Source organism: Coregonus lavaretus (assembly GCF_964263955.1).
Source record: "Coregonus lavaretus genome assembly, chromosome: 22".
NCBI lineage: Eukaryota > Metazoa > Chordata > Actinopteri > Salmoniformes > Salmonidae > Coregonus > Coregonus lavaretus.
Window position 1 is genome coordinate 6954809 of NC_140009.1, and position 72089 is coordinate 7026897.

Here is a 72089-nt window from a genome sequence, read left to right on the forward strand (position 1 = left end):
AGGCCTAACCGTAGCTTCATGTCCACATCCCGGTTCAACCCTAACCCTGGGACTAACCTTAGCTTCATGTCCACATCCCGGTTCAACCCTAACCCTAGGCCTAACCCTAGCTTCATGTCCACATTCCAGTTCAACCCTAACCCTAAAGATAAGTATAAAGCTTGTATTCAACTGATTGATGTGCTATATTAAATCAGCAGCAGTGGCGACCTGTCATTCAGGCAGAGCCCCACCTGTTTTGAGCCCCACATTTTTTTGCTAAAAAAACCAACAAAAAACATTTATTGGCTTGCCTGTTTTACATGTTATTTTGGCATTAATACGTGTCACATATCAATTTGCAGACAATGTAAAAAAATAAAAATGTAATTGAGTTAATAAAGCCGTTTTTTTGCTTCCTTGAGTAAGGCAGCTCCAAAACGCAGGTGTTTCAGCCTAGCTCAGTGCTTTCTGTGGTGGTGGGGCAGCCAGCAGAAAATACGGAGCGTAGGTGTTGGTAATGTTCTCTAGTTGCGCCGTGATTGGCTCAGTGTTCTGTCACTCATGGGGACACTACTTCACCACTAAGTCTAAGGGTTGAGCTCGAAAATTCAAGCCCCTTGGTTGCTGCCATAGAGTTACATTAGAAGTGCCCATCCAAGAAGGCTCAAGGTCATTGGCCACAGATAAAATGACATCAAATCACGTTATATCTACAGTAGCTTTGATTGGACTGATCCTGTCAACATCATACTTTGAAAATCTTAGCTAGCAGTCATCATCATGAATCAAGTCGACAATCTACTGGCAAATCCTTTTTAATCCTTTTCATATGAAGATAAATAATGAAGAGAAATTATAGATAAAACGTATCGGTGCTCATCGGCCATTGGACATGAACATTACACAACAAGTTGGACATCGCAAATTCAACAATGAGTGGTTTGGAAGGAATTAGTGGGTAACGGCAAGCATTGCAAAGCAATCCCTAGCCTGCTATTCAGTGGAGTGGCTGTGTGGTTCCAAGTCTGGGATTAAGGGTCTCTTTTCCAAGTTTAAAATGATAAACATTCAACATTGGCCATGCTGTCAATTAAGCATGATTTGTGCCGCGCTCTAAACAACTGTTACCTCGGAACTGCGAAATCTGACTTCAGTGAGTTCAAGACCACTGGGAACTCGGGAAAAACGAGCTCCGACTGGGAAAATACGTTTTGAACTGTCATCCAACTCGGAATTGTAAATCGGGAACTCGGGCCTCTTTCTAAAGCTATGACCTGAAGATCACTGACGTCATCATGATTCGACCTTGTTTTTTTCCGAGTTCTGAGTTGTCTTGAAAGCACCATAAATCCAGAGAATGACAGACTTTGATGACAAAATTTGCCCACGATGGACCGCCGCGCCACCTTCCTGTTCAAGTGAGCACAGCACAACAAGGTGAGTCCAAAAATGTATTGTATGCTGCTGCATAAATGATGCAATATGCCAAAAAAGTATTTGATCCCCTGCTGATTTTGTACATTTGCCCACTGACAAAGACATGATCAGTCTATAATTTTAATGGTAGGTTTATTTGAACAGTGAGAGACAGAATAACAACAAAAAAATCCAGAAAAACGCATGTCAAAAATTTTATAAATTGATTTGCATTTTAATGAGGGAAATAAGTATTTGACCCCTCTGCAAAACATGACTTAGTACTTGGTGGCAAAACCCTTGTTGGCAATCACAGAGGTCAGACGTTTCTTGTAGTTGGCCACTAGGTTTGCACACATCTCAGGAGGGATTTTGTTCCACTCCTCTTTGCAGATCTTCTCCAAGTCATTAAGGTTTCGAGGCTGACGTTTGGTAACTCGAACCTTCAGCTCCCTCCACAGATTTTCTATGGGATTAAGGTCTGGAGACTGGCTAGGCCACTCCAGGACCATAATGTGCTTCTTCTTGAGCCACTCCTTTGTTGTCTTGGCCGTGTGTTTTGGGTCATTGTCATGCTGGAATACCCATCCACCACCCATTTTCAATGCCCTGGCTGAGGGAAGGAGGTTCTCACCCAAGATTTGACGGTACATGGCCCCGTCCATCGTCCCTTTGATGCGGTGAAGTTGTCCTGTCCCCTTAGCAGAAAAACACCCCCAAAGCGTAATGTTTCCACCTCCATGTTTGACGGTGGGGATGGTGTTCTTGGGTCAAAGGCAGCATTCCACCTCCTCCAAACACGGCGAGTTGAGTTGATGCCAAAGAGCTCGATTTTGGTCTCATCTGACCACAACACTTTCACCCAGTTCTCCTCTGAATCATTCAGATGTTCATTGGCAAACCTCAGACGGGCCTGTATATGTGCTTTCTTGAGCAGGGGGACCTTGCGGGCGCTGCAGGATTTCAGTCCTTCACGGCGTAGTGTGTTACCAATTGTTTTCTTGGTGACTATGGTCCCAGCTGCCTTGAGATCATTGACAAGATCCTCCCGTGTAGTTCTGGGCTGATTCCTCACCGTTCTCATGATCATTGCAACTCCACGAGGTGAGATCTTGCATGGAGCCCCAGGCCGAGGGAGATTGACAGTTCTTTTATGTTTCTTCCATTTGTGAATAATCGCACCAACTGTTGTCACCTTCTCACCAAGCTGCTTGGCGATGGTCTTGTAGCCCATTCCAGCCTTGTGTAGGTCTACAATCTTGTCCCTGACATCCTTGGAGAGCTCTTTGGTCTTGGCCATGGTGGAGAGTTTGGAATCTGATTGATTGATTGCTTCTGTGGACAGGTGTCTTTTATACAGTTAACAAGCTGAGATTAGGAGCACTCCCTTTAAGAGTGTGCTCCTAATCTCAGCTCGTTACCTGTATAAAAGACACCTGGGAGCCAGAAATCTTTCTGATTGAGAGGGGGTCAAATACTTATTTCCCTCATTAAAATGCAAAATCAATTTATAAAAAAATTTTGACATGCGTTTTTTCTGGATTTTTGTTGTTGTTATTCTGTCTCTCACTGTTCAAATAAACCTACCATTAAAAATTATAGACTGATCATTTCTTTGTGAGTGGGCAAACGTACAAAATCAGCAGGGGATCAAATACTTTTTTCCCTCACTGTATACTGTAGCTAGGAAAGTAATACTAAGGGAATGTTGTGTAGTAAACTGTTAGTAGGCCATGTGCCTCACCCTAATCATTTGGTATATTTTCCCCTCATAACTTAGCCTACTGTTCTGAGAAATGCAATCATCAAATATTGTAAAAGCTTTCATTGTCTGCTTAGATGCCCCCTTTATTTATCCTACGGTTCTGACTTGGTGTACAGGGAGAATACTGTAAGAACGGCCCATGTTCTGAATTCTGTCGCTGTACATTTTCAAAAGTGCTGAACAAATAGTTATACTGACTACGTCCGTCCTAGCTCGCTCATTAATGTCTTCATCGAAATTACAGATTGCCTCTTATCTGCTTGTCGTCACCCTTTATGCCATAGTTTGTACATCTCAATTGTCCGTAGAAACCACATTTGTTTAAGCAAGTCAGCCACATCAGCTATGTTTTTTTTTTAAGGCAGTAAATGAGGCTGAATGAACTGTTTCGCTGCCAGACAAGGCTCCGCTGATAGCCAGGTGTAGCAGTGGTAAGGTGTTGGGACTGCTGTTGGGACAGCTTTATGTAGGCCCTAACAGTTTGTGGGCACCGTTTGTCACCGTTCTAGTGCAATTTATGTATTGTTTAGTATTGTGTTGTGTAGTGGCTTTGCTGGCATGCATCCCACATCTATTTTAGTTTTTTGCCCCACCAAGATTCTGAGTGGCGCAGTGGTCTAAGGCACTGCATCGCAGTGCTAGCTGTGCCACTAGAGATCCTGGTTCGAGTCCAGGCTCTGTCGCAGCCGGCCGTGACCGGGAGACCCATGGGCGGAGCACAATTGGTCCAGCGTCGTCCAAGGTAGGGGAGGGTTTGGCCGGCAGGGATGTGGGTTTGTTTCCCACGGGGGGCCCGTATGAATAAAAAAACAAAACATGTATTCATTCACTAACTGTATGTCGCTCTGGATAAGAGCGTCTGCTAAATGACTAAAATGTAAAAAGATTGACATGCTAAAATTGCCACTGATCAGGAGTGATGAAATATGAGCAACCATAGCCCTACAATATACAGAAGTTCCTTCTGGAAAAATAAAGTTATTCTGTTCTGTAAATATGTTTTATCTAGTAGCCTGCACCACATTCACTTTGGTGCACATTTACAGTTGGGCTTGTTCAATTACTATATTGTATGTTTAGGCCCATGATTTATTTTATTTTATTGTATCAATCAATACCCAATCGAAATGTTAATTAGATAGCCTACGTATGACGTAAGCTCGTCGACAGGTTGAATGTTTAGGTCTCAAATCAAATCCAATTTCATTTGTCACATGCACCGAATACAACAGGTGTAGTAGACCTTACCATGAAACGCTAACTTACATGCCCTTAACCAACAATGCAGTTTTAAGAAAATAGAGTTAAGAAAATATTTACTAAATAAACTAAAGTAAAAAAGTAACACAATAAAATAACGAGGCTATCTATATACAGGGGGTACCGGTACCGAGTCAATGTGGGGGTACAGGTTAGTCGAGGTAATTTGTGTATGTAGGTAACGTTAGGGGTAAAGTGACTACGCGTAGATAATAAACAGCAAGTAGCAGTGTAAAAAAATAGAAAATAGAAGAAAAATTTTTTTAAAAAAGAGGGGAGGGGGTCAATGCAAACAGTCCGGGTAGCCATTTGATTAATTGTTCAGCAGTTTTATGGCTTGGGTGTAGAAGCTGTAACGTTAGCGTCGACTAGCAGTGAGCTGTCTGAGCGCTACCGAACAAAAGCCTGAAGACAAGCTAATTTGTAGCGGCAATCGGTATTTTAACACGAAACAATTGATTATCAAGTTGTAGGTAATTATATCTTCCAGTTAACGTTATGTTGGCGTGTGTCTGTCGACCTTGCCTAACGTTAGTCCCGAATATTTGTTGTTATGCCTGCGTGAGTGGAAGACTCAGATTACGATTGTTGTTTTCGGTTTGTCTTTTTTCAGATTTCCAATGTGTCAACCACCTAAAAACAACTTCGATAGTAACTAAACCATTTCATTGACATGATCCGACACGTTTGCATATTTGTTGTGAATATTTTCAACTCATAATTGGGTTAACTTGCGCAAAAATAATAACCGCAACGTGTCTCGCGAAGGTCATCGGATGCATATGGGGTAACGTTGTAATTTTGACATTTCTTGCTAAACGGAATGGTTGTTTTTCAAGGTTTGTGTTATGAAACGCAGTGTTCTTTTACAGGAAGTAGTGTACTTTTCTCCTAACACAAGGCAAAGATCCAAGTCCTACAGCGCCATCCTATGGTCGTGTATTTGTAATCTCTGTTCAAAATTAGTTCCTAATATTATTCAGAAATATGCATTACCATCGAGGAAAATGTTATCCTATATTTCACAAATCATTTATTGCGCTTACATGAGTCATTTGGCAAGCAAACACAATGGCTGTTTGGGCATCAAAGGAACCAAGCATCATTAAAGTGGGCAGGTTCCTTTGTTCTCTGTTGCTTTATGATAGCAGGCCTACTCAACATTTGGCTTGTAGGCCTGTCATCTCCCCATTGGCATCGTTCGCAGGGGCAGGCCACAGGTACAGCTCTCACACCTAATGTAGTGAGGAAGTATTCATGAAGCACTTTCAGTATAAGTCATTGGAAGGCAATAAGGGGATTGTTTACTCTGAAATGTACAAAATATGACGTGGATGATGATGTTTTGTTAAAGTTTTTATTTGTTAAAAGTGGTTGCAATGCAACAAACTCTTTGAATTCGTTTGTGCACAACCTGTTTCTGTTCTTCAGAAAAAGGCTCAGAAGTTCCCCTTCTCTCTCTCGCCAGTCAAGATGGGAGGAGCTGTGAGCGCTGGGGAGGATAATGACGAGTTGATTGACAACCTGAAGGAGGCGCACTACATCCATTCGGACCTGGTGGAGCGGGCCTTCAGGGCCATCGACCGGGCCGACTACTATCTGGAGGACTACCGTGACAGCGCCTACAAGGACCTGGCCTGGAGGCACGGCAACATCCACCTATCAGCCCCCTGTATCTACTCTGAGGTGATGGAGGCCCTGGACCTTCACCCTGGCCTGTCCTTCCTCAACCTGGGCAGTGGGACCGGGTACCTCAGCACCATGGCGGGCCTCATACTGGGTGTGTTACAGTAGCAGACGGTACAACCTCTCTGGGCCTTGTTGGGTCTGGAAACAGGGGGAAATCAGTAGGACAACTGATTGGAAACGTTTATTGAAATGCATTGTGGGTGTTTGTTCTGTTGTAATCCTGGTTTCAGGTCCATTTGGTGTGAACCACGGGGTGGAGTTATATACTGATGTGATTGAGTATGCCTACCAGAAGCTAGACTACTTCATCAAAAGCAGCGAAAGCTTTGACAAGTGAGACACTTTACCTCCGATTGCCTTTCCAGTCTACGGCAGCCTTGAAGTTCTCTCTGTCAGTAGACATCGGTGGCTAGTTGAATATCAGGTTGCAGTTTGCATGTGTAGCCTGTATGTAGATTGTTTTTGTCTTTTTGTTTATGTTGTATTTGTGTTTTTTAGGTTTGAGTTCTGCGAGCCTTCCTTTGTGGCGGGGAACTGCCTGGAGATCCCCCCTGAGAGCAGGCAGTATGACAGGGTGTACTGTGGGGCGGGGGTGCAGAGAGACCATGAAGAATTCATGAAGAACCTGCTGAAGGTGGGGGGTATCCTGGTACTGCCCCTAGAGGAGAAGGTGTGTGTGTACACTCACACTAACTAGGCTTCCATCCAACCTTTTTATGCGAGTAAAGTACGCATAAATAAAATGTCATGACAGGCCAGATGGAAACAGCAAATTTGTCGGAAAACTTTCCAAATGTCAACGAAATATACACAGTCAATTCAAATAATCAACTCATCATCAAGCTTTGATTATTTCAATCAACTGTGTAGTGCTAGGGCAAAAAACCACAATGTGCACCCAGGGGAGGGCCCCAGGACCGTGTTTGGGAAACCCTGCCCTGATGTACCCTCTTCTTCTGCTCTTTCTAGCTGACCAAGATCAGGCGTACAGGCCAGAGCAGCTGGGAGACTAAAAAGATAATCGCCGTGTCCTTCGCTCCACTGGCACTGCCCCAACACAACACCAATGGCGAACCCAAGGCAGTCCCACTACGTGAGTGCCTTGTCAGTTTTGGATCATACATGGAAGTCACAAGTTGAGTGACAACACTATAGAACAACCAGAACTAGTCATCACCATCCAAAGCATTCTCACGTTATCCGTTTTCTAATCATTCTGTCTCCTTTCTGATCTCTTTGGTGACCCACGGAGCAGCCATGTTTGAGGTGCGGACGCTGCAGGAGCTGGCTCGTATAGCCATCCGCCACACCCTGAGAGTGACCACGGACAGCAGGGAGGGTCACCCACGGGGCCGGGGCTCTTTTGGAGGAGGCAGGGGCCTGGCGGTCAGTGGGCTCCACAAGTACGGCCCACGTTTTAAACGCCGGCGCGTTCACCGCCGCCACTGCACCTCTGTAGTACTGGCTAACAAGCACGTGGTGAGCAGTGCCCTCCCTACCCCCGCTCCCCTGGACAACAACAATAACCACAGGGGGGGGGAGGAGGCGCAGCGAAGTGCAGCCCGGGGGGCGGGAGAGGAGGAGGAGGAGGAGGAGGAAGCAGAAAAGGAGTCAGTGGAGCTACTCCGGGCAGAGCCACCTATAAACATCCTGAGAGAGAGGATTCTCTGTCTGCCCCTCCCGGAGCCTCTGAAGATGTACCTGCTGTACTGTCGGGAGAAATGACATCTCCACAGATAGAGCACACAGCAGAAACCAACAACCCCTGACTGAGTCTCTGCTACTGACTGGGTCTCTGCTACTGACTGGTTACTGACTGGGTCTCTGCTACTGACTGGGTCTCTGCTACTGACTGGGTCTCTGTTACTGACTGGTTACTGACTGGGTCTCTGTTACTGACTGGGTCTCTGCTACTGACTGGGTCTCTGTTACTGACTGGTTACTGACTGGGTCTCTGCTACTGACTGGGTCTCTGTTACTGACTGGTTACTGACTGGGTCTCTGTTACTGACTGGGTCTCTGCTACTGACTGGGTCTCTGTTACTGACTGGGTCTCTGTTACTGACTGGTTACTGACTGGGTCTCTGTTACTGACTGGGTCTCTGCTACTGACTGGGTCTCTGTTACTGACTGGGTCTCTGTTACTGACTGGGTCTCTGTTACTGACTGGGTCTCTGCTACTGACTGGGTCTCTGTTACTGACTGGGTCTCTGTTACTGACTGGTTACTGACTGGGTCTCTGTTACTGACTGGTTACTGACTGAGTCTCTGTTACTGACTGAGTCTCTGTTACTGACTGGGTCTCTGTTACTGACTGGGTCTCTTACTGACTGGTTACTGACTGGGTCTCTGTTACTGACTGAGTCTCTTACTGACTGGTTACTGACTGGGTCTCTGTTACTGACTGGTTACTGACTGAGTTTCTGTTACTGACTGGGTCTCTGCTACTGACTGGGTCTCTGTTACTGACTGGGTCTCTGTTACTGACTGGTTACTGACTGGGTCTCTGTTACTGACTGGTTACTGACTGGGTCTCTGTTACTGACTGGGTCTCTGTTACTGACTGGTTACTGACTGGGTCTCTGTTACTGACTGGGTCTCTGTTACTGACTGGTTACTGACTGGGTCTCTGTTACTGACTGGGTCTCTGTTACTGACTGGTTACTGACTGGGTCTCTGTTACTGACTGGGTCTCTGTTACTGACTGGGTCTCTGTTACTGACTGGGTCTCTGTTACTGACTGGTTACTGACTGGGTCTCTGTTACTGACTGGTTACTGACTGGGTCTCTGTTACTGACTGGGTCTCTGTTACTGACTGGGTCTCTGTTACTGACTGGGTCTCTGTTACTGACTGGGTCTCTGTTACTGACTGGGTCTCTGTTACTGACTGGGTCTCTGTTACTGACTGGGTCTCTGTTACTGACTGGTTACTGACTGGGTCTCTGTTACTGACTGAGTCTCTTACTGGCTGGTTACTGACTGGTTACTGACTGGGTCTCTGTTACTGACTGAGTCTCTTACTGACTGGTTACTGACTGGGTCTCTTACTGACTGGGTCTCTTACTGACTGGGTCTCTTACTGACTGGTTACTGACTGGGTCTCTTACTGACTGGGTCTCTGTTACTGACTGGGTCTCTGTTACTGACTGGGTCTCTGTTATTGACTGGGTCTCTGTCACTGTGTGGTGTGGAGCTGGTAGAGGTGCCTGTTGAAGAGAGGTGGCTGAGTGGAGCTGGTAGAGGTGCCTGTTGAAGAGAGGTGGCTGAGTGGAGCTGGTAGAGGTGCCTGTTGAAGAGAGGTGGAGCTGGTAGAGATGCCTGTTGACGAGAGGGGGTGTGGAGCTGGTAGAGATGCCTGTTGACGAGAGGGGGTGTGGTGTGACTGATGACCCATGATGCCTGTGGTTTAGAGACACACCTAAAGTGATGTTATTGGTTGACTCTATTTTGTTAGCAGACTGGCAGTGGATACTAGGTGTGTTTTGAGTCAACTTTCTTGACAATAACTGCAGGAGACACTATGATGCCATGATCAAATCCAGCAGACGTTTCAGTTTGAACATGAGAATCAGACTAGGGTTGGCCATGCTTCTTCCATTGTTATGATGGGAGTCTGCTCATTTCCAAATTCAAAAGCTCTTCCTACTAGAGCTCATTCTCTTATTTTAAATGATTTACTTTTCCTCTAAAGATTTTCCAAGCACATCGGGGGTTGGGTTCAGTACCATTTTAATTCAGTAAATTTGATTCATAGGTAGATTTAAAAAATGCCCACCTTTTGCTATGCCGTTTTTCTTCTCCCAGGAGTTGAATTTCATTACCCTCTGAATTAATTGAATGAAGGTGAAATTCTCTCCAACCCTGACATGTACATTTATCCAAAGCTGGTCTTTCGGTTTACTTCATAATCAATAGTGAAAGAAAAAGTAAGTTTGCAGAGGATCATGTTTTTTTTCTTCTACATCATACCTATATATACAGAGGTATGTAGATACCCCTTCAAATTTGTGGATTCAGCCATTTCAGCCACAGCCGTTGCTGACAGGTGTATAACGTTTGAGCGCACCGCCATGCAATCTCCATAGACAAACATTGGCAGTAGAATGGCCTTACTGAAGAGCTCAGTGACATTGAACGTGTCACCGTCATAGGATGCCACCTTTCCAACAAGTCAGTTCGTCAAGTTTCTGCCCTGCCACAGCTGCCCCGATCAACTGTAAGTGCTGTTATTGTGAAGTGGAAACGTCTATGAGCAACAATGGCTCAGCCGCGAAGTGGTAGGCCACACAAGCTCACAGAACGGGACTGCTGAAGCGCATAAAGCGTAAAAAATTGTCTTCGGTTGCAACACTCAACCGAGTTACAACACTCACTACCGAGTTAAACTGCCTCTGGAAGGAACGTCAGCACAATAACTGTTCGTCGGGAGCTTCATGAAATGGTTTTCCATGGCCGAGCAGCCACACACAAGCCTAAGATCACCATGTGCAATGCCAAGCGTCGGCTGGAGTGGTGTAAAGCTTGCCACCATTGGACTCTGGAGCAGTGGAAACGTGTCTCTGTAGTGATTAATCACACTTCACCATCTGGCAGTCTGACGGACAAATCTGGGTTTGGCGGATGCCAGGAGAACGCTACCTGCATGAATGCATAGTTCCAACTGTAACGTTTGGTGGAGGTGGAATAATGGTCTGGGGCTGTTTTTCATTGTTCGGGCTAGGCCCCTTAGTTCCAGTGAAGGGAAATCTAAAACACTACAGTATACAATGACATTCTAGACGATTTTGTGGCAGCAGTTTGGGGAAAGCCCTTTCCTGTTTCAGCATGACAATACCCCTGTGCATAAAGCAAGGTCCATACAGATATGGTTTGTCGAGATTGGTGTGGAAGAACTTGACTGACCTGCACAGAGGCCTGATCTCAAGCCCATCGAACACCTTGGGTATGAATTGGAACGCCGACTGCGAGCCAGGCCTAATCACCCAACATCAGTGCCCGACCTCACTAATGCTCTTGTGGCTGATTGGAAGCAAGTCCCCGCAGCAATGTTCCAACATCTAGTGGAAGCCGTTATAGCAGCAAAGGGGGGACCACCTCCATATTAATGCCCATGATTTTTGGAATGAGATGTTTGACGAGCAGGTGTCCACATACTTCTGGTCATTGTAGTGTGTGTGTCACACCACTGCTATAAGCCTGGAATTACATAAGACAGGAAATGTATGTAGCTACTATGTGTGCTGTTTTCCAAAACAGCAGAGAAAAAAGAAACCTTTAATTACTGATTGATGCCATTTTGTTGATGTGTTAAGGTTTACTTATCTTTTCGCTTGTTGAGTTATTATACACTGTGTGGTGGTCATCTGCATATATATATATATATATATACTGCTCAAAAAAATTAAGGGAACACTTAAACAACACAATGTAACTCCAAGTCAATCACACTTCTGTGAAATCAAACTGTCCACTTAGGAAGCAACACTGATTGACAATACATTTTACATGCTGTTGTGCAAATGGAATAGACAACAGGTGGAAATTATAGGCAATTAGCAAGACACCCCCAATAAAGGACTGGTTTTGCAGGTGGTGACCACAGACCACTTCTCAGTTCCTATGCTTCCTGGCTGATGTTTTGGTCACTTTTGAATGCTGGCGGTGCTTTCACTCTAGTGGTAGCATGAGACGGAGTCTACAACTCACACAAGTGCTCAGGTAGTGCAGCTCATCCAGGATGGCACATCAATGCGAGATGTGGCAAGAAGGTTTGCTGTGTCTGTCAGCGTAGTGTCCAGAGCATGGAGGCGCTACCAGGAGACAGGCCAGTACATCAGGAGACGTGGAGGAGGCCGTAGGAGGGCAACAACCCAGCAGCAGGACTGCTACCTCCGCCTTTGTGCAAGGAGGAGCAGGAGGAGCACTGCCAGAGCCCTGCAAAATGACCTCCAGCAGGCCACAAATGTGCATGTGTCTGCTCAAACGGTCAGAAACAGACTCCATGAGGGTGGTATGAGGGCCCGACGTCCACAGGTGGGGGTTGTGCTTACAGCCCAACACCGTGCAGGACGTTTGGCATTTGCCAGAGAACACCAAGATTGGCAAATTCGCCACTGGCGCCCTGAGCACATGTGACAGAGTCTGGAGATGCCGTGGAGAACGTTCTGCTGCCTGCAACATCCTCCAGCATGACCGGTTTGGCGGTGGGTCAGTCATGGTGTGGGGTGGCATTTCTTTGGGGGGCCGCACAGCCCTCCATGTGCTCGCCAGAGGTAGCCTGACTGCCATTAGGTACCGAGATGAGATCCTCAGACCCCTTGTGAGACCATATGCTGGTGCGGTTGGCCCTGGGTTCCTCCTAATGCAAGACAATGCTAGACCTCATGTGGCTGGAGTGTGTCAGCAGTTCCTGCAAGAGGAAGGCATTGATGCTATGGACTGGCCCGCCCGTTCCCCAGACCTGAATCCAATTGAGCACATATGGGACATCATGTCTCGCTCCATCCACCAACGCCACGTTGCACCACAGACTGTCCAGGAGTTGGCGGATGATTTAGTCCAGGTCTGGGAGGAGATCCCTCAGGAGACCATCCGCCACCTCATCAGGAGCATGCCCAGGCGTTGTAGGGAGTTCATACAGGCACGTGGAGGCCACACACACTACTGAGCCTCATTTTGACTTGTTTTAAGGACATTACATCAAAGTTAGATCAGCCTGTAGTGTGGTTTTCCACTTTAATTTTGAGGGTGACTCCAAATCCAGACCTCCATGGGTTGATAAATTTGATTTCCATTGATAATTTGTGTGTGATTTTGTTGTCAGCACATTCAACTATGTAAACAAAAAAGTATTTAATAAGATTATTTCATTCATTCAGATCTAGGATGTGTTATTTTAGTGTTCCCTTTATTTTTTTGAGCAGTGTATATTCTTTAGCTCATATTTACTACAGATATTCCTTAGTTACAGACTCAATGTTAACCATTTGCCTCGATTCAACATTCAGATAAGTTCCAAAACTGTCACTCAAGTGCCACACCTACAGTATGTCGCATGAAATTTTCATTTTAGTCAAAACTATTCTGATTTGTCCTTTTAATATAACATTTGGAAATCAATGAGACGGCATTAATCGATCAAAATCTTTTTACTGACTTGTTTTGTTCATCTGACTGTAATAGCACACGTTTGTGATAGTTTCCATTTCAATATTGTGGTAGAATACGAGCGATAACGACCTTAAGTCTTTCTATGTCTGTTTTTATACTGAGCTGTAGAACCATTCCTTTGGCTTCTTTGAATATTGCTTAAGTTACGTCAAATGTATGTGTTGTGCTTTTGCACGGTGTTTAAGGATGTTTTGGAATTTGAGCTGTACTTTTGACTGCTGTTAATAAAATCCATTTATGCAAAAGTTATGAGAATCAATAGCATATGATCATACTATTTATAGCACTTTAGTTATTTAACACCACCACTCATTTAAAATGAAAATATAACAATGTGTAATTAGAATCTTTATTAAAAAGACAAATTAAACAGTTAAGAGAGGACTTCTGCGTTGCCAGTTACACCGATTGTATCAGCATAATCTTCATTTGGCAAACAATATCAGCTTCATCTTGGTCAAACGTCTTATACATGTATACATGGAGTTTGGATACGGTGACATGACAATGGGATAAAATCTAGGGATTTTCATTTTAGATACCAAAAATTCTATGGATTGGTGAGAATTCTCTAAAATCATGCTGAATTAATGTTAGCTTTATATGATCAGATAAGTATTTTAAAATCAGGAGCCAACCATTGTATAAAGATGACCATCTCATGGCAAATGCATACGAGTCCCAACACACACAGAATGAGTGAACATCACATTTTAGGATAGAACGCATCCTTCCCATAGAGAACATTGTGCAACAGTTGATCCAACCTTAAAATATCATCGAAAAAAGAAGTTAACCTAAGGATTAAGTAACTAAAGCCATTTGAAATGCACCTACCGGGTCAGATTTTTTTTAATATTTTTTTTACGTTTGACCCAAGTTAAACAATTTAAAGGCAATGCTACCAAATACTAATTGAGTGTATGTAAACGGCTGACCCACTGGGAATGTGATGAAAGAACATGTAAAAAAAAATACAAAAAATAAAGTGCACAAACTTTAAAATTATACAAATCCAAAAATAGTCTTTCAAATAAAAAAAATGGTATCTACATTTGTTTATAAAAATGAACAGAGGTGATAAGTTAGACCTTTTTCAGTATTCAAACCCCATATACTTTTTTTTTTTACACAACTGCAAGACTATCTATGGACATACCTGCAGTACAACCCTGCCGTAGCAGAGCAGGAGTGGGGACAGTGCTCAGAGAGATGCAGGTTTAAAACAGTGAATTAAGACTGCGTATTTATCCAAAACATACAAGGAAAGCTACCTTCATTTTTTCAGACCAAGTCCATTTCATTTTGATTGAGGCCTCTGACATAGTAGGTAGAACGTTTAAAGGTATAACAAATCAGTTGATTCCAAGGAACACTCGTTAAAGATGGGGCAACGATACACCTCCCTGCCTCTCCTTTAGCCAGCCGCTGTAGGCCTGTAGGAGAATCTAAGGCACCTTAGGACCCTGATAGATTTGGCTTGTGTTGACCTCTAGTTCCCCACTTCCATATCATCATACAGTTGAAGTCGGAAGTTTACATACACTTCAATTGGAGTCATTAAAACTCGTTTTTTCAACCACTCCACAAATTTCTTGTTAACAAACTATACTTTTGGCAAGTCGGTTAGGACATCTACTTTGTGCATGACACAAGTAATTTTTCCAACAATTGTTTACAGACCGATTATTTCACTTATAATTCACTATATCACAATTCCAGTGGGTCAGAAGTGGGACTGTGCCTTTAAACAGCTTGGAAAATTCCAGAAAATGATGTCATGGCTTTAGAAGCTTCTGGTAGGCTAATTGACATCATTTGAGTCAATTGGAGGTGTACCTGTGGATGTATTTCAAGGCCTACCTTCAAACTCAGTGCCTCTTTGCTTGACATCATGGGAAAATCAAAAGAAATCAGCCAAGACCTCAGAAAAAAAGTTGTAGACCTCCACAAGTCTGGTTCATCCTTTGGAGCAATTTCCAAACGCCTGAAGGTACCATGTTCATCTGTACAAACAATAGTGCGCAAGTATAAACACTATGAGACCACGCAGCCGTCATACTGCTCAGGAAGGAGACGCGTTCTGTCTCCTAGAGATGAACGTACTTTGGTATGAAAAGTGCAAATCAATCTCAGAACAACAGCAAAGGACCTTGTGAAGATGCTGGAGGAAACAGGTACAAAAGTATCTATATCCACAGTAAAACGACTCCTATATCGACATAACCTGAAAGGCTGCTCATCAAGGAAGAAGCTACTGCTCCAAAACCGCCATAAAAAGCCAGACTACGGTTTGCAACTGCACATGGGGACAAATATCGTACTTTTTGGAGAAATGTCCTCTGGTCTGATGAAACAAAAATAGAACTGTTTGGCCATAATGACCATCGTTATGTTTGGAGGAAAAAGGGGGACCTTGCAAGCCGAAGAACACCATCCCAACCGTGAAGCACGGGGGTGGCAGCATCATGCTGTGGGGGTGCTTTGATGCAGGAGAGACTGGTGTACTTCACAAAATAGATGGCATCATGAGGAAGGAAAATTATGTGGATATATTGAAGCAACATCTCAAAGTTGTGGCAAAATGGCTTAAGGACAACAAAGTCAAGGTATTGAAGTGGCCATCACAAAGCCCTGACCTCAATCCTATAGAACATTTGTGGGCAGAACTGAAAAAGCGTGTGCGAGCAAGGAGGCCTACAAACCTGAGTCAGTTACACCAGCTCTGTCAGGAGGAATGGGCCAAAATTCACCCAACTTATTGTGGGAAGCTTGTGGAAGGCTACCCAAAAAGTTTGACCCAAGTTAAACAATTTAAAAGGCAATGCTACCAAATACTAATTGAGTGTATGTAAACGTCTGACCCACTGGGAATGTGATGAAATAAATAAAAGCTGAAATAAATAATTCTCTGTACTATTATTCTGACATTTCACATTCGTAAAATAAAGTGGTGATCCTAACTGACCTAAGACAGGGAATTTTTACTAGGATTAAATGTCAGGAATTGTGAAAAACTGAGTTTAAATGTGTTTGGCTAAGGTGTATATAAACTTCCGACTTCAACTGTATGTGCTCCAGGAAGAACAGCATGTAGTGATTCCAGCAGTGACATGACAGACGTGTTGGAGTGTGCTTCACCCTCCAGCCTATACAGTTAGTTCATCATGCAGTACAAACACAAAAACACTCCCCACTTACTTAGGACAGACACTTAAAGCTCAACTCTGTACAGACAGACCGACCTCCTGCATAACAGATTGTAAACTTAAAAGTAGGGACATTGAGAACAGACGCACAGCACAAAGACACGCTTACAAAACACACACACACACACACAGCATGTCATTGACATGTACAGCAAAGCATTTAGATCCAGGTGTAATCTGCCCTTTCAGATGCCAGCCCACATGTTCACATCTCCTCCCATCACACACTGCAGACCTGGGAGGGGCCCAGGAGGACACGTGCATTGTAGAGAACTAGAGCTCGAAAAAGGATTCGTCTAGACGAGACCATCCTTATCGGTTTACATTGAGAACATGTGTGGGACACATAAGACTTAGGCCAGACTTAAGGGAAGGTAGTATTCAACTGCTAGTCTCTGGAACATCGTGCACAGATGGCATAGTATTGTACTGCAGTAACCATTTGGGTTGGTAAGGTAGTTACAAATCTCTTCAAAAAAGCAAAAAAGATAAGAGCTATGGTCTCAGGTAAAATAAAAGCAGCTTGGAATCAGAGTCTTGAGTCTCCTTCACTTTCCACAAATCAGTCTGCAAGACTCAGTAGAAAAACAAAACCAAAAGCAGTCTGTTCAATTTTGGGTCCAGAAACAGGAAAGGTGTGGAGTTATCACTTGGGCACCAGCCCACGGGATTGTGGGTATAAAGGATGTCCTGGGCTGGAGGGTCTGTATGGAGAGGTGGGGGTGTGAGAGGTAGAGGTGCCAGTCTTCTTACCGGTTTTAGGTCGGCTGGTTGGAGGAGAAGAGGATAAAGTTGTTATTTATTTATTTATTTTTTGTGGGGGGGGGGGGGGGGGGGGGGGGGGACATCGATGTGGAAAAATCATTGGATGGCTTCTAAATTTGCTTATGATTATTGCTTTATAAACCCTGTGATATCGAGTAGACCCGTGACACTAAACAGGCAGAAACCCTCCCTATTGAAAATAACGGGGAACAAAACCCAGAATGGCGCTGGAGGGAATAGTGGTCGTTTTACAGGCTCCTGACCAATTGTGCTATTTTGTGTATTTCTTTGCACCGATCTTAACTTTTTCTGTACATAAAGTTTCCGCCATCGTTTCCTATGACAGAAAATAGCTTCTGGAGATCAGAACAGCGGTCACTAACCTCCATTTGGACGACGACTTCTACTTCAATGAGTCGGAGGTGAAAGACTTTGATTGTCGCGGACCAGGCCCAAATCCCCGACACTCAAAAGGAGGAGACGGCGCTATCGAGGCCAGTGTGCACAACACCTGACGAGACTACGTCGGAGAGCGGATAAAGTGCCTCTACCCTCACTTCACTGGATGAGCGCCGTTCAAGACTATCTTATCAACGGGACCTGAACAACTGTAATATCCTGTTTCTCCGAGTTGTGGCTGAACAAGGACAATATAACATCTTGGCAGGAGAGAATGGTGACGTCGGGGAAGATCTCTATTTGTTAACAGAAACACGATCTCTAATATTTAGAAAGTCTGGCGGTTCTACTCGCCTGAGTTACAATACCTCATGACAAGCTGTAGACTAGTGCTGCATGGGTTGACTCAACCTGCAGTCAACGTGGTTAAATCCGCAGGGCGGATTGGTTTAGAGTCATGAAATATTGTGTGGATGAAGGGCGGGTGGGTGGCGGCGGGTTGAATACAAAGAAAAAACAATACATTGAATTCCATGATTGTATAATTCATATCTATAAGCTACATTGAAGTTTTTATTTCATTATTTTAGGTTCTGGTATTAGTGCGTAAACCTAAGCTTTAGGGCCTAACTGTACGCGTAAATAGCCTTCACGCCAATCGCCAAATGCTTTCAGATACGGACAGACAACGTGAACTTCAATCCATGGAGGCAAAAAGGACAATGTCGGAGTTTAATTCAATAAGAGAAAAACTGTGAAAAGGAGAGTTGAAAATAAAGAGAAGGTGCGGTTATGGTTTATTATCTATCCTGTTGCCTAGTCACTTTATTCCTAGTTATATGTACACTACATTAACAAAAGTATGTGGACACCCGCTCATCGAACATCTAATTCCAAAACCATTAATATGGAGTTGCTGCGGGGACTTGCTTCCATTCAGCCACAAGAGCATTAGTGAGGTCGGGCACTGATGTTGGGCGATTAGGCCTGGCTCGCAGTCGGCGTTCCAATTCATCCCAAAGGTGTTCGATGGGGTTGAGGTCAGCACTCTGTGCAGGCCAGTCTAGTTCTTCCAAACCGATCTCGACAAATAATTTCTGTATGGACCTCACTTTGTGCACGGGGGCATTGTCATGCTGAAACAGGAAAGGGCCACAACGATGGAAGCACAGAATCATCTAGAATGTAATTGTATGCTGTAGCGTTCAGATTTCCCTTCACTGGAACTAAGGGTCCTAGCCCGAACCATGAAGAACAGCCCCAGACCATTATTCCTCCTCCACCAAACTTTACAGTTGGCACTAAGCAGTGGGGCAGGTAGCGTTCTCCTGGCATCCGCCAAACCCGGATTAGTCCGTCGGACTGCCAGATGGTGAAGCGTGATTCATCACTCCAGAGAGCACGTTTCCACTGCTCCAGAGTCCAATGGCGGCGAGCTTTACACCACTCCAGCCGACGCTTGGCATTGCGCAAGGTGATCTTAGGCTTGTGTGCGGCTGCTCGGCCATGGAAACCCATTTCATAAAGCTCCCGACGAACAGTTCTTGTGCTGACGTTGCTTCCAGAGGCAGTTTGGAACTCGGTAGTGAGTGTTGGAACTCGGTAGTGAGTGTTGGAACCGAAGACAATTTTTATGCGTTATGCTCTTCAGCGGTCCCGTTCTGAGAGCTTGTGTGACCCACCACTTCACGGCTGAGCCGTTGTTGCTCCTAGACGTTTCCACTTCACAATAACAGCACTTGCAGTTGACCGTGGCAGCTCTAGCAGGACAAAAATTTGACAAATTGACTTGTTGGAAAGGTGGCATCCTATGACAATGACACGTTGAAAGTCACTGAGCTCTTCAGTAAGACCATTCTACTGCCAATGTTTGTCTATGGAGATTGCATGGCTGTGTACTCAATTTTATACACCTGTCAGCAACGGGTGTGGCTGAAATATCAGAATCCACTCATTTGAAGGGGTGTCCACATACTTGTGTATTTCGTGTACATATCTACCTCTATCTTGTACATCGACTCGGTACTGGTACCCCGTGTATATAGCCAAGCGATCATTACTCATTGTATATTTATTCCTTGTGTTATTATTTTTCTACTATTTCCCTTATTTTTTTTGCATTGTTGGAAAGTCTACAATTGTTGTTTACGAAGCGTGTGATAAATAAAAATTGATTTGATTATTTGTACTGAATGGGACAGAGCCTTACCCAGACTTTGGTTTCTTGACTGCCCCAGTGCTGGTGGGCCCGAGGCCGCTGTGGAATCCGGAGGCATCCACCTGGATCTCATCCTCTTCCCGCAGTGCATCCTCCAACGCTGCTGCTACCGTGGGTGCTAAGACCGGCTCCTCATACTCCTTAGTGGTCCGAGCGGGCAGGTCCATCCCCAGCATCAGGATATTCTCAGCCTGGGGAGACAGACCGAGAGAGAGACAGACCGAGAGAGAGAGAGAGACAGACAGACCGAGAGAGAGAGAGAGAGAGACAGACCGAGAGAGAGAGAGAGAGAGAGAGAGACTGAGAGAGAGAGACCGAGAGAGAGAGAGAGAGACCGAGAGAGAGAGAGAGAGAGAGAGACAGAGAGAGAGAGAGACAGACCGAGAGAGAGAGAGAGAGAGAGAGACAGACCGAGAGAGAGAGAGAGACAGACCGAGAGAGAGAGAGACAGACCGAGAGAGAGAGAGAGAGAGACAGAGAGAGAGAGAGAGACAGACCGAGAGAGAGAGAGAGAGAGACAGACCGAGAGAGAGAGAGAGAGAGACAGACCGAGAGAGAGAGAGAGAGAGAGAGAGAGAGGAGGAGGGTCAGATGTCAGGAAACTGCTACCACTCAGAGGACAAGGCCTGAGTCACATTCACCAGACACAGGGAGGGACAGAGAGCAGAGGAGAAAGGACAGAGAGGATAAAGAAGATACCTTGTATCTGACGTCAGCCCTCATCACCATGGACGTGCGGGCGTGCTGGCTCAGGGGTCTTCTGTAGCCCACCGCTGACACTGGCCTGGTCATCATCTGCTGGTCACTGAGAGAGTTATCAAAAGACAGCCATACAATTTGTTATGAGGGTTATCAAATGGCATACAATTTGTATGTGTTCCCTCCTACACGAGGGATTTGCCAAACACTTAGGTCAAACCCTGTGCATGTATGCATTATTGCAGCGTGTTCGTATGCGTATTTGACCATGTGTATGTCTAAACGTCTGTCTACTGCATCATTCATGTGCACATACTCCTCTATGCGTGTGATGGGACGCATCTTCCAGTTGTCGTCCTCCTCCTCGATGAACGCCCTGTTCACGATCTTATTCTTCTCCTCCATGGGGATGAAGTTCTCAATGACGAGATGCCTGGCAGACAGAATAACAATGATGAGATGCCTGGCAGACAGAATAACAATGACGAGATGCCTGGCAGACAGAATAACAATGATGAGATGCCTGGCAGACAGAATAACAATGACGAGATGCCTGGCAGACAGAATAACAATGACGAGATGCCTGGCAGACAGAATAACAATGATGAGATGCCTGGCAGACAGAATAACAATGATGAGATGCCTGGCAGACAGAATAACAATGATGAGATGCCTGGCAGACAGAATAACAATGATGAGATGCCTGGCAGACAGAATAACAATGATGAGATGCCTGGCAGACAGAATAACAATGATGAGATGCCTGGCAGACAGAATAACAATGACGAGATGCCTGGCAGACGCAGACAGAATAACAATGATGAGATGCCTGGCAGACAGAATAACAATGATGAGATGCCTGGCAGACAGAATAACAATGATGAGATGCCTGGCAGACAGAATAACAATGATGAGATGCCTGGCAGACAGAATAACAATGATGAGATGCCTGGCAGACAGAATAACAATGACGAGATGCCTGGCAGACAGAATAACAATGACGAGATGCCTGGCAGACAGAATAACAATGATGAGATGCCTGGCAGACAGAATAACAATGATGAGATGCCTGGCAGACAGAATAACAATGATGAGATGCCTGGCAGACAGAATAACAATGACGAGATGCCTGGCAGACAGAATAACAATGATGAGATGCCTGGCAGACAGAATAACAATGACGAGATGCCTGGCAGACAGAATAACAATGATGAGATGCCTGGCAGACAGAATAACAATGATGAGATGCCTGGCAGACAGAATAACAATGATGAGATGCCTGGCAGACAGAATAACAATGATGAGATGCCTGGCAGACAGAATAACAATGATGAGATGCCTGGCAGACAGAATAACAATGACGAGATGCCTGGCAGACAGAATAACAATGACGAGATGCCTGGCAGACAGAATAACAATGACGAGATGCCTGGCAGACAGAATAACAATGACGAGATGCCTGGCAGACAGAATAACAATGATGAGATGCCTGGCAGACAGAATAACAATGACGAGATGCCTGGCAGACAGAATAACAATGATGAGATGCCTGGCAGACAGAATAACAATGATGAGATGCCTGGCAGACAGAATAACAATGATGAGATGCCTGGCAGACAGAATAACAATGACGAGATGCCTGGCAGACAGAATAACAATGATGAGATGCCTGGCAGACAGAATAACAATGATGAGATGCCTGGCAGACAGAATAACAATGATGAGATGCCTGGCAGACATTTACGTCATTTAGCAGATGCTCTTATCCAGAGTGACTTACAAATTGGTGCATTCAACTTATGATAGCCAGTTTTTTTTTTTTTTGTTTTTTTTTTTATGGGGGGGTGGGGGAGGGGGTAGAAGGATTACTTTTACTTTACTTTTTTGTCATTTAGCAGACGCTCTTATCCAGAGCGACTTACAGTTTTTTGTTTTTTTCATACCCCCCGTGGGAATCGAACCCACAACCCTGGCGTTGCAAACGCCATGCTCTACCAACTGAGCTACATCCCTGCCGGCCATTCCCTCCCCTACCCTAGACGACGCTGGGCCAATTGTGCGCCGCCCCATGGGTCTCCCGGTCGCGGCCGGCTACGACAGAGCCTGGAGCCTTTATACTATTCCAGACAGAATAACAATGACGAGATGCCTGGCAGACAGAATAACAAGGTCAGATCTGCTGTGCTGCTGACAAGGGGATGTCTTAACGGCCTGAGGATACCATCATTGATAATAGGAGGATGCCTAGGCAGTCATGGGGGATGAGGGAACCACAGTACAATACCTAATCTAGACCAACTCTATGTTTCTTCCTGATATTCAAGGCCAAATCCAGGTCAAAGCTAAAATCAATCATGTTTATTCCAGCAATGTGCTCTTTGTCAGAGGGCAACAACCAAAATAGACTACATTGACATTTTTTTTTTTTTATAGCGTCTGAGGCTGGTGGCCTGGCGGACTCCATACTTGAGTTTGAGATCCCTGGTCAACTCGTTCTGGGTCTGCTCCAGCTCCTGTCTGTCCTTGATGTGCAACTCCTGGACCTCATGGATCTCATTTTTCACTGCCTGCAGCTTGGCAAACAGCTGAGGGGAGGAAAACAGATGGACAAGAGGAGACAAAACATCATGCTGTTTGTTTCAGTGTAACAAACTAAATGTACCAAGCGCCAAAGAACACTGAACACATTGTGACATGCACAATCTCCTTTGAACTCTAATGTAAAATGACAACGTAAAGGATAGCGGTCTACTGAATCATGTGCACTCTTTTGCTACAGTTCCTGATCTCCTACCTTTTTCAGCTTCTTGGTCTTGATGTCCACTTCCTGCTGTAGAGAGCTGTATGTTTCCTTCAACTCCAGGGTCTCCTCGTCACGATTCTCCACCTGCTGTTGCATCTCCCTCTCTCTGCGTTTCTGCACACACACACACACACACACACAGCCTCTCAGTAAGAAGGGCAAGGCTATGTAATCCCACAAAGTACACTACTCACATAAATCGTTTAACTCTTCCCATCAGATGGCAAATCAATACTATTAGATTGTCTAGTGTTCAATTCTCTCCATCAATAAAGTCCATACATACATACATACATATTACCTGTTCAGCAATTTCCTGTCGTTTCTGCTCGAGGATCCTTTGTTGCTCATTGGTGTGGTCCACAATGTTCTTCCCCCCCACCAGAAGCTTACTCTCCATCGTCTGGGAGAGGACACAATCAAGAGGTTTGAGAGAAACACACATATAGAATGAAAAAGAGAACGTTGGGGTGAAAAGGACAAGAATGTAATCTCCTCACCTTGACTTTGGCAGTCAGCATCTCGCCTGCTTCCTGCTCCCTTTTGAGGGCGTCCATCTTCCTCGCCTTCTCTTTTAGCAGCCTCTGTTTCTCTTCCGCCACTAGACTGTGATCCTCCATGATAGCCTTCCTCTCCCTCTCCAACTTCTCCTGCTGTTCACGCCAATAATCCGCACCCACTTTATCAGATGGTTCTACACCATCATCGTCATCCTCCTCCTCCGTCTCTCCATCCTCCGTGTCCTCTTCTAGCTCTTCCCCAGCTTCTCCAACCCTCCTCCTCCTCCTCTTTTTCCCTGAGCGTTTCTCTAACTGCTCTTTGAGCCGGGCAATCTCTTCCTGGAACTCCCTGAGCAGAGCATCTTTGGGGTCCTCGTTGACGCGGGGCTTGTTCTTGATGTTCTTGGCCCGGTTTGAGTAGCGTAATGTGGTCAGTGTCTCCTCCACGTTGTAAGAAGCTGGTCCGATGTTAGCCACCATGACTGTGCGGGCATTGCCCCCCAGGGAGTCCTGCAGCAGGCGGGTGAGCTTGGAGTCGCGGTAGGGGATGTGGGTGCTCCTGCCGTCCACCAGGGCAGAGATGACATTCCCCAAGGCTGACAGGGACAGGTTGATCTTGGTGGCTTCCTTCAGGCGCTCTCCCTGGGCTCCTGTCTTGGTCTGCCTCTCACTACCAGCCAGGTCCACCAGGTTCAGTTTGCCCACTCGAATGTGGTTCTCTCCGTCGACGCCCATCTCGCTGCACTCAATGGTAATGACGAAAATGGCATGTGACCGGGAACTGTGCTCATTCATATTGGTGGAGCCCACCGAGCGGTTCTGGTTCCCCACGTTCATGACGTGCTCTATTTCTCGTACACTCTTAGTGACGAAGGAGGAGAGGTCCTTGACGTATACACCTGTGTCTGGCCTCTCTTTCAGCTCCAGACGGCAGGACTGGTCCTTGGACAGCAGGTCCCTGATCTCCTCTTGGTAGATCTCCAGGTAAGAGGCCCTCACCAGGTACTGCTGGTTCTGGGAGCGGGAGATGTGTGTGAAGATGTGCTCAAAGGAATTGGGGATTACACCCCTTCTCTCTGGGTCACTGTGCACCCCCTCCATAGTGTAGGTCTTTCCTGTACCTGTCTGGCCGTACGCAAATATGGTCCCATTGAAACCAAGCAAGACAGAGTCCACCAGAGGCCTGAAGGTTTCATCATAGAGATCCACCTGTTTGGAGTTCCAGTCGTACACAGAGTCAAATGTAAAGACCTTGGGGTGTTGGTGGGCTGCAGCGCCCCGGGGGTTTCTCACGGCCACCTGGCCAAGCTCCACATCCACCTCCACCACCCTCTCAAAGTTGGCTGCACGCTCCTTCTCATTCATGGGCCGACAGCGGACCACCACCTTCACCGACTCTCTGGTCTTAGACATTGTGAGAGTTCTCAGACAAACTGGCCTTGTCCCCTGGCTTGTGTTTCTTTCCTTCAAGTAATGTAAAAGTCAGAGTTTACAATATCAGAGATGCCAGCATCAGAACCTGTAAAAATAGAAGAAAAAAAACGTATATGATTATGTTCAAATAGCTATTGCCAACACGATTAGTTCATGTTTTCTTTTGTGATTATGAAGACCTTTGTGCAATGTGCATCAAACTAGCTTCCTGGCTACAGTGTTTTCAGCCAGATAGCTAGCAGCTACACTACATGGCCAAAAGTATGTGGGCACCTGCTTGTCGAACATCTAATTCCAAAATCATGGGTATTAATATGGAGTTGGTCCCCCCTTTGCTGCTATAACAGCCTCCACTCTTCTGGGAAGGCTTTCCACTAGATGTTGGAACATTGCTGCGGGGACTTGCTTCCATTCAGCCACAAGAGCATTAGTTAGGTCGGGCACCGAACAACAAACCTTTTCTGTATGGACCTCGCTTTGTGGACCGAGGCATTGTCATGCTGAAACAGGAAAGGGCCTTCTCCAAACTGTTGCCACAAAGTTGGAAGCACAGTATTGTATAGAATGTAATTGTATGCTGTAGCGTTAAAATTTCCCTTCACTGGAACTAAAGGGCATAGCCCGAAACATGAAAAACAGCCCCAGACCATTATTCCTCCTCCACCAAAGTTTACAGTTGGAACTATGCAGTCGGGCAGGTAGCGTTCTCCTGGCATCCGCCAAACCCAGATCTGACTAGCAGGTCTTGTGCTGACGTTGCTTCCAGAGGCAGTTTGGAACTCGGTACTGAGTGTTGCAACTGAGGACAGAATTTGTTTTGCTTGTGTGTGGCCTACCACTTCGTGGCTGAGCCTTTATCGCTCCTAAACGTTTCCACTTCACAATAACAGCGCTGACAGTTGACCAGGCAGTTCTAGCAGGGCAGAATTTTGATGAATTTACTTCGTCCTATGATGGTGCACGTTGAAAGTCACTGAGCTCTTCAGTACTGGCCATTCTACTGCCAATGTTTGTCTATTGAGATTGCACGGCTGTGTGCTTGATGTTATACACCTGCCAGCAACGGGTGTGGCTGAAATAGCCGAATCCACTAATTTGAAGGGATGTCCACATACTTTTGGCCATGTAGCGTAGTTAGCAAGCTAACAAGACAACACAGCTGGCCAGCGACGTTTAGCTAGCTAGCAGCTTGAGTTCAGTTACACTGCTAGCCAGCTGGTTAATAAAACTAACTAGCTAACTAGGCAAGAGCACAACATAGAATTAGGTTAGCCAAGCTAGCTAATGTATTAGTTTGCTAAATAATTTCGCTAGCAAAACCTTGAAAATGCATGACTTATTAACACACAAAAAAAAACACGTTAGCTTGGCAAGTTAGCTAGATATCAGTCAGTGCTCCCTAGTGATAGCGTCGGAATAGATCAACTGATGGCATTTCCAGTTCTAGCTAGCTAACGTTAGTTGATTGATGCTAACATACTAGCTAGCCAGTTCGTCGCTGTGAACCGGCAAAATAATCCATTGTCAAGGCTTTTCGGTTTGCTCATTCTAGCAATTATAGCAACAAGAAGATATCTAGCTAGCGAATTAGCGAACATGTTCACATCACCCGGCAACAGATTAGAAAATGTGATTTTTCTAGCCAGCTCGTTTACAAAGAATCGGGACAGCACCCCAACAGCCTCGATCGGACGGCCTAGCAACGGCAAAAACACATCCATTCTCAGAAAGGGCAGGAGACAAGCCAGTGCATTTTGATGATGGGAGGCATCTCCTTATGCAGTTTACGAGAACAAGCACACAATTAAGCTGATACTCATTTTGACATTGTTAACTAGCTACAATGCAAAATCCATGACAACATTAACATTGTCCGCTAGTTACCAGTCAATCCAGTGCTTCCACCCAGTCAGCCATTAGAGCCGCGGTCCCTGAATCCCAGAAAACTGTCCCGGATGGAACGGAGAGGTGCTGGCTATGGGTTTTAACGTCGTAGCCAATCAAATCAAACTGTATTTGTCACATGCGCCGAATACGACAGGTGTAGCTCTTACCGCGAAATGCTTACTTACAAGCCCTTAACCAACAATGCAGTTCAAGAAAGAGTTAAGAAAATATTTACCAAATAAACTAAAGTTAAAAGATTATAAAAAGTAACACAATAAAATAACAATAACGAAGCTATATACAGGGGGTACCGGGTCAATGTGCGGGGGTACAGGTTAGTTAAGGTCATTTGTACATGTAGGTAGGTAGGGGTAAAGTGACTATACATAGATAATAGACAGCGGGTAGCAGCAGTGTAAAAACAAATGGAGGAGGGGGGGTCAATGTGAATAGTCCGGGTGGCCATTTGATTAATTGTTCAGCAGTCTTCTGGCTTGGGGGTAGAAGCTGTTAAGGAGCCTTTTGGTCCTAGACTTGGCGCTCCGGGTACCGCTTGCCGTGCGGTAGCAGAGAGAACAGTCTATGGCTTGGGTGGCTGGTGTCACTACCTTCTGTAGCGCATTACGGTCAGATGCCGAGCAGGTGTCTTTGTCCTGTTATGTAGCAGCTAAAGAACCCTCCTCATAATAAATAGGAGCAAACGTCTCTTACAAAATTGTGTCAATATAACTTGGGCCATTTTTATTCAAAAAAATGCATTGAGAAATTTAACATCTAAAAAGTGAGAACATGCATTCGTTGGTTTAGGCTACAGACATGTATTCACCAGTGAAGCCTGAATCTTCTCCATGTATCTGCACTGTGCACATGCAGAAAGCTCAGTCATCCTCACATTTCAGGGTTACTTGCATAAATGCCATGTTCCCAGTCATTTTCATCAAAGAGCAATAATACAACTAGTCGGTACAAAGCTTCAAAACTTAAAGAAAACATCCAAAAACAGACTCAGTAATCATGTAGTACACAAGTACAGTAAACATTTACTTTTGGCCTTATTAAGAGTACATTACAAGAATGTATGAGGAAGACCGTCTACCTCCCCCTATAATTAGTATCTGCAGGATCAGTTACTGCACTCCGGAGAGGGTTATTTTACACCCTCATTCCACCAGGTCCCCTTTAGGCAGTACTAAAGAAGAAAAGTATGGAGGGAGGGCAACACGTAAGAGCTGGAGCACGTGATCAGACAGGGACATTACACTGGAAGTCTTATCCACCCAGGGTTCAACAGGGTGAACTGAGCTCCTGCTAACTTGGCTGGTATGCAAATTGAGACATGGAAAAACTTGAGTAAATTAGGGATACAAAGTATATTGAAAGCAGGTGCTTCCACACAGGTGTGGTTCCTGAGCAATTAATATCCCATCATGCTTAAGGTCATATATAAAAATGCTGGGCAGGCCATTATTTTGGCTCTGCCCCCATGGGATGACAATGCCCCCATCCACAGGGCACGAGTGGTCACTGAATGGTTTGATGAGCATGAAAACGATTTCAACCATATGCTATGGCCGTCTCAGCCCCCAGATCTCAACCCAATTGAACACTTATGGGAGATTCTGGAGCGGTGCCTGAGACAGCGTTTTCCACCACCATCAACAAAACACCAAATAATGGAATTTATTGTGGAAGAATGGTGTGACATCCCTTCAATAGAGATCCAGACACTTGTAGAATCTACACCAAGGTGCATTGAAGCTGTTCTGGACAGGGTGCTCTGATGGACGGAAGGGGGAAGGAAATTGGGACTGCAGTTAAAAATTAGCTGGCTGGCTAAAACTGCCACTTCTATAGTAATGTTGATTAATGGGCACTGTCCTTGTAAAACTCCTTTTAATGTAATACATTTATGGTAATAAGAGGTTTATTTATTCTGTTATACTGCCAGTAAATTGAGCAAAACTCACGCTCATGTTCTACTAATAGCACAGATACTTACTGGTTGATCCAGTGAGGTTGGTGGTAGGAACTGAAGGACAAGCCGTCAAACAGGACAGACCTGTCAAACTCCACTCCTACATGGTCCCAAAACGGAAAGGATTCCCGTCCTGATAATGACAAGACAGTGATGTTTCATAAAACACCACGAGCAAGTCTTTACAACACGTTTATACCAGATCCAACTGTTTTCACCACGTGGTAAACATATGATAAATACACTGAAATAAACGCAACAATTTCAAAGATGTTACTGAATTACAGTTCATATAAGGAAATCAGTAAATTGAAATGAATTCATTAAGCCCTAATCTATGGATTTCACATGACTGGGAATACAGATATGCATCTGTTGGTCACAAATACCTTTAAAAAAAAGGTAGGGGCGTGGATCAGAAAACCAGTCAGTATCTGGTGTGACCACCATTTGCCTCGTGCGACGTGACATCTCCTTCACATAGAGTTGATCAGGCTGTTGATGGTGGCCTGTGGAATGTTGTCCCAATCTTCTTCAATGGCTGTGCGAAGTTGCTGGATATTGGCGGGAACTGGAACACGCTGTCGTACACGTTGATTCAGAGTATCCCAAACATGATCAATGGGTGACATGTCTGGTGAGTATGCAGGCCATGGAAGAACTGGGACATTTTCAGCTTCCAGGAATTGTGTACAGATCCTTGCGACATGGGGCCGTCGTGTATTACCATGCTGAAACATGAGGTGATGGCGGCGAATGAATGGCACGACAATGGGCCTCAGGATCTCATCATGGTATCTCTGTGCATTCAAACTTCCATCGATAAAATGCAATTGTGTTCGTTGTCCGTAGCTTATGCCTGCCCATACCATTACTCCACCGCCACCACGGGGCACTCTGTTCACAATGTTGACATCAGAAAACGACGCGGTCTGCGGTTGTGAGGCCGGTTGGAAGTACTGCCAAATTCTCTAAATCAACGTTGGATTTGGCTTATAGTAGAGAAATGAATATTCAATTCTCTGGCAAAAAGTTCTGGTGGACATTCCTGCAGTCAGCATGCCAATCGCACGCTCCCTAAAAATGGAGACATAGGTGGCATTGAGTTGTGTGACAAAACTGCAGATTTTAGAGTGGCCTTTTGTCTCCAGCACAAGGTGTACCTGTGTAATGATCATGCTGTTTAATCAGCTTCTTGATATGCCACACCTGTCAGGTAGATGGATTATCTTGGCAAAGGAGAAATGCTCACTAACAGGGATGTAAACATATTTGTGCACATAATTTGAGAGAAATAAGCTTTTTGTGCTTATGAAACATTTCTGGGATCTTTTATTTCAGCTCATGAAACATGGGACCAACACTTTACATGTTGCATTTATATTTTTGTTTAGTATAGACGGTATGTGAGAGATTTGTGGGTAAAATACAGTTATAGTAACAGTCCACCAGGGGGCAGTGTTTTACTGTGCCATGGCATTCTTTTCATTGGCATGAACAACACCAAATCAACGAATTAGTTACAAGAAAGGAATTGAATTATATAAAAGACAGAGCAAAAGCTATAGCCTCTGTTCCAGGACCTAGCTTTCAAACAATCTCTCTGACCAGTTTCAAAGTTTATTCTTTTGGTAACTAGGCTCAATACCTAAACAACGGTAGACAGCAAATCATCTCTGACTCTATGCACCTCAATCACAACACTCACCTTCATGGGGCAGGACTTCTCGTCTACACTCCTCTGGGAGGCTGACTCAAAGCAGTAGGCTGCCCTTTGTCCCTTAGGCCAGAGTGTTGGGGCAAGTTACTTCATGAAGTCATCTAGGCTTACCACACACGGTGGTAGTGGGTCAGGGCCTCCAGCTGGAAGAACTCACTGTAGGGGACATGTACCTGTTAAAAGGGGGACACAGCTGTGAGTGTGAGATTGGATCCTTCCTGCGTCTCATTTCTCTGTCTTTTCTCCCTACGTGTGCCCTTGTTCACATCCCCTTCATGGATTTAAAAGCAAAGGACTGATGAGATCAACATCAGGAAACGTGATTTCGGAATCTACATTTGAGTATGGAGGCGCGTGGTGGCGGTACACTATGAAGGGGGGAACTGCCAGTGTGCGATTCAGCATTTTGGCGAATGCCAAAGACCCCAGAAAGTAGTCGGCTTGGTTTCCAAATCGAGCTGAGGAACCAAATTGGCATTAGCAATTAATTATTTGAATTGGCTAGGCTATAGCTACTCCAACTTCAACTACGAAGTTAGCTGGTCTAATCACTAAATGTATATTTGTAAAATAAAAAGTTAGATAGCACAAATACATTAAAATCTGCGTGAATTAATAAAAGTTAAATAAACCATAGCCTACACATCACCAGATCACGATTCAAAAGACACCGGAGTAGCAAACGTTACAATGTTTACAAGGAAAGTTGATACAATTATTACCCATGCAAGGACAATATAAAATGTAGCCATTGTAGTCCCACGTTAACTCTGTAGCAAACGTTAGACTAATTTGTAGCAATATTGCTGTAAGCGAATAGTAGACCACAAAAAGTCGCAAGTGATTCAGTTTCACCGCCATTGTGTTTCATGCCACATCCCAGAATGTATTGGACGCTGAAAAAAGTTTAACACCCGAGGTGCTACTGTCGTTGTTCACGCGGGTCGGCTGCATCACTGAAATTTAAATTAATGTGGAATTGGAATTTCATATGATCTCGGATGATATATGGAATCTTTAGACATATGTGTGAAAGAGAGGAGGGGCTTCAGACTTTGGTAAAAACGTTTGCAACAGATTATCACAGGGTTTGTATGTGTAAGGTAAAACCACAACATACAGAAGGTTAGGTTAGGTCTTTGTGAGCAGAGAGTATAGATTAGGCCTTTGTGAGCAGAGAGTATAGGTTAGGTCTTTGTGAGCAGAGAGTATAGGTTAGGTCTTTGTGAGCAGAGAGTATAGGTTAGGTCTTTGTGAGCAGAGAGTATAGGTTAGGTCTTTGTGAGCAGAGAGTATAGGTTAGGTCTTTGTGAGCAGAGAGTATAGGTTAGGTCTTTGTGAGCGGAATTCACAGCGTTAGCATGTGAACAGGTTGAAATAGTGTTCCAGTTGGCCTATACAAAACCAACACGTATTGTAGTTTGAAAAAGCAAACCAAAAAAAACAACAACATCATGCTGTTAAACCAAACCACAAGTGAGTTGATCGTAGATGTATTTATTGTCTGTTTATCCTCATCATCTGTTAATTAATCTGTTGATTAACAACAGGTTCTCATGAAATATCCAGTGGTGAGAGAGAAGCATGAGTAACTGGCTTCCTGCTGACCATAGCGCCTTGAACTCAAATGGAGACAATCAAAATGTTATTTTCACTGATAAAGACCCAGAAGAAACAAGTAGTAAAATTGAACCCAGAGCTCTGTGATTTAAACCCTTCATTAAGAGCAACATGACTCATACCCATAGTAATCCTTTGTTTGTGTGTGGCCTCAAACCACATTACATTCACTCTTAGAAAAAACGGTTCCAAAAGGGTTCTTCAGCTGTCCCCATAGGAGAACCCTCTTTGGTTCCAGGTAGAACCCTTTTGGGTTCCATGTAGAATCCTTTGTAGAAATGGTTCTGCATGAACCCAAAAGGGTTCCACCTGGAACCAAAAAGGGTTCTTCAAAGGGTTCTCCTATGGGGACAGCTGAAGAACCCTTTTAGGTTCTAGATATACTTTTTTCTAAGCGTGTAGTGCTGTGCGTGTGTTTAAGAGAGAAAGAGTCCACCTGTATATGTGTGCATTGTATGGGGCATTAAACACCCCCCCTGTCACAACTGCTGTCAATGAAGACAAATTGTCTAATTGGGTGATAATCTAATCTTGTTTTATAATAGTTGTAATTTAGAAGACAGCAGAAGTTCAAATCAAATCAAATCAAATTGTATTTGTCACATACACGTGTTTAGCAGATGTTATAGCGGGTGTAGCGAAATGCTTGTGCTTCTAGCTCCGACAGTGCAGTAATATCTAACAAGTAATATCTAACAATGTCACAACATATACCCAATACACACAAAACTAGTAAGGAATAGGATTTAAGAATATATACATATATGGACAAGCAATGACAGAGCGGCATGGACTAAGATACAGTAGAATGTTATAGAATAGAATACAGTATATACATATGAGATGAGTAGTGCAAGATATGTAAACATTGTTAAAGTGACTAGTGTTCCATTTCTTAAAGTGGTCAGTGATTTCAATAGGCAGCAGCAGCCTCTAATGTGCTAGTGATGGCTATTTAACAGTCTGATGGCCTTGAGATAGAAGCTGTTTTTCATTCTCTCGGTCCCAGCTTTGATGCACCTGTACTGACCTCGCCTTCTGGATGATAACGCCGTCTTCACCACCCTGTCTGTGTGGGTGGACCATTTCAGTTTGTCGGTGATATGTACGCCAAGGAACTTGAAGCTTTCCACCTTCTCCACTGCGGTCCCGTCGATGTGGATAGAGGGGTGCACCCTCTGCTGTTTCCTGAAATCCACAATCATCTCCTTTGTTTTGTTGATGTTGAGTGAGAGGTAATTTTTCCTGGCACCATACTCCCAGAGCCCTCACCTCTTCCCTGTTGGCAGTCTCGTCATTGTTGGTAATCAAGCCTACTACTGTTGTGTCGTCTGCAAACTTGATGATTGAGTTGGAGGTGTGCTTGGCCACGTAGTCATGGGTGAACAGAGAGTACAGGAGGGGGCTGAGCACGCACCCTTGTGGGGCCCCATTGTTGAGGATCAGCGAAGTGGAGATGTTGTTTCCTACCTTCACCACCTGGGGGTGGCCCGTCAGGAAGTCTAGGACCCAGTTGCACAGGGCGGGGTTCAGACCCAGGGCCTCGAGCTTAATGATGAGCTTGGAGGGTACTATGGTGTTGAATGCTGAGCTATAGTCAATTAACAGCATTCTTACATAGGTATTCCTCTTGTCCAGATGGGATAGGGCAGTGTGCAGTGTGATGGCGATTGCATCGTCTGTGGATCTATTGGGGCGGTAAGCAAATTGAAGTGGGTCTAGGGTGACGGGTAAGGTAGAGGTGATTGACTAGTCTCTCAAAGCACTTCATGATGACAGAGGTGAGTGCTACAGGGCAATAGTCATTTAGTTCAGTTACCTTTGCTTTCTTCGGTACAGGAACAATGGTGGTCATCTTGAAGCATTTGGGAACAGCAGACTGGGAAAGGGAGAGATTGAATATGTCCATAAACACACCAGCAAGCTGGTCTGCGCATGCTCTGAGGACACGGCTAGGGATGCCGTCTGGGCCGGCAGCCTTGCGAGGGTTAACACATTTAAATGTCTTACTCACGTCGGCCATGGAGAAGGAGAGGCCACAGTCCTTGGTAGTGGGCCTCGTCAGTGGCACTGTGTTATTCTCAAAGCGGGCGAAGAAGGTGTTTAGCTTGTCTGGAAGCGAGACGTCGGTGTCGGCGACGTGGCTGGTTTTCCTTTTGTAGTCTTCCTTTTGTAGTCTGCGATTGTCTGTAGACCCTGCCACATACGTCTCGTGTCTGAGCCGTTGAATTGCGACTCCACTTTGTCTCTATACTGATGTTTTGCCAGTTTAATTGCCTTGCGGAGTGAGTAGCTACACTGTTTGTATTCTGCCATATTCCCAGTCACCTTGCCATGGTTAAATGCGGTGGTTCTCGCTTTCAGATTTGTGCGAATGCTGCCATCTGTCCACGGTTTCTGGTTAGAGTAGGTTTTAATAGTCACAGTGGGCACAACATCACCTATACACTTCTTGATAAACCCAGACACTGTTTCAGTGTATACGTCAAAATTATTTTCGGAAGCTACCTGGAACAAATCCCAGTCCGCGTGATCAAATCAATCTTTAAGCGTGGATTCCGATTGGTCAGACCAGCGTTGAATAGTCCTTAGCACGGGTACTTCCTGTTTGAGTTTCTTCCTATAGGAAGGGAGAAGCAAAATGGAGCCGTGGTCAGATTTGCCGAAAGGAAGGCGGGGGAGGGCCTTATAACCATCCCGGAAGTTTGAATAGCAATGGTCGAGGGTTTTGGCAGCGCAAGTGCAACAGTCGACATGTTGATAGAACTTCGGCAGCCTAGTCCTCAAATTTGCTTTGTTAAAATCCCCGGCAACAATAAATGCAGCCTCAGGATATGTGGTTTCCAGTTTGCATAAGGTCCAGTGAAGTTCTTTGAGGGCCGTCGTGGTATCGGCTTGAGGGGGGATATACACGGCCGTGACTATAACCGAAGATAATTCTCTTGGGAGATAATACGGTCGGCATTTGATTGTGACGTGTCTTTATCTTTAAAATGTTATACTGAACAAAACTATAAACGCAACATGCAATAATTTCAACAATTTGACTGTAACAGTTCATATAAGGAAATCAGTCAATTGAAATAAATAAATTAGGCCCTAATCTATGGATTTCACATGACTGGGCAGAGGTGCTGCATGGGTGGGCCTGGAAGGGCATAGGCTCACCTACAGCCAATCAGAATGAGTTGTTCCCCACAAAAGGGCTTTATTACAGACATTTCAACCCATGAAACATGGGACCAACACTTTACATGTTGCGTTTATATTTTTGTTCAGTATAATAGACTAACCGTGAGCAGTTGATATCTTCATAGGTGAAATCTACCATCCCCCTCCTCCTGCAACCATGTGTACATATACATACTCATGTATACCAAACACACACACACATGCAGGTACAGACCTTCCTCTAAATCCTTCTCCTTTTCTATGTGTATGTGAACCTTTCTTACTCTGAATGTAGTTCACTCATAGAGGTCCATGACATGTATGTGACCATGCAGAATACCATATGAAATATGTGCTGGAATGAGCTCTGGTCAATTGCTACCAGGTTGTGGAACTTGATGGATCGGCTGTTCGTCCCATTACTTGAGAGGAAACTGCTCAAAGCCCACCCTTACAGGTTCAAATTCAGTCATCGCAATTCAAGGTATTTTCTTAGTCTCTCTTTCATGTGTTTTCTTCTGTCTCTTCGCGGCCTCTCTTTCCCTCTTTTCCTGTCTTTCTCTGCTCCACCCCCATCTCTTGAACACACACTGTTTTTCATTGTTAGAGATGACAGTGATGATAAGAATGCAGAGAGCCACAACTCACCACCTCGAGACCTCCTTCAGATGGATAACTGAAATAGAGTAACAGAAGGCGGGCGGTGTATGATTGTTATTTATATTGATTTTCTATCTCTATGTCTCTGTCTGTTTCTCTCTTTTAGCTTCATCATAAGAGATTTACAAATGCTAGGTGTGGGAACTAAATTGTTTTAAAGGAACAGGAGAGGTTGCATGGCACCAATAAGACGAAAACATTTCCACAAGCTGCAAACCTCTACGTACAGTGGGGAGAACAAGTATTTGATACACTGCCGATTTTGCAGGTTTTCCTACTTACAAAGCATGTAGAGGTCTGTAATTTTTATCATAGGTACACTTCAACTGTGAGAGACGGAATCTAAAACAAAAATCCAGAAAATCACATTGTATGATTTTAAAGTAATTAATTTGCATTTTATTGCATGACATAAGTATTTGATACATCAGAAAAGCAGAACTTAATATTTGGTACAGAAACCTTTGTTTGCAATTACAGAGATCATACGTTTCCTGTAGGTCTTGACCAGGTTTGCACACACTGCAGCAGGGATTTTGGCCCACTGCTCCATACAGACCTTCTCCAGATCCTTCAGGTTTCGGGGCTGTCGCTGGGCAATACGGACTTTCAGCTCCCTCCAAAGATGTTCTATTGGGTTCAGGTCTGGAGACTGGCTAGGCCACTCCAGGACCTTGAGATGCTTCTTACGGAGCCACTCCTTAGTTGCCCTGGCTGTGTGTTTCGGGTCGTTGTCATGCTGGAAGACCCAGCCACGACCCATCTTCAATGCTCATACTGAGGGAAGGAGATTGTTGGCCAAGATATCGCGATACATGGCCCCATCCATCCTCCCCTCAATACGGTGCAGTCGTCCTGTCCCCTTTGCAGAAAAGCATCCCCAAAGAATGATGCTTCCACCTCCATGCTTCACGGTTGGGATGGTGTTCTTGGGGTTGTACTCATCCTTCTTCTTCCTCCAAACACGGCGAGTGGAGTTTAGACCAAAAAGCTCTATTTTTGTCTCATCAGACCACATGACCTTCTCCCATTCCTCCTCTGGATCATCCAGATGGTCATTGGCAAACTTCAGACGGGCCTGGACATGCGATGGCTTGAGCAGGGGGACCTTGCGTGCGCTGCAGGATTTTAATCCATGACGGCGTAGTGTGTTACTAATGGTTTTCTTTGAGACTGTGGTCCCAGCTCTCTTCAGGTCATTGACCAGTTCCTGCCGTGTAGTTCTGGGCTGATCCCTCACCTTCCTCATGATCAATGATGCCCCACGAGGTGAGATCTTGCATGGAGCCCCAGACCGAGGGTGATTGACCGTCATCTTGAACTTCTTCCATTTTCTAATAATTGCGCCAACAGTTGTTGCCTTCTCACCAAGCTGCTTGCCTATTGTCCTGCAGCCCATCCCAGCCTTGTGCAGGTCTACACTTTTATCCCTGATGTCCTTACACAGCTCTCTGGTCTTGGCCATTGTGCAGAGGTTGGAGTCTGTTTGATTGAGTGTGTGGACAGGTGTCTTTTATACAGGTAACGAGTTCAAACAGGTGCAGTTAATACAGGTAATGAGTGGAGAACAGGAGGGCTTCTTAAAGAAAAACTAACAGGTCTGTGAGAGCCGGAATTCTTACTGGTTGGTAGGTGATCAAATACTTATGTCATGCAATAAAATGCAAATGAATTACTTAAAAATCATACAATGTGATTTTCTGGATTTTTGTTTTAGATTCTGTCTCTCACAGTTGAAGTGTACCTATGATAAACAATTACAGACCTCTACATGCTTTGTAAGTAGGAAAACCTGCAAAATCGGCAGTGTATCAAATACTTGTTCTCCCCACTGTATCTATTTGCATAAAAATGGATGTCTTTCCATCCGTTTCTATGCTCACTATTGTCTTATCTACCTATCCCCCCTCTCTCTACCTTGTCTCTATGAAGCTCCCTCTCTCTACCTTGTCTCTATGAAGCTCCCCTCTCTCTACCTTGTCTCCATGAAGCTCCCTCTCTCTACCTTGTCTCTATGAAGCTCCCCTCTCTCTACCTTGTCTCTATGAAGCTCCCCTCTCTCTACCTTGTCTCTATGAAGCTCCCCTCTCTCTACCTTGTCTCTATGAAGCTCCCTCTCTCTACCTTGTCTCTATGAAGCTCCCTCTCTCTACCTTGTCTCTATGAAGCTCCCCTCTCTCTACCTTGTCTCTATGAAGCTCCCCTCTCTCTACCTTGTCTCTATGAAGCTCCCTCTCTCTACCTTGTCTCTATGAAGCTCCCCTCTCTCTACCTTGTCTCTATGAAGCTCCCCTCTCTCTACCTTGTCTCTATGAAGCTCCCCTCTCTCTACCTTGTCTCTATGAAGCTCCATCTCTACCTTGTCTCTATGAAGCTCCCCTCTCTCTACCTTGTCTCTATGAAGCTCCCCTCTCTCTACCTTGTCTCTATGAAGCTCCCCTCTCTCTACCTTGTCTCTATGAAGCTCCCCTCTCTCTACCTTGTCTCTATGAAGCTCCATCTCTACCTTGTCTCTATGAAGCTCCCCTCTCTCTTCCTTGTCTCTATGAAGCTCCCCTCTCTCTACCTTGTCTCTATGAAGCTCCCCTCTCTCTACCTTGTCTCTATGAAGCTCCCTCTCTCTACCTTGTCTCTATGAAGCTCCCCTCTCTCTACCTTGTCTCTATGAAGCTCCCCTCTCTCTACCTTGTCTCTATGAAGCTCCATCTCTACCTTGTCTCTATGAAGCTCCCTCTCTATACCTTGTCTCTATGAAGCTCCCCTCTCTCTACCTTGTCTCTATGAAGCTCCCTCTCTCTACCTTGTCTCTATGAAGCTCCCCTCTCTCTACCTTGTCTCTATGAAGCTCCCTCTCTCTACCTTGTCTCTATGAAGCTCCCTCTCTCTACCTTGTCTCTATGAAGCTCCCCTCTCTCTACCTTGTCTCTATGAAGCTCCCCTCTCTCTACCTTGTCTCTATGAAGCTCCCCTCTCTCTACCTTGTCTCTATGAAGCTCCCCTCTCTCTACCTTGTCTCTATGAAGCTCCCTCTCTCTACCTTGTCTCTATGAAGCTCCCCTCTCTCTACCTTGTCTCTATGAAGCTCCCTCTCTCTACCTTGTCTCTATGAAGCTCCCCTCTCTCTACCTTGTCTCTATGAAGCTCCCCTCTCTCTACCTTGTCTCTATGAAGCTCCCTCTCTCTACCTTGTCTCTATGAAGCTCCCCTCTCTCTACCTTTTTCTCTATGAAGCTCCCCTCTCTCTACCTTGTCTCTATGAAGCTCCCTCTCTCTACCTTGTCTCTATGAAGCTCCCCTCTCTCTACCTTTTTCTCTATGAAGCTCCCCTCTCTCTACCTTGTCTCTATGAAGCTCCCCTCTCTCTACCTTGTCTCTATGAAGCTCCCCTCTCTCTACCTTGTCTCTATGAAGCTCCCCTCTCTCTACCTTGTCTCTATGAAGCTCCCTCTCTCTACCTTGTCTCTATGAAGCTCCCCTCTCTCTACCTTGTCTCTATGAAGCTCCCTCTCTCTACCTTGTCTCTATGAAGCTCCCCTCTCTCTACCTTGTCTCTATGAAGCTCCCTCTCTCTACCTTGTCTCTATGAAGCTCCATCTCTACCTTGTCTCTATGAAGCTCCCCTCTCTCTACCTTGTCTCTATGAAGCTCCCCTCTCTCTACCTTGTCTCTATGAAGCTCCCCTCTCTCTACCTTGTCTCTATGAAGCTCCCCTCTCTCTACCTTTTCTCTATGAAGCTCCCCTCTCTCTACCTTGTCTCTATGAAGCTCCCCTCTCTCTACCTTGTCTCTATGAAGCTCCCCTCTCTCTACCTTGTCTCTATGAAGCTCCCTCTCTCTACCTTGTCTCTATGAAGCTCCCCTCTCTCTACCTTGTCTCTATGAAGCTCCCCTCTCTCTACCTTGTCTCTATGAAGCTCCCTCTCTCTACCTTGTCTCTATGAAGCTCCCCTCTCTCTACCTTTTCTCTATGAAGCTCCCCTCTCTCTACCTTGTCTCTATGAAGCTCCCTCTCTCTACCTTGTCTCTATGAAGCTCCATCTCTACCTTGTCTCTATGAAGCTCCCCTCTCTCTACCTTGTCTCTATGAAGCTCCCCTCTCTCTACCTTGTCTCTATGAAGCTCCCCTCTCTCTACCTTGTCTCTATGAAGCTCCCCTCTCTCTACCTTGTCTCTATGAAGCTCCCTCTCTCTACCTTGTCTCTATGAAGCTCCCCTCTCTCTACCTTGTTTCTATGAAGCTCCCTCTCTCTACCTTGTCTCTATGAAGCTCCCCTCTCTCTACCTTGTCTCTATGAAGCTCCCTCTCTCTACCTTGTCTCTATGAAGCTCCCCTCTCTCTACATTGTCTCTATGAAGCTCCCCTCTCTCTACCTTGTCTCTATGAAGCTCCCCTCTCTCTACCTTGTCTCTATGAAGCTCCCTCTCTCTACCTTTTCTCTATGAAGCTCCCCTCTCTCTACCTTGTCTCTATGAAGCTCCCCTCTCTCTACCTTGTCTCTATGAAGCTCCCCTCTCTCTACCTTGTCTCTATGAAGCTCCCCTCTCTCTACCTTGTCTCTATGAAGCTCCCCTCTCTCTACCTTGTCTCTATGAAGCTCCCTCTCTCTACCTTTTCTCTATGAAGCTCCCCTCTCTCTACCTTGTCTCTATGAAGCTCCCCTCTCTCTACCTTGTCTCTATGAAGCCCCCTTCTCTTTCCAACAGTGTCTTATGTCCTCCTGCTTATATGGAAGAGGTGGTTGACCCCAGAGACCTTTGACCTTTCCTCCAGTCGACTAGCAGTGATGTCACACCATCCTTGCTTTACTAGTGCCTGTGGGGTACACTGTCAGAGGACCAAAAAGGACAGCATATAGACTGAATAAAAAAAAAAGTTATACTTGTGCTCAACACATAACAAACTACATTGCTAGCATGGAAAGAGATTGAGGGATAAGGAAACAGAGGAGATCAAAGGTATTTAAGATAATCTTATTTCAGTGTTGTACTTCACTGACATCGGGATTGGTATCCTCTCTGGCAGCAGGACAAGGTTATGATCTATTTCTGGTTTGATGGGCAATTCTGGGTCCACCCTTCTGCCTTATCAACCTACTGCAGACTGCTGGTGTGGACTGTCTCGTGTTGATACCACACCTCATCAAAAGTACTCAGTCACTGCTAACTTCTCTCACGATACCTCGCTACCTAGGTCATTACCAAGCCAACTCAACAAATGTAGGGGCATGTTTTCATTGTGAGTAACTATAACTTGTTACCATACTATTAATTATTTGTTACTTTTATTTATTTATTTTCTTAGGGTATTCTTTCTTAAAACTGCATTGTTGGTTAATGGCTTGTCAGTAAGCGTTTCACTGTAAGGTCTACACCTGTTGTATGTGACAAATAAACATTGATTTGATTGATTTACTAGGGACTACGTTATTACATCTTTATTCTACGCTGTAATATAAAGTGATACACTTCCATAGAAAGTAACATTCATTCAATCTAACATCAAAACAATGTCTCAACCCCTGTTTAACAGTCACTCCTAAAATAATGTCTCAACCCCTGTTTAACAGTCACTCCTAAAACAATGTCTCAAACCCTGTTTAACAGTCACTCCTAAAACAATGTCTCAAACCCTGTTTAACAGTCACTCCTAAAACAATGTCTCAAACCCTGTTTAACAGTCACTCCTAAAACAATGTCTCAAACCCTGTTTAACAGTCACTCCTAAAACAATGTCTCAAACCCTGTTTAACAGTCACTCCTAAAACAATGTCTCAAACCCTGTTTAACAGTCACTCCTAAAACAATGTCTCAAACCCTGTTTAACAGTCACTCCTAAAACAATGTCTCAAACCCTGTTTAACAGTCACTCCTAAAACAATGTCTCAAACCCTGTTTAACAGTCACTCCTAAAACAATGTCTCAAACCCTGTTTAACAGTCACTCCTAAAACAATGTCTCAAACCCTGTTTAACAGTCACTCCTAAAGGGATTGAGTAAATTGTTTCACCTCCTCTCCTGAGTGTAACCAAATATGTTTTGTGAGGAGACCTGCAGCTGAACTGCTATAATTCCATGTGTGTCTCCCTTAGTGCTTACAAAGTTTATGTGGCTGTGTTGTATCGGTTGGTATTACACAAAAGTGCTTGTCTGGTTGTGTGTGTGTTTGAAGGCTGAATCCATACTCAAGTAAAGTTGCTAGTGTTCCACTGCTGCTAATTACAGCTTTAGCCCAACTTGTGTGTCTGTTGAATATTGTTAACACTGAATTAAAGTGAGTTTTGGGACTGACGCGTTCCCTACATAATCACAGCCAAGTGAGCCAACATGCTACTGACCTGCCACTGGAAAACCATTGTCTAAACACAACTCTGGGAACCAGATAAAATGAGGGATGGGAGAGATGGGAGAGATGGGAGAGAAATTGCATCAATATCCGTTTATTTGCTCTCTCTAAAAGTGTAACACAACGTATTCATTCTTACTTTACATTATCTTACTGTACATTACCACAACCATGATTACCGAGCACTAGAATTCTACAAAAAACATAGCAATCAAACAAATATGAATATGAGCTGGGGAAATACATTTCTACCATCCATTGAAGCATTAGCAGGGATGGGAACACATTTACTCAAACAGTGGGACAGAACGACCAGGCCGAATGGCAGATCCTTCTTGCAATACACATGGACGGAGCATCCAAACACTTTCCCTCTCACAGAATCCCAACATCTCTGGTGCTGGCAGGCTGTGATGTCTCTTTTGGTGGTTATGCTATGCGTCTAAACAGTGTATTGCCAGCCTCTGGTAGCATAAACCATCCATCTGTTTTAATACCAAACACATCAAAAACACTATACTCATTTCCCACCAATCGGGCACTCTGTGCCTAGAAGAGGGATGGCTGAGTATTCCAGTGGTGAGGAAATACACTCCAGATGTGAACAAATCGTCCCATACTAATTGCCATTGTGTTCATTGATGCCGCTTTGCCTGGTTTTCTGGGTTTTTATTATATTTACAGTTTTGGATTAGACTACTACATGGCTACAGATCCTTACAGTTTGGGATTAGACTACTACATGGCTACAGATCCTTACAGTTTGGGATTAGACTACTACATGGCTACTGATCCTTACAGTTTGGGATTAGACTACTGCATGGCTTCTGATCCTTACAGTTTGGGATTAGACTACTACATGGTTACAGATCCTTACAGTTTGGGATTAGACTACTACATGGCTACAGATCCTTACAGTTTGGGATTAGACTACTGCATGGCTTCTGATCCTTACAGTTTGGGATTAGACTACTGCATGGCTACAGATCCTTACAGTTTGGGATTAGACTACTACATGGCTACAGATTCTTACAGTTTGGGATTAGACTACTACATGGCTACAGATCCTTACAGTTTGGGATTAGACTACTGCATGGCTTCTGATCCTTACAGTTTGGGATTAGACTACTGCATGGCTTCTGATCCTTACAGTTTGGGATTCGACTACTGCATGGCTTCTGATCCTTACAGTTTGGGATTCGACTACTGCATGGCTTCTGATCCTTACAGTTTGGGATTAGACTACTGCATGGCTTCTGATCCTTACAGTTTGGGATTAGACTACTACATGGCTACAGATCCTTACAGTTTGGGATTAGACTACTGCATGGCTTCTGATCCTTACAGTTTGGGATTAGACTACTGCATGGCTTCTGATCCTTACAGTTTGGGATTCGACTACTGCATGGCTTCTGATCCTTACAGTTTGGGATTCGACTACTGCATGGCTTCTGATCCTTACAGTTTGGGATTCGACTACTGCATGGCTTCTGATCCTTACAGTTTGGGATTCGACTACTGCATGGCTTCTGATCCTTACAGTTTGGGATTAGACTACTGCATGGCTTCTGATCCTTACAGTTTGGGATTAGACTACTGCATGGCTTCTGATCCTTACAGTTTGGGATTAGACTACTGCATGGCTTCTGATCCTTACAGTTTGGGATTAGACTACTGCATGGCTTCTGATCCTTACAGTTTGGGATTAGACTACTACATGGCTTCTTATCCTTACAGTTTGAGATTAGACTACTACATGGCTACAGATCCTGACAGATTCGGATTAGACTACTGCATGGCTACAGATCCTTACAGTTTGGGATTAGACTACTACATGGCTACAGATCCTTACAGTTTGGGATTAGACTACTGCATGGCTTCTGATCCTTACAGTTTGGGATTAGACTACTGCATGGCTACAGATCCTTACAGTTTGGGATTAGACTACTGCATGGCTTCTGATCCTTACAGTTTGGGATTAGACTACTGCATGGCTTCTGATCCTTACAGTTTGGGATTAGACTACTACATGGCTACAGATCCTTACAGTTTGGGATTAGACTACTGCATGGCTTCTGATCCTTACAGTTTGGGTTTAGACTACTGTATGGCTTCTGATCCTTACAGTTTGGGATTAGACTACTGCATGGCTTCTGATCCTTACAGTTTGGGATTAGACTACTGCATGGCTTCTGATCCTTACAGTTTGGGATTAGACTACTACATGGCTACAGATCCTTACAGTTTGGGATTAGACTACTGCATGGCTTCTGATCCTTACAGTTTGGGATTAGACTACTGTATGGCTTCTGATCCTTACAGTTTGGGATTAGACTACTACATGGCTACAGATCCTTACAGTTTGGGATTAGACTACTGCATGGCTTCTGATCCTTACAGTTTGGGATTAGACTACTGCATGGCTTCTGATCCTTACAGTTTGGGATTAGACTACTGCATGGCTTCTGATCCTTACAGTTTGGGATTAGACTACTACATGGCTACAGATCCTTACAGTTTGGGATTAGACTACTGCATGGCTTCTGATCCTTACAGTTTGGGATTAGACTACTGTATGGCTTCTGATCCTTACAGTTTGGGATTAGACTACTGCATGGCTACAGATCCTTACAGTTTGGGATTAGACTACTGCATGGCTTCTGATCCTTACAGTTTGGGATTAGACTACTGCATGGCTACAGATCCTTACAGTTTGGGATTAGACTACTGCATGGCTTCTGATCCTTACAGTTTGGGATTAGACTACTGCATGGCTACAGATCCTTACAGTTTGGGATTAGACTACTACATGGCTACAGATCCTTACAGTTTGGGATTAGACTACTGCATGGCTTCTGATCCTTACAGTTTGGGATTAGACTACTACATGGCTACAGATCCTTACAGTTTGGGATTAGACTACTGCATGGCTTCTGATCCTTACAGTTTGGGATTAGACTACTGCATGGCTTCTGATCCTTACAGTTTGGGATTAGACTACTGCATGGCTACAGATCCTTACAGTTTGGGATTAGACTACTGCATGGCTTCTGATCCTTACAGTTTGGGATTAGACTACTACATGGCTACAGATCCTTACAGTTTGGGATTAGACTACTGCATGGCTTCTGATCCTTACAGTTTGGGATTAGACTACTGCATGGCTTCTGATCCTTACAGTTTGGGATTAGACTACTGTATGGCTTCTGATCCTTACAGTTTGGGATTAGACTACTGCATGGCTACAGATCCTTACAGTTTGGGATTAGACTACTGCATGGCTTCTGATCCTTACAGTTTGGGATTAGACTACTGCATGGCTACAGATCCTTACAGTTTGGGATTAGACTACTGCATGGCTTCTGATCCTTACAGTTTGGGATTAGACTACTGCATGGCTACAGATCCTTACAGTTTGGGATTAGACTACTACATGGCTACAGATCCTTACAGTTTGGGATTAGACTACTGCATGGCTTCTGATCCTTACAGTTTGGGATTAGACTACTACATGGCTACAGATCCTTACAGTTTGGGATTAGACTACTGCATGGCTTCTGATCCTTACAGTTTGGGATTAGACTACTGCATGGCTTCTGATCCTTACAGTTTGGGATTAGACTACTGCATGGCTACAGATCCTTACAGTTTGGGATTAGACTACTGCATGGCTTCTGATCCTTACAGTTTGGGATTAGACTACTACATGGCTACAGATCCTTACAGTTTGGGATTAGACTACTGCATGGCTTCTGATCCTTACAGTTTGGGATTAGACTACTGCATGGCTTCTGATCCTTACAGTTTGGGATTAGACTACTGCATGGCTTCTGATCCTTACAGTTTGGGATTAGACTACTGCATGGCTTCTGATCCTTACAGTTTGGGATTAGACTACTGCATGGCTTCTGATCCTTACAGTTTGGGATTAGACTACTACATGGTTACAGATCCTTACAGTTTGGGATTAGACTACTACATGGCTACAGATCCTTACAGTTTGGGATTAGACTACTGCATGGCTTCTGATCCTTACAGTTTGGGATTAGACTACTGCATGGCTACAGATCCTTACAGTTTGGGATTAGACTACTACATGGCTACAGATTCTTACAGTTTGGGATTAGACTACTACATGGCTACAGATCCTTACAGTTTGGGATTAGACTACTGCATGGCTTCTGATCCTTACAGTTTGGGATTCGACTACTGCATGGCTTCTGATCCTTACAGTTTGGGATTCGACTACTGCATGGCTTCTGATCCTTACAGTTTGGGATTAGACTACTACATGGCTTCTGATCCTTACAGTTTGGGATTAGACTACTGCATGGCTTCTGATCCTTACAGTTTGGGATTCGACTACTGCATGGCTTCTGATCCTTACAGTTTGGGATTAGACTACTGCATGGCTTCTGATCCTTACAGTTTGGGATTAGACTACTGCATGGCTTCTGATCCTTACAGTTTGGGATTAGACTACTGCATGGCTTCTGATCCTTACAGTTTGGGATTAGACTACTGCATGGCTTCTGATCTTTACAGTTTGGGATTAGACTACTGCATGGCTTCTGATCCTTACAGTTTGGGATTAGACTACTACATGGCTTCTGATCCTTACAGTTTGGGATTAGACTACTGCATGGCTTCTGATCCTTACAGTTTGGGATTAGACTACTGCATGGCTTCTGATCTTTACAGTTTGGGATTAGACTACTGCATGGCTTCTGATCCTTACAGTTTGGGATTAGACTACTACATGGCTTCTGATCCTTACAGTTTTGGATTAGACTACTGCATGGCTTCTGATCCTTACAGTTTGGGATTAGACTACTGCATGGCTTCTGATCCATAAACAGATGCAGAGGTTCTCAATGCCCCACAACTCTATTGGGTTTATTTAGGCACGTCCCTTTCTTCTGTCTTGTCATCCTTGCATCTGAAAGCCCAGAATGCTGGCATCCCAGCCCCCAAATGTTATCAGAGTTAATTAGGTGTGTTGTATAGGCTGAGACTGGGCTGAGACTGGGCTGAGACTGGGCTGAAACTGGGCTGAGACTGAGCTGAGACTGGGCTGAAGCTGGGCTGAGACTGGGCTGAGACTGGGCTGAAACTGGGCTGAGACTGGGCTGAGACTGGGCTGAGACTGAGCTGAGACTGGGCTGAAGCTGGGCTGAGACTGGGCTGAGATTGGGCTGAGATTGGGCTGAGACTGGGCTGAAGCTGGGCTGAGACTGGGCTGAGATTGGGCTGAGATTGGGCTGAGACTGGGCTGAGACTGGGCTGAAGCTGGGCTGAGATTGGGCTGAGATTGGGCTGAGGGAGAGTCTCTTCCGACTCTCCCCACATTCTCTCTCATGTATTCTTACAGGCTACGCTTTCTATTCTGTCTTTAGAGACTTGGCTGAGATTGGGCTGAGACTGGGCTGAGACTGGGCTGAAGCTGGGCTGAGATTGGGCTGAGATTGGGCTGAGACTGGGCTGAGACTGGGCTGGGGCTGAGGCTGGGCTGAGACTGGGCTGGGGCTGAGGCTGGGCTGAGGCTGGGCTGGGACTGGGCTGAAGCTGGGCTGAGATTGGGCTGAGATTGGGCTGAGACTGGGCTGAGACTGGGCTGGGGCTGAGGCTGGGGCTGAGGCTGGGGCTGAGGCTGGGGATGAGGCTGGGGATGAGGCTGGGGATGAGGCTGGGGATGAGGCTGGGGCTGAGGCTGGGGAGTGCCTGCCCTGCTTTGAAACTCCCTCTGCTCTTGTTGTTCATGGTGGTTTGTATGAGCAATTTTGGGATGGAGAGAGCAGTGAGGAAGAGGAGCTAGCTACCACGGCAGGCTCTACGTGGCGTTCCAGAGGGTACTTTAAAATCCATCTCCAACTCTAAATGACAGACCACCACTCAACTGCAATCAACCTGAATGTGGCCCAACCACACCGTAACCCAAAGAAATAAACAGTCAGATAATGAAAGCAGACAAGTTATGCTGGGAAATCATTTCTCTCTTCCGACTCTCCCCACATTCTCTCTCATGTATTCTTACAGGCTACGCTTTCTATTCTGTCTTTAGAGACTTGAAGGGGAAAGTAGCACAAACATGTTCACTAAGTGATGTGGGAAATGTTATGTTAAACAGCAGCAGCAGCAGCAAGCAGATAAGTTAGTTTGATACACAGACAGACTTGTTTCTGTCTAGATGCTTAGAAAAAAAAGAGTGCTATGTGGCACAATTTGTCTCTGTAGGAAAACCCCTGAAAATAGGCTCCAGATAGAACCCTTTCAGGTCAGATAGAACCCTTTCAGGTCAGATAGAACCCTTTCAGGTCAGATAGAACCCTTTCAGGTCAGATAGAACCCTTTCAGGTCAGTTAGAACCCTTTCAGGTCAGATAGAACCCTTTCAGGTCAGATAGAACCCTTTCAGGTCAGTTAGAACCCTTTCAGGTCAGATAGAACCCTTTCAGGTCAGATAGAACCCTTTCAGGTCAGATAGAACCCTTTCAGGTCAGTTAGAACCCTTTCAGGTCAGATAGAACCCTTTCAGGTCAGATAGAACCCTTTCAGGTCAGATAGAACCCTTTCAGGTCAGTTAGAACCCTTTCAGGTCAGATAGAACCCTTTCAGGTCAGATAGAACCTGGGTTCCAAATATAACCTTTTCAGAGGATTTCCATACAGGGACAAGTGGTGCCAGATGTGGTGCCAGAAGTGGTGCCAGACAACCACTCTTTTTTTTTTCTGAGAGCGTAATGTGTGACACTTACCCCTTACCCCTCACCCATCACCCATGTCAGTCTCACAAAATCTTCCTGTCAAAAGTTGTGCTGCGGAATAGATTTTTATTGTCCTCTTTCTCTAACTGCAGGTATCAGAACATATTAACTGTTGAAGCATTTTACTGGGACATTAATATCCTATTTTCACATGTTTATGTTCCTGTAACATATGTTTAGCATAAAGCAATTTATTACTATGGAATTTCGTATATATTTATTTGAGAAGTTTAATTGTTTGAATTAGAAGAGCTTTGTAATCAAAAACCTCTCTTCGTGTGATTTTATATACCATTCCATTACTTTTTAAGGTTTAAAAGGCTAAAGGTAGGTTGTGAATTTCTTCATCCACACTGTAATCTCACTATCAACTCATCCATAATATAATCTCATGTTGAAGTTGGTAAACCCCATTTTAAACATTGTATAAGAATAATTTATAGCCAATAGGTGTTCGAAAACTAAATAAAATCCAAACTGATAATAAGGGACTTCTCAATAAATAACTGAATTGAAACATAGATTTTATGATAATCAAAGTTATTATGACCTTATGATTTTGCAGTTGAATAAATTCAGTGAATGACAGGGAATCATAAATAGTTCCTGTATGGTACAGCCCATGTTTCCACGTTCCTAAAAACATTTAACTACAAATTGTATCCAAACAGTTTAATCTAGATCCAAACATTTTTGGGTTAAGAATCCCAATATTTAATGGGAAACATGAACATCAGAGATATAAATAATATTAGTACTGCAAACACTTTAATCACCCACTACGAAGAACTAGATGCCCAACCACAGTACTTCTTTTTTAATCTTACCTCCTTAAAAATCCTCACCTCGGTTAAAAACAAATGTTTTTCTAACGTGTTACTTTGTACAAGACATGCAGGAACAAATGACTGTAAAGCGTCAATTCTATAAAGCCATGAGATGGTACGAAGATCGTGTTGCACAATTGACATTCTACTTGGTGAAAGATTATTTAGAATAGGCTATTAGCGGGTTTGAGTTGAAAATAAGTATGAGCCATTTGTTGCAAAAATATTTTCTATAGATTACTTCAAAACTTAATCCAAACACATGTATATTTGCATCAATTATGAATTAGTTTAGGCTGCAACATATTCATAATGGTGTGCATTTATCCAGATCTGCCACTAGTGTGGTTCATGGATACAAACTATACATTTTAGTTTTCAAAAGCTCATAAATACGCAAAGGTTAGTCAAAGTGATTTAAAGTTGTTTGACATAGTTCTTACAAACATTTCTAACAATTACATAAGCATAAGCATATTTCTCACAACAACCCCCGACTATTTGGTGTCCAGTTTTATCAGTCCCAATTATGAATAGATGTCTTGAATAAAAACATTGCAATTTATTATCTTATTATCCATATTAGTGAACAGTATTGCAACATTAAGGCTAATATGGTTAGGAGGTATTTCCCTGGCTACCAACAAAAATGTGTTTTCCCCACTCCATTGAACCAAAGGCGTATTGAAGACTTGCTCCCCCACCCCCTACTCTCTCTCATACACAAACACATCCATCCGCGGTGTAGAAGCGTATGGAAGGGGATGGGGAGGGGGTTGGGTGATGAGGAAACGGGTTGATATGCCCTGGAAGTAATTCTTTCGCCCCAAAACACAAGGTGAAATGGGACCACCAGAGCATCGCACGTGGGACCCGCACTACACATTCCAGAGCTGATGGCATTTGAGTGAAGAGCTGAACTTGTTGCACTTCTGTGTGTGTGACCTCTGTGTGTGGTGTTATTTTGTAGCAGTAGAATTTAAGTCCCCTAAGATATGAAAAGTTACTGGAGAGTAATAGATGTTTTGATGTGTTCATATGTAAAAAAACAACAACAAAAAAACAACATAATTTAGCTACTCAATTTAGTATAATGTTTGATGGTGTGCATGCACAGTTAATTAATGAGACGAGTTTTCATATAGTTTTAAACATTTTAATAAGTTTATTTTACCATTTAAAACATATATAGGCCACTTGAAATTATATTTCGAAGAGTTACTTATAAAATCACATGAATTATGAATAATTCCACAAACTTTAAATTCTCTATATATTTCGAAATGCTTCGTTCAGTATTATAAAACCCAAACATAAACGAATAAACAGACCAATATGATTAAAGCAATGAGTGGGATTACTTGCAAAGCACAGAAGTAGGCTACTAGTTAGTAAAACATAAGGCTATCTATAGGCCTATAAACTTGCCTCTGAATATAATCAATGTGTAATGGTTGATTAAGCAATATTGTGAAAATATTTGAGATTGGTGTTTTGACATAAAACACGTCTTTATTCAATACATATGCCCCAGTTATCATATTCAGCACAAACAATGCCAAATCAATAGGGTATAATAACATGTATATCGAAAATAACATTAATATTCTTCAAATATATAGGCCTGGTGATCAGAATAATAGTTATACTATAATTATGATATATGTGAAATTGTAATATAAATGCTTATTTATCTTGCTTTGTTTACCCATTTATTTCTTATTATATTAAGTCTGTCTAAAGTTTAAATATCTCTGTTAGTTATGTACACTGATAGGGTAGACTGCAGTTGAATCAATTATATATTGCCATGACAGTTATTGGAGAAAAAAAAACAGTCAATCTAGAACGATAAAAAAAGAGTACGCTGCATGTCCCTAGTAAAAAAAGTTTGCGAAAGTGGCCTGACGTCACACTCCCACAATGCTCGCGCCCCTTAACTCTGCTGCAGCCTGAGAGCGAGACAGACACACTCAGGCCCAGAATATAGAAAAATTATAGAAAAAATTGGAAAAAATAATAAAACAACAGATCGAGGGGAGAAAGACCGTGAACGGTGGCGTGGGGTCTCCCACCGTAGGTTTGCGAATAGTAGGTGATGGAATGTTACCGGGGTTCCATGTGAAATTGACTAATGCGGCGCTGGAAACTTTTTGGTGGGTAACTGCTCGTTTTTTGTAAGACCTCATAATGTGGCTGCTCGTTCTGATGTGTGCATGTTTTGTTTAATACGTTTTAAGAATATTACAGCAACTTTCTTCAATGATAATCGATAGTTTGATGTTGACGACATTTTAATTAACAGGGATCTATTGTAGTTGTTCTGCAATCGGACATGTTTTAATTTAGCTTATTTTGTGGAAGTATGTAAGCGTCGGGGTATTTAATTTTTAATTACGCGATCGCCTCTTCGCTCGAAGCTTTGTCGATAAATGTGTTACAAATGTAAATCATTGAAGTTGTAAACATTTTGCATTGTGTCAATGATAGCTTTGGCAATGATGATTGATGTTCAGTGCAAGTTTTCTGCGAATTGCAGAATTTTAAAGAATTTCCGAATATTTATGATGGTGAGCGTGCTCCTGCAGAAGAAGAGCGAGGGAGATAGAAGAGGGAACGTCCCTGTTGTATTTGAAAGAGTAAACAACTCTGATTTTAAAAAAGTACCTACACATGTCACATTCGATGTTTACTTGCACCATATCCTAATTCATGGAAGTTGTTGCTTGATATCTAGGCGCTCAAAATCATCACATTATAGAAGTGTAGAACTATTTGAGTGTTTTCCTTCGACTGTTCGTCCACGCTGCAATGGCTTGTGTCATTTGTTTGTCGCTGATCGGATGTTTCTGGCGGATTGAGGGGCTGTGTGACTTTTGTGTCTCTTGCCTTGTGTGTGCCTTGTAAGGGCTAAATACTACCCCTTTGGAGGGGGGCAGGGTCATGTTATGGATGCGGGAGGGAGCTCAGCTCATTTCATATGCACACTGATACACTTGTGATTGTTTGCTGTTTTGTTGTTGAACTTTGTTATTTCGTTTCAAACTGTTTTGTCAAACAACATTAGGGTCTAAGAAAACATATTCTGATAAGCAACATGAGGTTATGTTGTCTGCAGTGGCTGATCTAATTGATTAGCTTGAATATTTTAGGCATGGGCCTAATTTTGTATTTGGAAGTGTTTCGATTATTTTCATGTAGCCTACATTAGCACGCAAACATAACACTTCCTGTGATTATTATTACATTTAAGTCATTTAGCAGACGCTCTTACCCAGAGCGACGTACAGTTAGTGAGTGCATAAATGTTTCATACTGGTCCCCCGTGGGAATCGAACCCACAACCCTGGCGTTGCAAGCGCCATGGTCTACCAACTGAGCTACACGGGACTATATACACGGGACTATTATGTCAAGGATCAACATATTAGGCTAATATTACGTGCATTACATTGTTACGACAGAGAACGTTGTGTGCGGATAGATAGGCTATATGATTATTCGTTATCAATTGGACAAACCCACGTTGCAATAACAGAATGGAGCCTAAAACATTGAGCAACATGTCAAAACTCCTGTGACTTTAGTGCCTGTTAGAGGCTCCAATTTACTTTTAGTAGTTCCAGTAATTTCAAGTTTTACATTAATAAACGAGTCTACTTTATTATTAGGCTATCAATGCTATTGCTAACTGCTTATTGAATGTTCGACGACCTATATAGGCTTTCCGCTACTTGCCTTAATGTAAGCCATTAGATACAATGTTACTTCATTTGGCAACTAATTTGGCAAACATTGTATGCTACATAAACAACATGCGTCCCTGAAAAATTAAACATTCTACTGTAGGCTACATTTATGGATAGTTAGCCCAATGTCTAGCCTGCCAAATAATCACCACCACGAATTGGAGGCAACAAATAGCCTACTCGCCGTTATGGCAGGTCTGACACGAGCATGCTCACTCCATCAAGGCCTCATTTCCACTGCCTCGAGACACATAATAAGGAAATGGAAGCGAGAACGTCACGAGACATTGCTTTTGTTATTGACAATAACAATGCAAGTGCAAGTTGAGACGCATGTGTTGGTGTTTGTTCTTTTTCCACATTATTTCTGAGTGAGTATATCCTCACAAAATACCGAATTCTGTGACAGCAAGACTTAGATCAAACTAAAGTATTATATAACAACGTGTTAACATGATGGACGTATAGGCTACAAAGTAATATGGAATATTTACATATATTGTGGATATAGCCTACTTCTGCAAAAGTATATTTGTAACTCCACAACAAATGGAGTTACAACTCCACAACAAATGGAGTTAGTTTTCTCTCTCTCCAATAGTCAGTAGAACTGCTCAAAACAAACCTTTGTGACAAGGACAATTTGAACAGAAATGTTCATGTAAACATTTCAAAGTTAAACAGCATTTAGAAGTATATATTCTTTGTGGAAAAGACAGTTTATGACTTAACAAATAACCTGGTACTATCACATTACACTTTATTTAATATATTGGTTTTTCCTCACCCTTGTTTTTGTAGATAACGATAACTATGTTTTCTTTAGCAGTAGGTACGTTTTCATGGATAAACATTTTGAAACACTATAGTTGAACGTCTTCTTCTGATGACCTTACACCTGAGTTTATTGTGTGTGGTGGGAAGGTAACGAGTTACACGTTTGCCTTTGTGATAGAGAAATGTTTTTGTGTGTGGTGGAGGGAGGGTCTCCTCTCTTCCTCTGGAAATGTCCCACAATCCCCTTCACCTCTGTGGGTCGGAGGCTGATTTCCATGAGAAAAGAGCATGAGTTAGGTTAATGGGAAGGACAGCCCTCGGAGAGGACACATGGTAGTTAGTAACCAGGAACAGCTCTGATTCTAATTATTTGTATTTCTTCACCTTTTTTTGGGGAGCACTGAGGAGTGGCGAGGCTGGTGGGGACCGTGGGTTCACGTAAGAATGGACGTTAGCATCAGGGACGGCAACAACATTGTTCTATTTGTCGTTTTATCAGCGTGAGAAAACCAGGCAGATTGGGAGCCTGAGGACCGCTGCGGATCGTGGGGCGTTAGAAGTAGTCTGTCTCTCAAAGTGTGTGTGTGTGCGTGTCAACCGAGAAGGGAAAGAGGATCTATTTGTGTTTTCCAACGTTTCACACACAGTAGCCGGGCTGACTGTTGAACCCTGTGGTTGTTTTGGTCACTCCAACTCAGCCCATAAAACTGGAAAAGGGTGAGGAGGGTGAGAGAGATAACATCAGAGCCATGTTCACAGGGCTAATATCACTCCCAACAGATCCCCAGCGAGAGCTGGTGAACAGTCTAGCACCATAGAGATAGATTCCCATCTGGATCAAAACAGATAGCGATGGGCAACATGATTCAGCATACAAACAAAGCTGTTGTGTTTATTTGATCAAAGTACTTATGGAATTTCATCTATTTCTAAGGTTGAGTTAAGATGTGACATGTATTTAATGTTTGGATATCACAGTTTTATTTTCCTAAAGAGTTTGTCAGCTTTGTTTTTGATTCCAAGCTGTTCAATACTTGTTGTTGTATCCTTTTCATTATGGGTAAGCTATTGCCTGTTATTTAATTTAGGCAAAGACAAGAGTTGGTGAAACATGAGAATGTTCTCAGAATGAATGCTGTTGCTGCCCTCAGGACATGATCCAGCCAGTTTTCCTTCAATTCTCAAAGAGGTTTTAGAACATTCTTTCATGGCAATGCTATGGCAGAGAGGAGAGTGATGCTGTCTGGTTAAAAGACTGACAGGAAACAGAACTCCTGTATGCGTATGAGAACACACGCGCAGAGGCACGCTCACATGCAAGCACACATGCAAGCACACGCGGACACACGCAAGCACGGACACGCGCACGCAAGGACACACACACACACACACACACACACACACACACACACACACACACACACACACACACACACACACACACACTCACTCATATGTAAGCATGAGTGCTTACATACAGATGTAGGATCTTAATTTGAGCCAGTTTGCTACAGCAGGAAAAGAATCCTGCAGCATCAGGAAATGTGAGTTATTATGTGAATTATAATTAATGGACATTTTCTGTAGGGGTTGATACATTTTCGTTAGGACAAATCAAGTCTGACATTTTAAAGTGTAAATTACAAACGTTAGAAGCCTTTTTAAACCTTGAATACACTACAAGTTTGCATTTCCTGCTGTGCAGGAAAAGTCTCAGCAACAAAAGAGTGATCAAATTAAGATCCTACATCTGTACACTCATAAACATATGACACACACAGCCACACATTTTCTCACGTACAGTACATGCAGAGTGGTAGACGTTTCTTTGGGCCGTTGCACATTCTGATGGCCCTTGCAGTGTGCATGTCTGAAATAGTAGGATGACGCTAGATGCTTGAACCACATACTGCCACTTTTCCTTGTGGATCTTTTTCTGGGAAGAGCAGGGCAGCTGGGGCTTTTCAGGACCTAGTTCCATCCATCATAAAGCACCCATGGTTTACACACACTTACACCCCTCAGGGCCACTTCCTGCATGATGTCTACTTTAGATGTATTACCTGTCTTTACTCTCCGCAGTAAACACACTGTTGGTTTTAGGGGCTTCGCTGTAACTTCATTGTTTGAGGAAGAGTTTAAACCTCAAAACACACTGGAACGTCTCATGGTTCTTTCCAAACATAGTGTTGATGAGATCAGTTGATTTATAACTGATATCTGAGGTTCCAAGTCGGTAATTGATTAAGCTGGTAGGTAGGTAGGTAGGTAGGTAGGTAGGTAGGTAGGTAGGTAGGTAGGTAGGTAGGTCGGTCGGTCGGTCGGTCGGTCGGTCGGTCGGTCGGTCGGTCGGTCGGTCGGTCGGTCGGTCGGTCGGTCGGTAGGTAGGTAGGTAGGTAGGTAGGTAGGTAGGTAGGTTGATTGATTTAGTCGACTGGTCGACTGTTTTGTCGACCGATTATTTTTTAGTCGAGCAGTTGCAAAAAAATAAATACAATTATGGCAGTCTTGATTCATGCCTGTCTCAGTGGACTAATCCATTGCGGAGGCCGCGGGGATGGCACACCATTATCACCAGTAGTACATTTACCCTTAATTCCCATAATTTCTAATCTACAATGTCTGTTTGGTTACCGTAATTGCTGTTAATGCATTCAATATATTATTATTATTACAGTCTTTTACAGTTCACATTGTCAGAGTGGACACGTTGTTTGCAGAGCGCACAACCTAGGCTACACTTGTGAGAAACAGGTTTTGTTTTATTTCATTCCATTTACGAGTTCTGTCAATTTATTCATTATGTTTTGTTTGGAGCGCTTCTGTCAAGGTTGAGTAAGGACGCGCACCTGATTACGCATAGAAGTAGGCCTAGGCTACGTGGCCTGCGCACAAATGTAGGCTTATAAATTTGCCCATTTGGGGATCTGATAGTATTTCTGATTGTTTTAACTCACCACCCCTAATGAGCTGTGGAGCTTCTCAAAGTAATATTTTCTTCACCTCAAATAGCAAGCAAACAAAGTCTGTTTTTACATCCATTGAGAATTATAATAATTCCTCAATGGAGCCTATGTAAAAAATCTTTCCAGCTCTCTCCCTTTCGATAACCACTCGGCATGAAAGGGGGGAAAAAAATGTCATGCTCTGATCCGGTGGAAATGTCATAAAATAGGCCTACCTGATTACTTCTTATCCCTTGTGCAAATAAACTACAGCTGTGTCTGTCCGGAGCTCACTGGCGCAGGAAACGGAGGGTCCAAAATATTTTATGCAATGTTGCAAGTTTGTTAGCACAAGCTTGGCCTGGACCAAGTTGGTAGTAGATACAATGTTTCAAGCTCCTTGCAGACAGGCCATGCGTAGCCAAAGTGATTTATTTTTCTACCTGCAGGCTGCAATGTTTTTTATTTGTTTGCTTTATGTTGGCTATTTTTACAATGGCAATAGAAGTTACTTTTATATTTGTATAATTTTAATTTAGATTTAGATAGAATTTGAATCACATGACAATGATTTTGAGATAGGAAGACTTTTTATTATAAAATAAATTAAACTGTTCCACGAAAATGTGCATATGAAAATCATAATTGGCACGCAGATCGGTAGAAATGGTAAGATAAATTGGAACTCCAAATAGAAAAGGTTGCCGACCCCTGGTGTAGCCTATTACCAGCAGCTTCGGGAGCGTAATGGCAGTATCTGCAAAGGCCAGCAGCAGCAGTGGGAGAAGGGGGTTCGGGAACAGGTTTTTTTCTTCTGGTTAGGCTATCTTGATCTCTGGCTCCCTCTTGAGTCATTTGTGTGTCTTTAGTTATTTAATCACAGTGTGTTTTAAAGCATCAGATAAGCTCAGTAGCCTACATATAGTTGATTTTATTAAAACACATATGTTTGAAAATTTCGACCAGTCGATTGGTCGAAAGAACAGACGACTCTTGGTTGACCAAGTTTTTTTTTTTTGTCGGGGACCTATCAGAGGTCAGAGGATCTATCAGAAACGTTTTGCCCTGAAGTCAAATGCATTGATTCTGTTGTAGCTCAGTTGGTAGAGCATGGCGCTTGCAACGCCAGGGTTGTGGGTTTGATTCCCACGGGGGACCAGTATGAAAAAAAAAAAATGTATGCATTCACTAAACTGTAAGTCGCTCTGGATAAGAGTGTCTGCTAAATGACAAAAAATGTAGTACTGCTGTTATTTCCATGGCAATCACTCAGACAATAACCGAGGCAAGAGACTAAGAGCCAGGTTCAATTGCACATGCCAATATTTATGCAATATCTTTGTTTACAAACTACTGCCTGCGGACATGCTCACACTCTGAAAACTGATACCTGTGAGGTGAGCCTACCTGGCAGTTTTACGGCACACAAAGGGATTCTGTGATTTTATATGACCGTGGGGAATAGCTTTAGTGTGTAAGAACTGCAAAGCAGGTTCATTGTCATGATTTAACTGGATTTGAACCCAAATGCAGACAACTACCACGAGCCAGAGAAGGTTTAACAGGTTTATTTACAGAGTTCAATTTGTCCAGGTTTCCAATAATAGGGGAAGAGCAAGTCCAGGTTTACAGGGAGGGTAACAGATCCAGGTTCAGAGCAGGAGTGGTACCGTAACGTCCTAGTGTCCGTGGTGAGTCCAAAAGGGAGGTCCGGTAGTGGAAAGCAGGATGGTGGTGGCAGGAGTGAAGCGGAGGCAGGAGTCAGGTTCCAATAATCTGTGGCACAGGAGAAAAGTAACTAGAACAGGCCAAAAACACAAAGGGTGAAAACAAGCAGGTTGAGTCAACAGCGAAACTAACATGGTCGTCTTGACTATGATCTGACGATGAGTGGCAAGTTTGACCGGGTCTTAAAGGCTGAGGTGATTATGGTGAATGAGCTGCAGCTGGAACCCTGACTCCCGCACACCAGGCTTCACTCCTGCAATCAAGGACAGACAGAGGGGAGGGGAAGAGCAGAGAGAGAGCTACCTAGCAGCAGTAGGCCTAACATTCATTTGTATTGAGCCCTAACCAGGACCCTCACTCTGAAGGCTAGTTGAGACAGACTGACAGTTTGTGGATCCTGAGCTTCGCTATGCAAAACCTCTGATCATTCTCTATGATCCTTTCTAAAGATGCTAAGTTTAGCTAAGTGACAGGAGAACATGTAGGTTTGCATTTAAAGGGGTTTTTAAATAATGAAAATAAGATGTACCTAAACGTTAGTCATATCCCTGACTAAGGAGGGAGTTATTCGTCTTAGCCTTGTAATACGTTAAATATGCAGCAATCCAGTTATGCTATCTTATGAGTCAGTGAATCAGAGGAAACCTGAAGGGAGGAGCCAACGAGTGGAGCGGCAGTAGTGAGAGTAACTCCTGATTCACACTCAGAGCAGAGTACAGTCAGACATCGGGTCTGGTGACACATTTCCCCCTCCCTTCCTCTCAAGTGATTTTTAGTAACCCCTCTGCAACCCCACCCTGCTCAACAATCCCAAACTAAAAAAATGTAATTATGCCAACGAAAACGTTCAACTCCCTTCTCAGACAAAAGACAAGAAAGGATCTCTCCCTACTAGAAAGGTGCAGAAAAACATAGAGTTTTAGGCTGTGTGAAATGATTTCATATTATTTGGTAACTTTCAAAGCTCACAACATTTGGCCATGAAGTTTGAGGAAGAGGATGGCGAAGGAAAGGATACATACATTAAGATGAGGGAATATGAAAATTGTCTGAAGGTTGGATTGATAAATGTGGAGAGAACTTCATTAAGACATCAGAGTGCATGGGAGGTCAATCAGGTACCGCAGCTCTGTCCATTCAAGCCCAAGTTGAGTACATTCAGTTTCTGATTTAAGTCTGTCTGAACATGTCTTAATTCTGAACTGCTATAAATTAACTTACTGAATGAACCTACATTAATCAGTGGTTCATAGTTACATTTTAGTCATTTAGCAGATGCTCTTATCCAGAGCAACTTACAGGAGCAATTAGGGTTAAGTGCCTTGCTCAAGGGCACATCAACAGATTTTTCACCTAGTCAGCTCAGGGATTAGAACCATCGACCTTTTGGTTACTATACGCACTACGCTCTTAACCACTAAGCTACCTGCCGTTACAACAGTTTTTCTATACCTGAGAGAGAGAAAAAAAAAAGTGCTACGTGAGGTGAAGCCACTAACTCAGCATCCCTCACTTTTGGACGAGGGTTCCTAATTGGCTGCTCCTTGGACGAGGGTTCCTAATTGGCTGCTCCTTGGACTAGGGTTCCTAATTGGCTGCTCCTTGGACGAGGGTTCCTAATTGGCTGCTCCTTGGACGAGGGTTCCTAATTGGCTGCTCCTTGGACTAGGGTTCCTAATTGGCTGCTCCTTGGACGAGGGTTCTTAATTGGCTGCTCCTTGGACTAGGGTTCCTAATTCCTCTTCTCATCTCTCCTTTGTGAACTTCCTCCGATCTCATCCTACCATTCTCATCCTCTCTCTCCTACCAGTAGTGTTGCTCCTCCTCTCTACCTGTCCTCTCTCTCATCAGTCTGTTCGTCCTATCTTGTCTTCCTCCTGGTAGGGTCCTCTTCCATTCTTCCTCCTCTTTACCATATTCTTATTTCCTTATTTTCTTCTCCTTCTTCGAGGGCTTCTCTTCCCCCTCTCTCTTCTCTTAATATGGCAATACTACCCCATACACTTCATGAACACACACAAACACGTGGTTGACGGCATGTTGTAGTGCCCAGATGCACATACCTCCGCTCTCTTTTCCTCCCTCTCTCACATTTCTTCCTCTCCCTCCGTCTCCTTCTCCTCAAAGTCTTGGACAACAACAACAACACAAAGAAATGGAAGTGGAGTGACAACTGTGAGTCCTTTCTGTGTCCCCTCCGGGGCCAGTGTGAAGTTTTCAGTTTGATTGAAGGTCCCTTTTCTCTGGTGTCTGGTGTGAAAGCTGTCCTAATTGAATGATAAAGTGCCCTGAGATGGAGTCCAGTGAATAGACAACAATGCCCAGCCTGTGTGTGGTAGCGGGATTTTGGTTCACATCCAGCCTTTGCCTCTCTACTCCAAGAGAGGGCCTATTATAAAGCTCAATGCTGGACTTGGTCACGTGACCGCCTCTCTCTACCCTCCCCCCTCTGTACTGTGCCCTCCCTACCCCAGTGTGGGCTGGCCAATCGCAGGCCAGTGTGTCCTCTTCACACTGGCCATGTGGTTGAATGGCCTCATTTTTGCCAGCGACTGACTTTCTGCACATATCTCTGTGCTCACCGCCTCAGCTGCCTGCTGGACGCCACAGTGACAGGGGGAAAAGAGCTCATAGAGATACAACCACCAGAGAGGTTCTGCAAAACTCACCAGCTACGAATACCCTTAATTCACATTATGCAGTTTTGTCTATCTGGAATCAAAAAGGGTTCTACGTGGAACCAGAAAGGGATCTCCTATGGGGACAGCTGAAGATCCCTTTTGGAACCCTTTCTTCTGAGTGTATAGTAGAATGTCCTACGATGTAAATGGGGGAGGGGGGAGACAGTTGAAACGTTGTGTCTATCTAACGTTCGTATGTTTATGCTGTCTTTTACTGTTTTGCTGTGCAGTTGTGTTTTCGGGCTGCATCCCCTCAGCTACGGCTGGTTTTGTCCATTCTGTTTTGGTCTGTGAGCTATTTACGTACAAATGGAATTAGATTTGTTGTAGCCAGTGGTGTAAAGTACTTAAGTAAAAATACTTTCAAGTACTACTTAAGTAGTTATTTTGGGGTATCTGTACTTTACTTTACTATTTATATTTTTAACAACTTTTACTTTTACTTCTCTACATTCCTAAAGAAAATAATGTATTTTTTACTCCATATATTTTCCCTGACACCCAAAAGTACTTGTTACATTTTGAATGCTTAGCAGGACAGGAAAATGGTCCAATTCACACACTTATCAAGAGAACATCCCTGGTCATCCCTACTGCCTCTGATCTGGCAGACTCACTAAACACAAATGCATTGTTTGTAAATGATGTCTGAGTGTTGCAGTGTGCCCCTGACTATCCGTAAATTTTAAAAACAATAAAATCTGGTTTGCTTAATATAAGGAATTTGAAATTATGTATACTTTTACTTTTACTTTTTATACTTAAGTATATTTTAGCAATTACATTTACATTTGATACTTAAGTATATTTAGAGCTAAATACTTTTAGACTTTTACTCAAGTACTATTTTACTGGGTGACTTTCACTTTTACTTGAGTAACTTTCTATTAAGGTATTAACTTTCTATTAACTTTTACTCAAGTATGACAATTGGGTACTTTTTCTACCACTGGTTGTAGCTGTTTAGTTATTTTTGTACATATTCACAAATACAGGAGATTCTTGAAGATGTGAATAGACTTTGATCTTGTCTTAACACCATACTGTGACTAGAGAGATATGTTTATTTAGTGGCCTTCTATTTCGCACCTCTGTCCAAATATTGAAGTACAGTACTTGCCAGTTGGTTGTGTTTTTGTGCTAAGGAAATAGGTGACCAGTTGATATCCCATAAGCCTCAGCTAGATGTCAGCCACTGGTGGATGAAGATTTAAATCAATCAATGCTTCATTTGTGTTTGACATGTTATTTGGAAAGTGAAGTTATCACTAGTACCCTTTCCTAAATGATTGTTATGTAATGAATAGTATGGAATGGGGATAATCAATGATTTGTATGTGTACAGTGTTTCCGCTAGGATCTTTTTCAGCAATGGTGGCAAAGTTACAAAATGTTGTTGTTTTAAAGCTAATTTCCTACAATTCTACACATTTTGCCATGGGGCAGAGAGAACATGTTACAGTTTTAAAGCTAGTTTCCTGCAATTCTACACATTTTGTCAGGGGGCTGAGTGAAAAATTACAGTTTCAAAGGAAATGTCCTGCAATTCTACACATTTTGACATGGCTTATGTCACGTTCTTATGCTATCTGAGTGACTAAAACATTATAACAAAATCAATGGTGGCCCCCCAATGTTTTATTCTCCCTGACTCTAGTTTTTATTTAGGTGATTGTTAGAAATGATCATTGCAGTGGCAGCCACGATTTAGCAGCGGTGGTGTGTGGCTGCTAAATGCATATAGGAGAAACACTATGTGTATATGATGACATTATCCTGGCATTTACTATGTTACATGTTATGGTAATTACTGAAAACCATATCTATGTTTAGGGGTCAGTGACAAAGAGATGTACTGTAGACTGAAGCTCATCTGGCATTGAGCAGAACCTCTGGTTAACTATTTTACCCCTCATCTGAAACCTAAACCTCCTTTTCCCCTGAGCAGTGCAGGGCTCCAAGCATTCCCTCCTTTCACACAAACACACACACACACACACACACACACACACACACACACACACACACACACACACACACACACACACACAAAACAGCAGTTGTACTTGCAGTGTGCTGGAGGTAGTGAGGTGGAAGGCTAGTCATTCTAATGAGAGTGTTTATCTCTGGGGAGGAGAAGAAAGGAGGAGGAAAGTGTTAAAATGTGTTAATGAATATGTCCTGAGCTGGGAGTACCCCGGCCTTAATTAATGAATAACTCCTGAGCTGGTAGTACCCCGGCCTTAATTAATGAATATGTCCTGAGCTGAGAGTACCCCGGCCTTAATTAATGAATAACTCCTGAGCTGGGAGTACCCCGGCCTTAATTAATGAATAACTCCTGAGCTGGGAGTACCCTGGCCTTAATTAATGAATAACTCCTGAGCTGGGAGTCCCCCGGCCTTAATTAATGAATAGCTCTTGAGCTGGGAGTACCCCGGCCTTAATTAATGAATAACTCCTGAGCTGGGAGTCCCCCGGCCTTAATTAATGAAAAACTCCTGAGCTGGGAGTCCCCCGGCCTTAATTAATGAATAACTCCTGAGCTGGGAGTACCCCAGCCTGAATTCTCGTTCTCTTTCCTGTCCTACACATGTTGTGTTTCCCCCTATTGCCAACTCTCTTATACATGCCGATGCCGTTCCTCTCATGATACTGAAGAGAAATTCACCTGTAGAGTTAGTCCCATTGCCATCACTCGATCATGGAGGGTAGATAGTCTGTCTCTGGTAGTCCTTATGGAAGAATGGCCACTGCTCTGCTCTGCTCTATAGAGTTGAGTTATCACCCCTCCTCTCCCCATGTCTACAACCTCTGATCTGTTATCCAATGGCTGTAGCTCTGATACATAGACTCATCTGTGTCCTGTGACTGACCAGTGAGCCAGCTCCAGGTCATCAGTGTCCTGTGACTGACCAGTGAGCCAGCTCTAGGTCATCAGTGTCCTGTGACTGACCAGTGAGCCAGCTCCAGGTCATCTGTGTCCTGTCACTGACCAGTGAGCCAGCTCCAGGTCATCTGTGTCCTGTGACTGACCAGTGAGCCAGCTCCAGGTCATCTGTGTCCTGTGACTGACCAGTGAGCCAGCTCCAGGTCATCTGTGTCCTGTGACTGACCAGTGAGCCAGCTCCAGATCATCTGTGTCCTGTGACTGACCAGTGAGCCAGCTCTAGGTCATCAGTGTCCTGTGACTGACCAGTGAGCCAGCTCTAGGTCATCAGTGTCCTGTGACTGACCAGTGAGCCCGCTGTAGGTCATCAGTGTCCTGTGACTGACCAGTGAGCCAGCTCCAGGTCATCTGTGTCCTGTGACTGACCAGTGAGCCAGCTCCAGGTCATCTGTGTCCTGTGACTGACCAGTGAGCCAGCTCTAGGTCATCAGTGTCCTGTGACTGACCAGTGAGCCAGCTCCAGGTCATCTGTGTCCTGTGACTGACCAGTGAGCCAGCTCCAGGTCATCTGTGTCCTGTGACTGACCAGTGAGCCAGCTCCAGGTCATCTGTGTCCTGTGACTGACCAGTGAGCCAGCTCCAGGTCATCAGTGTCCTGTGACTGACCAGTGAGCCAGCTCTAGGTCATCTGTGTCCTGTGACTGACCAGTGAGCCAGCTCCAGGTCATCTGTGTCCTGTGACTGACCAGTGAGCCAGCTCCAGGTCATACCTCATGAAGCTGGTTGAGAGAATGCCAAGAGTGTGCAAAGCTGTCATCAAGGCAAAGTGTGGCTATTTGAAGAATCTCAAATATAAAATATATTTTGATTTGTTTAACGCTTTTTTTGTTACTACATGATATGTGTTATTTCATAGTTTTGATGTCTTCACTATTATTCTACAATGTAGAAAATAGTAAAAATAAAGATAAATCCTTGAATGAGTAGTATATTTAGGACACAGATGATCTGGAGTAGGTGCTATAAAACTTCTGACCGGTAGTGTATATATATATAAAAAAAAAGATTTCTCAGAAAATGTAGGTAAGTTAGCTCGCTAACATTGATTATGCTTTGTAGTTTACCCCTCAGGAGAGGTTAAGGCAGGGATTCTCAAAGTGGGCTCCATGGACCCCTGGGGCCTCAAAATATATATATACAAAATAGCTATATATTATTATATTATTATACTAACTCTACAGGTGATATAATATATTATAGTTTACATTTTATTTTATTTTATGAATATTACTAAAAACAACAGATGAAACGAATGTTTATTTTTTGGAATAAGTTTAGAGGGTGTAATGCAATACAATGAACTAAAATATAAACTCAACATGCAACAATTTCAAAGAGTTACAGTTCATATAAGGAAATCATTCAATTGAAATAAATTCATTAGGCCCTAGTCTATGGATTTCACATGACTGGGAATACAGATATGCATCTGTTGGTCACAGATATCATAAAAAAAGAAAAAGTAGGGGCGTGGATCAGAACACCAGTCAGTATCTGGTGTGACCACTATTTGCCTCATGCAGCATGACACATCTCTTTCGCATAGAGTTGATCAGGCTGTTGATTGTGGCCTGTGGAATGTTGTCACACTCCTCTTCAATGGCTGTGCGAAATTGCTGGATATTGATGGAAACTGGAACACACTGTCATACACGTTGATCCAGAGCATCCTAAAAATGCTTAATGGGTGACATGTCTGGTGAGTATGCAGGCCATGGAAGAACTCAGACATTTTCAGTTTCCAGGAATTGTGTACAGATCGTTGCGACATGGGGCCGTGGATGAATGGCACAGGATCTCGTCACGGTATCTCTGTGCATTCAAATTGCCATCAATAAAATGTAAATGTTTTAGTTGTCCGTAGCTTATGCCTGTCCATACCATAACCCCACCACCACCACCATGGGGCACTCTGTTCACAACGTTGACAACAGCAAACCGCTCACCCACACGACGCCATATACGCTGTCTGCCATCTGCCTGGTACAGTTGAAACCGTGATTCATCCGTGAAGAGCATACTTCTCCAGCGTGCCAGTGGGGATGGAAGGTGAGCATTTTCCCACTGAAGTCGGTTACAACGCCGAACTGCAGTCAGGTCAAGACCCTGGTGAGGACGACGAGCACGCAGATGAGCTTCCCTGAGACGGTTTCTGACAGTTTGTGCAAATATTATTAGGTTGTACAAACCAGCAGTTTCATCAGCTGTCCAGGTGGCTGGTCTCAGACGATCCCGCAGGTGAAGAAGCCGGATGTGGAGGTCCTGAGCTGGCGTGATTTCACGTGGTCTACGATCGTGAGACCTGTTTGACGTACTGCCAAATTAACATTAAATTCTCTGTCAACAGCTCTGGTGGACATTCCTGCAGTCAGCATGCCAATTGCACTCTCCATCAAAACTTGAGACATTTGTGGCATTGTGTTGTTGTGTAACAAAACTGCACATTTTAGAGTGGCCTTTTATTGTCCCCAGCACAAGGTGCACCTGTGAAATGATCCGCTTCTTGATATGCCTCACATGTCAGGTGGAAGTATTACTTTGGCAAAGGAGAAATACTCACTAACAGGGATGTAAACAAATTTGTGCACATAATATGGAGAGAAATAAGCTTTTTGTGCGTATGGATCATTTCTGGGATCTTTTATTTCAGCTCATGGGAGAGCACTTTACATGTTGCGTTTATATTTATGTTCAGTATAATATTATTAATCTACAATTTATGTTCTTAACCCTGGGCAACATGGGCCTGGGAGGATCATAGGGATGTTGGTTTCCACAGTACTCCACCAATGATCAATTTTTCAACTCAATACTTCTTGTATTCCCCAAAAAAGTATTTAAAAAAACATAAATGCACTGTAATTTAAGCTTTAAAACTGCCTCATGGCAAAATGTGTAGAATTGCAGGATATTAGCTTTAAAGCTGCAACAACAAAAAATCTCTCTGCCCCGTGACAAAATGTGTAGAATTGTAAGAAATTTGCTTGGAAACTGCAAGGTTTTCTCTGCGATGCCAAGAGATGGACCTTTAAAATGTTCCTTCCCAGTTTGTTGAGCCATGCACTGCTAAGGTCATAGTACAACTCCTTGTATACTATTTCTATTGTATTCTATTTTTATTACGCAATTGCTGAAATATCACATGCCTTACTTTTATTGTCCTGCAGTAAAATCAGGATTATCCCTCTACTGCCATTCATTCCAATTAGACTGGTTTGGATTTCTCCCTGACCAATATGGCTGCCATTTCCACCCCATTCTGGAACTTTGAGGGTTTATGACATAGCCCCTCCAGTAATTTAATAGGATCTTTATGGTCTGAACTCGATCTTCTCATAAACTCCCTTTCTGTGGTTATCTCTCTCTCTCTCTCTCTCTCTCTCTCTCTCTCTCTCTCTCTCTCTCTCTCTCTCTCTCTCTCTCTCTCTCTCTCTCTCTCTCTCTCTCTCTCTCTCTCTCACCCATATCAAAACCGTCTCTCTCTCTCTCTCTCTCTCTCTCTCTCTCTCTCTCTCTCTCTCTCTCTCTCTCTCACCCAAATCAAAAACCGTGGATTGATGGCAGCTTAGTCGGGAAACTAAAGGAGAGATATGCTGCTTATAAACACGGCAAGGTGACCGGGGACAATTGTATGCTTAAACAGTATAAATACGACCTACGCAGTTCGATCAAGATGATGAGACACAAGTATAGGGACTTAGTGGAGGAGCAATTCAGAGGGTCGGACACGAGGCGTACGTGACAGTAGCTTCTAACCATCATGGATTACAAAAAGAAAAGCAGTCACGTCGTGGACACCAACAGCGCCCTACTGGACGAGCTAAACACCTTTTTCTCACGCTTTGAGCATAACGACTGAGCTGCCGAGGACAGCCCCTGAGGACAATGAGGGCTACGTGCTTACGGGCTCCACGGAAGAACTGTGTAAGTAATTCAAGCGTGTTAACCCTTGCAAGGCCGCCTGCTCAGATGGCATCCCAAGCCACGCCCTCAGAGCATGTGCAGACCAGCTAACTGTTGTGTTTTCAGACATTTTCAATCTCTCTCTAGCTCAGGCCGTTATCCCCTCCTGCTTCAAGATGTCCACTATCATTCCTTTTCCCAAGAAAGGGAAAGTAACTGAACTCAATGACTACCGACCCGTAGCACTCACTTCCGTCATCATGAAGTGCTTCGAGAGGCTAGTCAAAGACCACATCACCTCCTCCCTCCCCGATACACTTGACCATCTCCAATTTGCTTACCCGCCCTGACAGATCCACGGACGATGCAATCACCATTGCACTGCACACTGCCCTCACCCACCTGGTCAAAAGGAATGCATATGTGAGGATGCTGTTCATTGACTACAGCTCAGCCATCAATACCATAGTGCCCCTCTAAGCCCACCATAAAGCTCACGGGCCTGGGACTCAACTCCTCCCTTTGCAACTGGGTCCTGGACTTCCTGACGGGCCGTCCCCAGGTGGTGAAGGTAGGCAACATTACCTCCTCCACACTGATCCTCAACACGGGGGTCCCACAGGGGTGCGTCCTCACTCCCCTCTTATACTACCTGCATACCCATGACTGCGTGGCCACTGACGACACGACAGTAGTAGGCCTGATTACCAACAGCGATGAGACAGCCTACAGAGATGTAGGCACTCTGACGGCGTGGTGCCAGGTAAACAACCTCTCCCTCAACGTCAGCGAAAACAAAGGAGCTGATTGTGGACTTAAGGAGGAACCAGGCTGGGCACGCCCCCATCCTCATCAATGGGGCCGCCGTGGAGACGGTCAAAAACACTTCAGAAGAGCTGAAATGGTCAAACCACACGGGCACCGTGGATGTCGTGGAAGAAGGCATGACAGCGACTCTTCGAGTTCAGGAGGCTGAAAAAATTGGATCTGTCCCTGAGGGCCCTCACAGTGTTCTGTAGGAGCACCATCGAGAGCATACTGTCAGGCTGCATCACAGTCTGGTACGGCAACTCCACTGCCACTAACCACAAGGCTATACAGAGGGTGGTACGCTCAGCCGAACACACCATTGGGTGCACACTGCCTGCCCTCCAGGACACCTATAACACCAGGTGTCGCAGGAAGGCCAAGAAGATCATCAAGGACCTCAGCCACCCGAGCCACGGCCTGTTCCATGGTCTGGGTAGAAGCTATTGGCCAGTCGGACAGTTCTTGCCATGATGCTCCTATACTGCCCGCGTCTCAGTGATGGAAGCGGAGAGAACAGGCCGTGGCTCGGGTGGCTGAGGTCCTTGATGATCTTCTTGGCCTTTCTGCGACAGCTGGTGTTGTATAGCAACCACTAGGTAGCTACCTGCTCCCCCTGTCAAGCTCCTGCCCCCCTGGACTTCCTCTCTGTCATATCTCTGGCAGAGCCTGCAGCCTCTGGTAAAAAAAAATTCAAAGAACGCAAGCTACCCAGTGCCCATTTTCAAGGTCCTGTTTATACAAGAATCCCCCCCCCCCCCTTGCACATCCTTCAAAAGCAGAAGGAAAAGAACATAAGACTGCGTTTTCAAACAGCTAACCAACATTAGGGAAATTAGGAGTTGATTGGCAGGAGCAAAGAAAAAAACTCTCCATTGAAACCTTTAGATTTCTGTAAACACAACCTGATGAACAATGCCTGTTGTTTTAAGCACAGCTGACGTTGCCAAACTTAGAGATTGTTTGTTGCTGACCCCGTATGAAAAAGAGAGAGGGGGAAACAAAGCGCCCGTGCGGCCTGTTGCCGTGGTTGTGGATATGTTAGCTCACAGACAAAAAAAACACAATCCTGTTTTCTGTGGGCTACTTTCGTCATCATTCACTGCACATTCACAATTGTTTCAAATGAAGAAATGTGTCAGTTTGTTGGTAACACTTTGCATTAGGTTACCATTTATGCAGGGTTTGTAAGTAACCTAATGAATTAGCTTTGTACTAACAGTGTCACCAACCTTTTTTGGAGAGAGTTGTATTTCCCCAGAAAACAGGAGGTTGGTGGCACCTTTAATTGGGGAGGACAGGCTCGTGGTAATGGCTGGAGCGTAATAGGTGGAATGGTATCAAATACATCAAACACATGGTTTCCATATGTTTGATGCCATTCCATTTGCTCCGTTCCAGCCATTATAATGAGCTGTCCTCCCCTCAGAAGCCTCCACTGCCCCAGAACAATGTAGATGATCATTAGAAATCACAACATCATCGGGTGGCTTGGATTGACCAATCAGCACACCCGCCAGAAAAAGATAGGACTACTATTGTCTTAGGAAACCGGCTGAATAAACACTGCCTTTATTATTGACTGTGATCAGAGGCTTTATGCCCAGTCCAAGTACATCCTATCATCTTAAAAAAGAGTCTATCATATATGTCGACTAAAACCATTTGTTGGATTTGTGCCTTTCTGTCACACCCTGGCTCTGGGGACTCTATATGTTGAGCCAGGGTGTGTAGATTCTATGTGTTCTTGTTCTATGTCGGTATTCTAGAGTTGTGTATTTCTATGTTGGCCAGAGTGGTTCTCAATCAGAGGCAACGAGTGTCAGCTGTTGCTGGTTGTCTCTGATTGGGAACCACATTTAAACAGGCTGTTTTCCCACAGTAGTTGTGGGATCTTGTTCCGTTTGGTTTGTTCCGTGTTGGTTGTTTAACCTAGGACGTCACGTTATTCGTTTATTGTTTTGTTCGTGTTATCACTTTGGATAATAAAGTATGTTTGCCTTCAACGCTGCGCCTTGGTCCTCCTCCTTCGACGATCGTGACACTTTCATCCTTTGAATCCTTTAAAATTCTAAATTAAATGGTAATCTTGTACCTGGACAATCAATTAAACAATGTCAATGATAAAAATATATAAAATAATTAAATAGTCTGCACCATCAGTTTATAAATGTTTATAAATAATGTATACATTATTCATGAACAAAATATGAACAGATTATTAATCCTTACTGACCACTCATTTTATAAAATGATAAAAATGGTCAACTTCTA

General features: G+C 43.9%; 2 protein-coding genes and 1 pseudogene across 5 annotated transcripts; 1 reads left to right on the top strand and 2 right to left on the bottom strand.

The window, feature by feature from the left end:
- Positions 1-4758: 4758 nt before the first annotated feature.
- On the top strand, positions 4759-8575 carry LOC311149687 (protein-L-isoaspartate O-methyltransferase domain-containing protein 2-like). 3 transcript variants are annotated; one of them, XM_084186892.1, is made up of 6 exons: positions 4759-4896; positions 5855-6203; positions 6343-6445; positions 6611-6782; positions 7082-7205; positions 7368-8575. In XM_084186892.1, the coding sequence occupies exons 2-6, from the start codon at positions 5897-5899 to the stop codon at positions 7835-7837; spliced, it is 1176 nt and encodes a 391-aa protein (XP_084043018.1). In that variant the 5' UTR covers positions 4759-4896; positions 5855-5896; the 3' UTR covers positions 7838-8575. The 3 variants fall into 3 exon arrangements, with proteins under 3 accessions (XP_084043018.1, XP_084043019.1, XP_084043020.1); XM_084186893.1 differs by having other exon boundaries at positions 5892-6203; XM_084186894.1 differs by having other exon boundaries at positions 4759-4859.
- A 5050-nt stretch (positions 8576-13625) lies between these two features.
- LOC311149832 (kinesin-like protein KIF3B) lies at positions 13626-27242 on the bottom strand. The gene is made up of 9 exons (XM_084187065.1): positions 27195-27242; positions 23877-25395; positions 23678-23779; positions 23368-23490; positions 23040-23158; positions 20890-21006; positions 20574-20679; positions 19866-20065; positions 13626-17259 (listed from the first exon to the last, which is right to left on the bottom strand). The coding sequence occupies exons 2-9, from the start codon at positions 25287-25289 to the stop codon at positions 17139-17141; spliced, it is 2301 nt and encodes a 766-aa protein (XP_084043191.1). The 5' UTR covers positions 25290-25395; positions 27195-27242; the 3' UTR covers positions 13626-17138.
- A 1950-nt stretch (positions 27243-29192) lies between these two features.
- Positions 29193-31753, bottom strand: LOC311149481 (GDP-fucose protein O-fucosyltransferase 1-like; annotated as a pseudogene). The gene is made up of 5 exons: positions 31615-31753; positions 31229-31350; positions 30881-31065; positions 29900-29903; positions 29193-29305 (listed from the first exon to the last, which is right to left on the bottom strand). The product of its transcript is annotated as a GDP-fucose protein O-fucosyltransferase 1-like (transcript).
- Positions 31754-72089: the final 40336 nt, after the last annotated feature.

Excerpts from the sequence above, each read along its gene's own strand:
- LOC311149687 (XM_084186892.1), top strand. The coding sequence starts at position 5,897 with ATGGGAGGAGCTGTGAGCGCTGGGGAGGATAATGACGAGTTGATTGAC. Across the intron at positions 6,204-6,342 it reads CATGGCGGGCCTCATACTGG|GTCCATTTGGTGTGAACCAC; the intron begins GTGTGTTACAGT and ends TCCTGGTTTCAG. Across the intron at positions 6,446-6,610 it reads AGCAGCGAAAGCTTTGACAA|GTTTGAGTTCTGCGAGCCTT; the intron begins GTGAGACACTTT and ends TGTGTTTTTTAG.
- LOC311149832 (XM_084187065.1), bottom strand. The coding sequence starts at position 25,289 with ATGTCTAAGACCAGAGAGTCGGTGAAGGTGGTGGTCCGCTGTCGGCCC. Across the intron at positions 23,491-23,677 it reads GACAGGAAATTGCTGAACAG|AAACGCAGAGAGAGGGAGAT; the intron begins GTAATATGTATG and ends GTGTGTGTGCAG. Across the intron at positions 23,159-23,367 it reads AGACCAAGAAGCTGAAAAAG|CTGTTTGCCAAGCTGCAGGC; the intron begins GTAGGAGATCAG and ends TCCTCCCCTCAG.